A 67,363-nucleotide genomic window follows, 5' to 3' on the forward strand; every position below is an offset into this window, starting at 1 on the left:
GACGGCTGTGTCATCCCCCTGAGTTGTGCCCCCACGTCCCTGAGGCTGGGTTCATGTCAGCATGAAGCCAGCACAGCCCAAGGTCTGTTTGCACCCTTGCCGGGCAAGAGGGCACAGGCGAGGGCCCCGCACCTAGAAAGGGACAGTCCCTTTTCTCCCTGAGTGGGGGCCGCTCAGGGACCCAGCTGCCGCCAGGAGGCCATGGGAGCCTGTCAATGGCAAGTGACTTTGTCTCGTAGGCTGTATCTGCTTAAGTCTAAAATAACCACTAAGGTTTGGGTTTTGCTGTCAGTTGTTAGTCAAATGGTGGAGTCATTGAGGGGAACGAGGACAAGCCCACTGGGGGGGGGGGCGTGCAAGCAGCCATGGCCCCTGACACAGTGGTTTATTCTTAGGAAATATGGCTTTGGAGTAAGGATGTGCAGAAGTGTGGAGACTCCAGACCCCAAAAGCCAGGACACTAGTTGGCTGCCTCAAATTTAGAAGGTGAATTACACTCATTTACTATTTCGAACTAAGTGTAGAATATAAGTGCAGTCATTGCCTTTGGGGTGGAAGAAACACAACAGGGGGAGCGGAGGGAAGCATTCCAAGCCGGGAAGGTGGTGCTGGAACGTTAGCCTCTTCTCACATCTTCACTTCAGGAATACACAGCCCATACCCGTGAGGCTTTGGAACGGGGCCCTTCACTTTCTACAGGGGGAACGGTGGCTGTTTCCCATGCTGAGGGAAGTGGACATTCTGATTTCCCAACCTTCTAGCTCCCTTCCCCCAACCACCTGGACGGTGGCAGCTCAGCAGACATTCAGATGCCGGAATCAAAAGGCACGTGAACTAATGTTTTGGGCACAGGATGTTGACAATACTCAGTGCACTGGGGAAGGGACGTGGGGTTTCTCGTCCCTTGGCCTCGCCTACTACCCACACACACTTACTTTTTTTGTCTTTGTAAGGAATTCGAGAAAAGAGCCCCCACCCCTGCCCCCACCCTGGTCTGGCTTGGCTACGAGCAAGTGGTGACATTGTGAGAACGTGGCTGTGTCCCGCAGGCTGAGTGGGCAAGCTGCTGTGAGGTGCAAGCATAGGCACCCTCCCGTGAGGGGTGGGGTGGGGGGGCCAGACAGCTGCTCACTGCTCCAGGGTCAGGAGGCTAGGAGTATTACTGAAATGACATCGCAATGGAGTGGTCACCCAGGGGACGCAGCTGAAGGGAATTTTAAAATCTTTGATTTGAAAGCACCCCAGAAGTGGCTTCCTCCTCCTGTCACCTCTGTGGGACCCCTACCTTACCTCCAGGAGACAGCAGGCACCATCTGGAATATGAGTGTACCCTGGTCCACCTTCTCTTCCCTGAGCCAGGGACCCACCAGAGGCAGGAAAGGATCAGTACAGACAGATTGCCGCCCTTGGAGGGGGGATCGCGTCTCCCTCCCCCCCTTCTCCCCTGCTCTCAGTGCCATAAAATACATGGTTGAACCCATAAATGCAGGCCATTCAAGTGAGGTTAAGAAAATACAAGTGGGGCTTGGTTTCTTCAGTCTGGCCAGTAAAAGAGACCCGAAGGTCACCACCCCTGCAGTGCTGGTTTCCGCGTGGCGGCCACCTGGTCGACCCCCGGGCTTTGCCCCATAGTGCGGCTTTGTGTCCATGGGCATGCACCCGCTCACTCAAGGATAACTCGGTCCAAGCTCCGAGAGAGTGCCTGCTGTGCTGAGCTCCAGCCCCGTTCTCCGGGCAGCTGTTCTGCCCTGGAGCTTCCTCCATGAGAGTCTGGGGTTCATCCCCTTCTCCAGGACGCTCGGTGAGAATTTCCCACTGGTGGCATTTGTTCCTAAGAGTAGCTGTGTTACATAACCACGACCTCTCAGGTGATGAAATTCAGCTGTGTCTAAGCAGGCAGGTCAGACTCCAGTCACAGTTAAGGGCAAGGTGGGTTTTATTATGATTCCATAATAATAAAATGTAAGTGAATTGTGGAGCTTGAAGCAGAAACGATCCCTACTCCATCCGTTTTGGTAGAAATTAATATTCTAGCTAGAAATCAATTTTTTATATATATAAAACAAAATGTGTTTGTAGTTGCTTTTCTTTTTTCTCATGGTAAGTCACCCTGTTCCTTTGGAGAGAATCACAGAGCCATGTGCAGTTGTAAGAAACAATACAGAGACTTTGTATCCCCTTTTCTCCTCGATTTTCCAGTGGCAGCATCTGCATAGCTGTAGCACCACTGTTACTGTAGCATTTCCCGGTGGACACAGTGGGCACAGAGATTCTTTGTCACCACAGGCGTCCTCTTGTGGCTCTTTTTATAGCCACACCCTTGCCCGCCCCCACCTTCCCTTTAATCCTTCGCAGCCACTAATGTATTACTTATTTGTGTAATTTTGTCATTTTAAGAATGTAGTGTAAAGAGGATCACACAATATGCAACTCTGGGGACTGGCTTTTTCCACTCAGCAGAATTTTGGGGGGATTTTCCCAGCTTGTTTCATAGTCTGTTTCTTTTTCATTGCTGAGTAGTGCCACAGTTTAGCCATTCACTCATTAAAAAGACATCTGGTTTTCTTCCAGTTTTTGACTATTAGGAATAAAGCTGTTATAAACACTCACGTGCAGGAATTTCTCTAGACCGAATGTCCAGAAATATCATTGCTGGGTCATGTGGTGGGTGCATGTTGAAACTGCCAAACCATTTCTCAGAATGGTGTACCATTTTACACCCCCCAGCGTTTGGTGGTGTCACTATTTTTTGTGTTAGCCGCTCTGATGGGTATGTAGTAATATTTCACTGTGGTTTTAATTTTCATTTCCCTAATTGCTAGTAATGTTGACCATCTTTTCATGTGTTTGTGTGCCATCTATGTGTCCTCATTGGTGAAATGTCTGTTCACGTCTTTTTGCCCATGTTGTAATTGGATTTTTTTAATGTTGAATATTTAGAGTTCTTTGTATACTCTAGATGTTAGTCCTTTGTGACTACACAGTTTGCAAATTTTTTCCCCCAGGCTGTAGCCTGTCCTTTCATCCTCTCAATACAGTGCTTTAGAGAGTGAAAGTTCTTAGCTTTGATGAAGTCCAGTTTATCAATCCACATTTTTTGTTATGTAGAGGATGTTTTATATCAAATTTGGGAGTATTTCAACTATTACATCTCCTAGAATTTTGTTTTTCATTTGCTCTGACTTCTGGAATGCCAGCTGCATGGAGGTAAGGTTGCCAATGTAATCTCACAGGGTGTGACGCTCTCTTCTTTTCTCTTTTTTCTCTGCCCCACTTAGAATAATCTCTACTTTTCTGGTTTCAAGTTCACTGATCTTTGTTCTACAATGTCCATTCTGCTGTTACATTCATCAGTGAATTTTTATCTCAACTATTCCATTTTTCAGTTCTAGAATTTTCCTTTCATTTTTTTTAGAGGTTTTGTTTATCTCATGAATTATCCCATTTTAATCCATTATATTCCGTTTTTTTCTTACAAATTCTTGAATACATTGCTAATAATGGTTTTAAAATCCTTGCCCATTAATTCTAATGGCTGGTCATCTGTAAGTCTGCTTTTCCGATTGTGCTTTCCCCATTGTGGTGACACTTTTGGGTGACATTTTCCTGCTTTGCTGATATCATAAGTTTTTATTGTACTCCAGACATCGTGCATAACAGATTTTATTTTGTTTTGTTTATTGCATTCTCTTTTGTCTATGGTTAGGGTGAGGGGCGGAGAGTTACGATTCCACCTGAGTCAAATTGACTGGAGGTTGCTTTAATTAGACTGAGCTCAGGGCGCTAAGCCCAGCCCCACCCCTACTCCCATTCTGCCTTTCTGGTCCTCTCAGAAGTTGAACTGGGATGATGTTGGACCAGAGTCTCAGAAATCTTTGATTCATCTTTGGGTTCAACATCTGGTTATTACCATGGGAACGAGGTTCTCTCGAACCTTTCCACATCCTAACCTCAAGTAGAAGTCCTTTCAAATTGCTTTTGAAATCATTTGGGTCCATGAAATTCAAAATGGCTGGATGCAGTGATGCAGAATTTCTCCAGAATAACTTTGGACTCTTACTGTATATTTAGTTCTGGCATATGTGGGGCTTGTGCTTCTTGAAAAAAAAAAAAGAAATTGACTAAAAATGATCCGTTCTTGGGCATGTTCACATTTCTTTGAGTCTGTGCTTACAAGGCTGAACTATCAGTTGATGAAAAGACCATATTCTTTTGTATGAAAAGATATGAAGCTGATCGTGAAGCTTTATTGCCGACACCTAATTTCACATTCTGTCTCGTTTCATGTCAATGTCTTTGTACAAAATGCTACCAAGAGCGGCATTGTGGTTACTTTAATTCCATTGCCAATACTTTTATATGGTTTCCTGTATTCTAAAGGGAAGGCTATATGCCCTCGTCTTCTTTTTAAACTTCTCTTATGAATCAGTAGCAGTGTGAATACATGTCAGAAGTTCTTATTAAGTGGTAAAATGGATGCCTCTGTCTCAGCATCTTTGTTTTAGGTGATGATGACTAAGCAGACTTTGTAATGGAAAATACCAGACTTATAAAGAAATTATTTTCATTACTAACTGAAGAACACACAATAATAATAATAATATTTATAAACACTCTGTGTCAAATGCATTTAATCCTTACATTTTAGAGGTGAAGAAGATATCATGGCTTGGAGATGACATCAGGGTTCAAGGTCCCACTCGTTTAGTTAAATGGGCATTTTTAGTAATACTTAGCAAATAACAGAATTGTGTGTGTGTGTGTGTGTGTGTGTGTGTGTGTGTAAATATGGCAATAGGAAGAACACTTTGAAGGCAAATTTGTCTCTTCTCAAAATAAACTCACTTATTAGGCTAAATGAAGGGGTTTGTTATTTGGTAAAGAAAGACATTTCTCCATTCTAACATCTCAGATTATGCTAAATATTTTATCAGCTGAAGAGCTAATCCAGTAAAATGTAATTTATGCCAGTTAAGAGAAAATATGGAGCTGGAGTCCTGATTTCACAGAACCCTGGAGCTGCACTGCATGCTAATGAAACTTGGCTCTAGAACTGTGAGAATGTATGTGTTCTTAGGACCAGGAGGCCCAACCAGCTACTGTCTGGCGCTGCTTTGTGCTCAGTAGTCCGGGAGCAGGGCGCCCTTCCCCAGTGCTTGCTGGGTAAATGGAGAGAGCTAGAATGACAGCAGACAGAGTGCAGTCGTGCCTCATGGGACTGTTTCCGGTGTGTTTTTCTCTGTTGACCACCAGCCAGACATTGGGGGCTAATTAGCTGTTACAGACCTGCCACTCTGACCCCTTAGAGACTGAGTGTGTGCAGAGGTAGCAAAACCTTTGGGAGAGCTGGCGGGTGGGAGAGAAGTAATATGAAGTCTGTGTGTGCAGTGAATTTGGCAGTCTTCACAAGGAGTGGTGATAGCAGCAGGTAAATTGCTTGATCGTGGCTATTGTCCCCAACCATTGTGTGACAGCACGTTGATCTTGGGAAGGGATCTGAATTGTTTGGTGACTTAAGGTGTGGACTGAGGATTGGGCAGGAGGGCTCATCTACCTCCCAAAGGGGAGTGTGTGGGGGAGTGGCCTTCCAGCCACAGGGCAGAGTCTGTTGTCCCTTGAATGCCCTCCTATCTGACCTTCCTGAAGGGCCAGACCATCAGGCTGGCCCTTCCTCGTCATGGCAGTTGGGTCTGAAGCCAGAGTCCGCGGCCCCTCCCTCCTGTGGCCACTTCCTCGGGGCCCCCTGGGACCCCACTGCTGCCCTAGTCCTCCTGGAGGGTCTGTGTGGCTGGGCAGACCCACGTTCTCCACTCCAGCACACACGGGACGTTCATTGGACTTAGGGGAGCACCAGGCCCACCGGTTGCTGCAGCCTTGTCTTGCTCATCTGTAAGATGGGGTGACACCTGACGGAGTTGTGAGGACTGCGTGAGGCGGTTAACATAAAGATCTCCTCTGTCACTGGGCACACAGTAGGTGTGCAGCGAAGGGCCCTCCCGCGCAGCAGGGAGCAGGGCACAGAGAGCTGAATGACATGTGTAAAGGCCTGTGTGTTGCTGCAAGATGCAGTGATAGGGATGCTGGGCTTTGCAGGTAGGCTGCCAGGCCGGGCAGCCCAGTGGTTCCCTTCGTACCCTGTGGCCTCCTCACGCCCCACCATCTGGCACAGGCTGTGGTGGGACGGACAGACACTGAATGGGAGAGACAGATTATTGGCTGGGGGACCGATCTGCGGCACGACTCCTGAGTGCTAGAGTTGTCCAACACAAGCATGGAATGACACGGGGATGGGGAAAGGGAGAGAAAGGCAGGCAGAGGTGGCTGAGGTACCTGGCAAACTCTGTTACCTGTCACAGAAAGCCAGGCATGACAGCCACAAGGAATACAAAACCTCGTTTCTCCAGTCACTTCAATCTTATCCCCTCATCACAGCTTTCAGATGAAAAACTATTTGTTGGTTGTTTTAAGGCTCTCCTTCTTGTAAAGTTTGTGGCTCAATATCTAGTTAATTCAAAATCAAGTCAGTTGCATAAGAATGGGCAGAAAATTGCACGACTAGCCACCAACGTTAATATCCCTTAGAAAGTAATAGTCGGCCACACAGATTCCTCCGAAACAATAGGCATAATTCAGGCCTTAGAGCATTTGTAGCCACAAAGTCTTCATTTCTGTGCATGAAGCAGCCATCGTGATGAGGACCAGGCAGGGCACAGTCGCCTGGGACACACATTCTGTCCCTGCACGTGGAGGGAGCAGGTGGGGGAAGGGTGCTGGCCACAGCCCCAGCCTGTCTCCCTGGGGAGCGTCTGTGAGGGAGCCCTCTGCACCCCTGGCTTCCCAGGCACCTGGGGTCAGCTCCCTAGGGATGTTTCCTCTGTCACCCCCACAGTACATGCGGACCTGTGTGCCTGGCTCTGCCATTGGAGGGACTTACCTGTGTGGTACCATGGCGTGTGAGATACGGAAGAGCAGGTATTACGCTTTCGTTTGATCCAGTCGGGACCCCCTGAATGAGGTGCTCCAAAATCTCACTCTTTAAAATTACTACTTTCCCAGTGGGTTTAGCACCTTTTTGTCAGGCAGTTTGTCCTCTCCCCAAGGACAGCTTAGACACAGGAGGCCACCCTCAGACTGTGGGTAAAGGTGATGGGTGGCACCTTCAGGCAGCCAAAGCCAGAAGGTCTCAAGTGCAGGGTCAGGCGCTCTGCCGTTGCTGTCCCTTGGCAGGCAGTCCAGCAGCCCGAACGGTGACATGCCACCTCCCGAGATAGTGTGTTCTCCTGTGGCCTGACATCGCCCTGTGGACCCGAGAGAGAGTTTGGAGGTGCTTAAAAAACACCTGGAGAGATACATTCTTTTTCTGTCCAACACAGGAGAGCACTGGAGGTCAGCTGACCCAAGATTTAAATAAGAACCAGTCTCATAACGTAACAGCCCCAAAGGTCCAGGTTCCCAGCGTAGTCACTACAACTCATCATAGCAAGAATGAGGGACACCTCAAACTGAATGAAAAGGGATACTCAGTAGGTAGCACTAAGGTGAAAGATCTTCGAATTATTTGGTGATTTTAAAGCAGCCACCATAAAAGGGCTTCAGTGAGCAAATAGGAACACACGCAAAACAAATAAAAAAATAGGAAGTCTCAGCAAAGAAACTGAAACTATAATGCGGAGCCAAATGGCAATTTTCAAACTGAAAACAATATACATGCATATATACATTTATATAAACATAGACTAGTCATATATAAATATACAGATAGGAACTGGAGTTCAGGAAAAAGAAAAGTGATAGGGAGAACAAATGGGTCGGGAGTGCTAAATGCTTTATTAGTGTTACAGTTATCACATAGCATGAACATATTATTACACATTTATCATTTCATTTAATCCTGACAAAACCCTAAGAGAGAGAATATCCCCTTTGTACAGATGAAGGCACGGAGGCTTGGGAAAGCTCAATGACCTGCCTGTATTCTTTCACTGGGACTGTTTTGCGATGGCTTTTGGGGGGTGGGGCGGGGGAGGGTAGTAAACCCGTAAGGAAGCCCTGAAAGCTTGGAAGAAAGCTGATTCAGTTACAGTGTCGAGTGAGGGAGCATGCATTCCTTGGCCCCCATGGACAAGCAGCTTGTGCTGAGTGGTGGACGAGGCCCTGGTGATGGCCACCCCATCAGTCAAGTGCTGTGGAAGCACTGAGTTCAAGTCTGCGGTTTTGCCCCAACCTGAGAAGCAAGTGGAAGAGAGTCCGGGCTTTGGGGAAAGAGTGGGCAGGTCAAAGCCACACTGGGGGAGGTAACCTGGCTGGGGGAGAATCTAAAGGCCCTGGGGAGGGCCTGAGTAAGGGGGCTAGCAAGGGAGTGGTGGGGGTCTCACACCAGATTCTGGTATAAGAACAGCAGAGCAGAGAAACTCGGGGTGCCTTCACGGATGATGAACACACATCAACCTTCCTCTTGAGGAGGACTGTGAACCGTATGCCCGAGGGACAGAGGCAGGTGGCCCTTCTGTCTGGCACCATTGGTTAGCAACCAGCTGGAGAAGGCGGCATTCACACACACAGTCATCGTGAAAGGTTCAGACACATAGAAGCGTCTGGCCATCAAATGAGGAGGCTCTTGCTACTGGTCCCTGGTGTCGTTTTCAGGCTGTCATTGCATCACAAGCAGAGGCCCCCAGCTCCGCTGATGAGCGCCTGTGTGGTCATGTGTCCTGCACGTTCTCCTTAAGGGGGACGCTCCTCGCAGCTGTTTTAAATGAGAAATACCTGTGTCATAGAATAGTCAGAATATTCATCTGGATAGAAGTGGCCAGTCACACCCACGTACATACACGTGCCTGCCTCCACATCCCGTCACACTGACCCCCAAGTTTCTGTCTAAACACCCTGATTCCTGGTGGAACTTACTGGATATGAGTTTCTTGGGAACCTTTTAAGGCCTTGATGATGGTATTTTGGGGAAAATGAGTTGACAATGCTTCGTTTTGCTACCTTTTGTAGTATACAGTGTGGCCTTTACATAATTACATCTCTACCCTCCAACCACCTCTGAGGTCAGACTTCTTACCCACACGGTACAGCAGACAGACCCCAGGCCTTGGAGATGAACCCCTATTGGCTACCCTTGTTAAGGAAATCCCTGGGTGTAGGGAAACACTGCAGCCCCATGAAGTCAGGTGACCAAGAGGTGCCAGTCCGTCCATCACATCAGCTGGCTCTGGTGGGGCCACTAACGGTCAGGAGAACCTAAGCATTTGCCAGACTCCATCCCTGGGTACAAGCACTTTCTGCCTTCTTTCTCATCCTTGTTACTTGGTTTTCACTGAGTGTTTTTGTTGGAGGTTAAAGCCCCTCAGAGACCAAAGGACTGGCAGACGGCTGCAGGGCACGCCCTGTGATTTGCCTTCTCGATCGCATTAGGGATGTGGGGTGAAAGGTGGCCTGCAGGGACTCTTCCAGCCCGTGCTGAGGTTCTCTCCCAAGTCCCCCACCAACTGGACTCTCATTTGGCTTTATAAGACCAAATTCTGTCTTACAGTTAAGGCTGTCAGCTACCCTTCACTATCAACTGCTTTAGTTGTATGATTATAGAATCGTCCTGACAATTAAGAGGTAGAACGCAGCTGACGATGGCCCCATTGATGGCAATTGGAAGGTAGCATCGTGGGGTACCATCCGTTTCAGTCACGGATTGCTGGCACATAGTGCCCTGAAACTTAGTGGCACCGAGTAACTATTGTTTATGTGTTGCAGTTCTCTGGCTGGTCTTAGGTTGGATCACTCCTGTTAGCGAACAAGGGTCCACTGCCCAGTTCACATACTAGCCTGATACCAGCTTTTGAGAGGAGAAAGGAGCTTTATTTGGGAGTCGACTGGCAAGGACCCAGGAAGTGAGGCTCAGGTGTCTCTCCTGCTCCAGGATTCAGGGCAGGGTTTTAAGGGGTTCACATATGTTACCTGTGAGTGGTGTTTCATAAGTGCTGCTCGTGAGTGGTGTAGCCAGTGTTGAAACTGGTTCTGGTTCATGCTAGAACCAGGATAGGACCAGGTTGCGTGGTTACACTGTGGCTGTGGTTGTTTGACTTCAGCACAACTGGGAGGCCAAAATGATGACTTCACTGACCTATCTGGCAGTGGGCCTGGCTGTTGGCTGAGGCCCTTGGTCCATCTCCAGATGGTCTGTCATCCTCCTGCAGGCTGGACCAGGCTTCTGTCCAGCAGGGGGTCTTGGGGTCACAGGAGAGCGAGGTGGCTGTTGCAGGGCCTCTGAAGATCCCATCTTTGGAACTTGCACAGTGTTGCTTTCTCCACATTCTATTGGTCAAGGCAAGTCACAGGCAGTAGGGTGCAGGGGGTGGAGAAAAGACTATCCCAGTGCCTGAACAAGAAAGGGCTGATTGGGCACCATTTCAAGTTGAGGAAAGGGACTTTACACAAACAGAATGGGGGAGAGGGAATGGAAGGAGGGAGACCCGTGTCCGAGTCCTAGGAATAGCGGGGAAGTTGCTGCAAGTGTGCCCTAAGCGTCTGCTGTGTCATTTACACTGGCACCGTGGAGAAGTAGGATTTGCTTAGATGGCTGCCAAGCTTAGTCATCACCCATCCTGGGCCATCCTACTCTCCCCACAAGAACAAGGAAAATGCAGGGAGAGCCAAATAGAGGAGGAAAAGAACCTACTGCAACTCAGTAGGAGTGGGAAGCCAAACTGATAGGATTATCCCCCCACCCCCACCCCCACCCCGGGAAAATCCATGTCCAGTAGTGCCCCCTGTGGGCTGCGTGTTTTCGCTTTGTTTAGATATTCTCAAACCCACTCCCTGGAAACAAAGTTCCAGCGGCTCTTATGTTCTTACTGTTTGTAGAGCAATGCTGCCTCTGCTTTGGATCTGTCCTTTTAAAAATTTTCTGCAAGAATTTATAACTTGTTCATGTTCTTTTATTTTGAAAGGGTACCTCTTTGTTGACTTGTTTTCAAAAGCTGATGAATAATTTTCTTTGTAAAGAGACAGTGGGTCATATACCAGAAGGACAGGGGGCCCCATAATATGTTCCATTTTTACGCTTATAATATAGAAGCGTCTGTTTGGTAAGAAAAGTAAACTTTTGTAGTACTTTGCTTAGCCCTGAAGGGCTCCCTGGTAATAAAAACTTCTGTAACTGTCTAATAGGCTGTGCTCCGTCAGCTACTTCAGTTTATTTTGTATTAATATATTTTTGAAAAGTCCCCCAGTGCACGCCACTGAGCCTCCAGTGCCCGGCTCCGTCCCTAACGCAGTGTGGACCCCAGTGCATACTTGTAAGTGAAAGGATGGTCATTCTTGTTATCATACAAGCAGAGGTGGGAAAATACCTGGGATCAGAGTCAAAGATGGTGTGAGAGGAATGATGCCTGCTCCTTCTATCTAGACCCTAATCGTTTCAGAGTACCTGTTGCCATCTGTGACAGATGGGGAAAGCCAGAGGAGGAGTATTTTAGTCAGCCCCACAATTTAGATGTAGAAAAAATCTTAGCTGTCAACATCTGGCCTTCCAGTCAACAAGTCATTCCTCTTCAGAGTGCCATTGCAGGGTCACTCCCAGGACACATGCCAGAAAGGAAGCCCTCCTCTGTACCAGCCATCTGATTCTTTCTTTATATATATATTTTATTAGTTTCAGGTGCACAAAACAAAGTACTACTTAGACGTTTATCATTTATGTCCTTCACACTGTGGACCCCCGTCCCCCCATCCATTATCTCTCTGACATCGCGCCGAGCCATCACATTTCCACTGTCTCCACTCCCAATGCTATACTCCGCCTCTTGTAAGTATATACATACATATATATACATATACGTATAAAATTATAGTTGGCAGTCATTATTGTTCAGCTTCAGGTGTACATTGCAGTGATCAGGCATCTACATCTTCCCTGAGGTGGTCTCCCTAATGGGAGACGTGTCCATCGAATACCCTACAAAATCTTTACATTATTGATTACATTCCCCAAATTAATTTTCAAAACCCCGTGGCCATCTTGTGGTTACCGACTGTTTTCTAATCCCCTCACCTACCCCCTTATCCCCACCACCCTAACAACCTTCTGCCCCCCTGCCCATCTAACAACCCTGTTTTTCCTCTTTGTCTCCAAAACTGTTTCTGATTAGTTCATTCACTTATTCTCTTCTTTAGATTCTGCATATAAGTGAGATCATATGGTACTTGTCTTTCTCTGTCTGACTTATTTCACTTAGTGTAATACCCTCTAGGTCCATCCATGTTGTTGCAAATGGTAAGATTTTTTTTGTTTATGGCTGCGTAATACTCCATGATTCCTTTTTTTTTTTAATAAGGCTATTTGATTCTTATTTTTAAAGTTGTAAAAATACTGAATAGAAATCTGCCTCCTGTAATTTTTTCCTTGGCTCCTTCTTCTGTGTTTGGAACCAAGCCCATACTCTTGTCCACACAACACTCATTCAAATAATGGAATTTCCCCCATTGTTGAATGTCTGACAAAGATGAATGTGTTTCCTAACACAAACCCAAAGGAAACAGTACCTCGAATGAGGAGGCTCCAGTATGGGGCCCGTACAGCACCTCAGGGTTCGGGGTTGTGGTTAGACTCTGACGGTTGACAGATTCCTGAGTAATCTGTCAAGAGTATTAGTTACAAACTTTGACATCTTGGTTGGTGAAAGTTCATCACAGTGCATCTTGCAATATGATCAAAGTCTTTTCAGTACTGATTTGATGGTGCTTAACCACAGTGCATAAAGAATGAAGGTTTTCATTAGAAGTTCTGATGTAATAGAACACATTTGAAAGGAGGAGATATTGTTGGACTATTAAAATTCTTGCTCTTTGCCCACGGTGCCCCTGCCCCTTTCTTGCCCCCCCCCCACACACACTGTCTCTGAACACCTGAAATGGCATTTTGAACCTCTGCAAAGGGACTGTGGTCTCAACAGCATTTTCGTGTAGCCCAGGGATGACCACCCCCATGAGGGGAAAGGTAGGGCTGGTTAAGTGATGTGTTTAAAAACCATAAACATAAACCATGAAAACCTGGGGCTGACTGTAACTTGTGAGTGGACGAAATTTATGGCTGACTGAAAACTTGAAAAACGGGGGAATGTAGTGTGTAGTTGGTTTTTGCAAAGGACAGCAGTCCCTCTGCCCAGTCCTTGCTGGGTTGTTTTTTGCTAGCTTTTTATTCCTGGGAATAAAAAACAAAAACAAACAAACAAACAAAAAACAATGCACTGGCACCTAAACCATGGAAAATGAAATAAAATATACCCAATGCAGCACCTCCCAAATCACTGGATGCATCTCCCTGCCCTCTGCCAGATGCTTTGTCCTGCTTTCCAATGGTTATCAGAACAGGCAGGGCTGGGGTGTGTGTGTGTGTTGGGGGGGGGGGGTTCCTTGGTGTTAACTGCAGGTGACTTCCTGCAGCAGCCGGGTGGAAGATGGACAAAGGTGTCAATCGCTGGCCCCCACCCAGTCCCACCACGGACGTGGGGAGAACCTGGCACCCAGCAGGTCCCGCTGTCCACCTGCTCCGACGCTCTGCCGGGTCACTTGCCTGTGAGCGCCAGAGGGTGGCACCCCAGGCATTCGAAGGGGCGCGGCGGGAGGGCGAGCACCGCAAGGGGTGGGGAGCTGATCACTTCTCAGGCTCAGGTCCGGATCTCGCAGGGGATTTGGAGCCCACCCACCTCTTTACGGAATAAGCAGGCTCCTGCCAGGCTAAGTGCCCCAGACCCAGGAATTCCTAAGATGAAAAAGGCTTGCTAGGGTTATTCATGAACAATGGCCTCGACCCTCCTGGTCCCAGGAAATCCGGCCTCTGGGTGTGCGGGTGCCTGGGGCTGGCTGTCCAGCCCCTGTGAGTGATATGGCATCTGACCATCCCTTTGTGTCATGTTTTGCAGTTGCTGGATTTGTGTGACTCGGTGCAGGATGATGCCCCGAGGGTGACCGCCGCCTTGAACGTCCCGCACACCTCCCTACACGCGCCGCTCGCCGGGATCACCAACCCGCGGGCCGCCGGGGCCTTCTACCCCGCGCCGCCGCAGCCCGGGGCCGGTGAAGGGGCGCGCTCTCCGCGGGCCAAACCTGGAGCCAAGTTATAGACGGGATGGCAGCAGGGTGGTGGCCCGCCCGCAGCTGCCAGCAAGTCGCTTCTCTGCGACCCGAGCTGGAGCTGAGGCCCGGCTGGCGCGCGTGGCTGCGATGTGGGTCCCGCCGAGGCTCGCGAGGTGCGCGGAGCTGTCGGGGAGGGAGTGCGAGCGCGCTGCGCCCTGTCCCTGGAACCCTCCCGCCGGCGCCGGCTCTCTGGCTTCGGCGGATCCCCTCCACAGAATGGGTCCTCTGCGAGCGTCCGGCCCGTGCCGCCCAAGGGCTCCCGCTGGCAGCGGTGACTCACATTCCCAGTGATTTTGAAAAACTGTGGTGTTGGGTGAAAAAAAAAAAATCGGAGCACAGAAATCAACGCCCGCGGGCAGAGGTTCAGCTCTGGGAGCGACACGGCCGCGGTGAGTCACAACCTCCCCGGCTCTGCGAGGAAGCGCGCCCGGCCAGGCTCCGCACGGCGCCAGCTCGGCTGGGCTTCCCGGCCGCAGGACAGCGCGCGAGAAGCGTCTTCACCAGGCGCGACTGTGCTGCTCCCGAGCAGAGCGCACACACCGCGTTTACTACAGAAGTGACGCCACGCGAAGGCGCTCCGCGGTTTGCCGAGGGCGCGGAGACACCAGCCCGCGGCGCCCGCGCGCCCGGCGGGGCCGCGGACTTTCCGTGCCTCGGGTCCCGGGCCCTTCGGGCTCCAGCCATCCTCAGAGCCCCGCTCCACGTGTCGTGGGGAGGCGCCATCTGGGCCGGCGCCGAGCCCTGCTGCCCGCTGCCCTTCTTACGCCGCTCCTACCTGCGGGCTCCGGGCCGGGGTTCGGGAGGCCGGCCGGACGCTGCGGGAAGGCTCCTGGGGCGGGGCGGGAAGGGCTCGCGGTCCCCGGTGCGGGTCCCCTGTGTGGCCAGGGCGGGTAAGAGCCTTCGCCGCGGGCTTCGCCGACGCCTGTTTTCTGGGGTTCACCGGTCGCTGGAGCGGGCGGCGCGGGGGCGACAGAGCAGCAGCGGAGCAGACCGCGCCACCAGGGCTTCCGCGCGTTTCTTCTCCGGCCCCTGCGGCCTCGCACAGCCCCACGGAGCGCGGCGGGTTGGGGCTCCCAGCAGGTGCAGTCGGCGCCGCGCTGGTTCCGGGCGCCACGCCGGGCGGCTACCGAGCGGAGCTGGCCTGCAGCCGCCAGCTGTGGTCGCGGGCGAACGCCCGAAGCCGCGTAGGACGGCCCTCCGGCCGCTCGCACGGCCCCGGCCGTCCGCCCCTGCAGCGACGTGCCCTGCAGGAACCGCCGCGGCTCGCGCAGGACTCGCGCAGCGCGCGCCGACACTAGTCGGGCCGTGCCACCACGGCGCCGTGTGGCTGCTGACCAACACGAACGGACCAAGGTGGCCGGGCAACACTGGGGACCTTTCCTTCTGTTTCGGGGCGCCGATGACGGCGGCACCTAAATCGACTTTCTTTAAGCTGTCCGGCCTGGGCTCCCCGGCGACAAAATGTCCCGTCTGCCCCGGCCTCGCCCCAACTCCCGCCCCTCGGTGTCTCAAAGCCCGGGGACCGCAGGACGCGCACGGGGAGGACAGGTGGGTGCGGATCTCCTGGCGGAGGCGGTGGAAGCGCGGGCGGAGGTGGGCGCACCGCACCCCACAGCGCTCCCCACGCGGGGCCGACCCGCGGGCCCGACCGGCCCCAGCTCGCCCGCGGAGGGTTCCTGGGCGGGCCTCGGCGCCCAACAAACCTCGAGGATCCCCATCCAGCCGAGCCACCGCCCTCGGCCCCACCTGGAGGCAGCGGCTCTGCTCGGTCCTTTCTTTTTTTCTTAAAAGCATTTTTCCCCCGAGTTCCTTTTTCATTTCCCTGTTTTACCTGCTCCGTGCGCGCTGGCGTCCCGCCTGACTCCCGAGCCGCAGACAGAGGCCTTGGGGGTTGCTCCGCGCCCTACTCTGGGCTCTCCCCGCGAGGGCTCCGCCAATCAGCGGAGGTGCGGCGCGGGGGACAAGCTGGGTGCCCTCGCAGTGCCGTGAGCGGGGCGCCCCAGACGGCCGCGCGGGCTGGGGCGGGGACGGCGAGCGGCCTGCACCTGGGGCCGGCCGGGAGCCCGGACTCTCGGAGGGGGACTGCGCGGACGCCCCCTGCTACACTTTTTAACCGCGCGTTCTTGGGGACCGACGGTCCTGGCGTCTGCCCCAGGGCGGCTGACAAACTCCCGCAGCCGGTCCAGAGCTCAGCGGCGCCTCCGGAGGCTCCGCGGGCGGCAGCGGCCCGGCACGCTCAGTGTGCCCGGAGCGCCCCCTCTGTTCCACGCGCTTGCCGCGGCGGGCGCCGCCGCCGGCTGGGGGAGCGGCGAGGTTGCCTATCGGGGTGGGGGATGGGCGCGCACCCGGCTGCCGGCAGCCTAGGGCACTCGCTCGGTAAACACGCCGGGCGGGGCAGGGCGGGCGGCGCGCGCAGCGGGAACCCTGCAGGCAGCCCCGCCTTTACCTGCTGCGGCCCGCACGCGCCGGGGCCGCGGCACGAAGGGGCGGGGTTGGCCAGCGCGGGGCGGGCCTTGGCGGGGGCGGGGCCCACGGTGATTGGGCGCGGGCGCGGGGCCGCGGGCTGGAGCTGGGCTGCAGGGTCGCGCAGGTTTCACTTCGTTCCGCGCCGTCTCCAGGTCTCGAGCTCTTCCGATCGGTCCGGCCCGTGTCGCCGACGCCGCCGCGTCCCCGCAGCAGCCGGGCGAGTCCTGCCCACTGCGGTCAGCATCGCCTCGGGCTGCTCGGTTCGCCCCGCTTTTGCCGCCACCGCCTTGGCGCCTTCCCCTGGACCGCGCTCCCCCAATGTCTGACTCTGACTCTCGGACTGAGAAACGCAAGGTAAAATCTCTCCGGATCCGGGACGGGTGGAAGACGCGCTGGAGCCACGCGCTGCACCTCCTGCCCGCTCCCCGCGCACGTGCTGGGCTAGACACTCGTCCCCGTCCCGCTTGTCGACCGGCGGCAGGCGGCGATCGGAGCGGGTCGGGTCTCGCCCGCCCCAGGCAGTTCCACTAGGGGAGGAGTCGTGCTCCCAGAGGCCGTAAGCGCTTAGTGGAAGTGCGGCGCGGGCCGGGATGAGGCGCGTGGGGTGGTGCGGCGTCTCGGGCCGCTGCAAAGGCAGCGCGCGCTCTCGGCGTCGGCCCGGGAGCTGAGGCCACTCTCCTTGTGAGCCGCGCGCCCGGCCGCGCAGTACGAGCTGGTCTCGGGTGTGCGGGCTGAGTGCGGAGGATTTGCGGAATTGCTGGGGATTCGCAGACGAGAGTCGGCTTTACCTTGTGCACACGCAGGCCGAGGGGTCCAGGCAGCCGCTGCGTCCAACCTCTCGGACGTGTCCCGGGGCCCTGTCCCGTCCGTGGGCGCCCTGCGACGATGCCGGGCGCACGAGTCACGGACAGCGAGGGACGCAAGGCCTCCTCTACCGCCGGGGCCGAGCGGTGGACGAGCGTGGACCTGCTTCGTTCGTGGGGCCCGGCGGTTTTGGCGACCTGGGCGTGCCCGAGCGCAGCCCGACCGTTTGCTGATGACCGGGGCGGACGGCGGTGCGATGCCTCGGGGTTGGCGCTGGGACGACGGGCTTGGGGGTGGGGATGTGCTGGTTGTCTGCCGTGGTCACGATGCGCGCGAATATGCGCGCCCGGGGCCGCTCGGCTTTGGTGCGTGGCCGCGGCACACGGGAAGGAAGAGGGAGGAAGTTGGGAAGGATGGGTGCTGCAGCTGGGGAGGGAGGCCTCTGGTGCGCTTTCTGCGGAGGGCCTGGGCAGGGGGCGGCGGCAGGCGACCAGGACGGGGGTCTGAAGTCGGCCTGCGGCTCCTGCTTTGTTTCCAGCTGGCCGGCTCCTCCCGGCGGCGGGAGCCGCCGAGGCGCGCGCGGGAGTCGGGATGGGCCGAGGAGCGGGCGGGGTGGCTGAGCAGCCGGGGCCCGGAGGCCCGGACGCCGCCGCTGCCACTGGCCGCGCGGCGCTCGGAGGCGAGTTTGTCAACAATCGCGTCGCCTCTGGCGGCCTGGCCGGTAGGCGCCGCCCCCTCCGTGGTCGGCGATTGGCTGGGGTGGGGAGCGAGCGCGCACGGGCCAATCGGGAGCGAAGGCACCGGCGCCAGAGGCGCTGGGAGGCGGCGGAGCCGGCGGCGGCCGGCGCAGAGCGCGAGGGGAGGAGCGGCCGAGGGAGGATGTTCCCGGCGCGCGGAGCCCTGGGCGGCCCGGCGGAGCGCGGCGGCGGGCGCGCGGCCAGCTGCGGGCTCTGCGCCGCCCCGCGGGCTCTGAGCGCGGGTCCCGGGCTTTGTCTTGCGAGCCGCCTTCGCGGTGACGGTCTGGGGGCTCCGGTTCGGCGAAAGGCGCGGGCCGGACGCCGCGGGGCGCGGGCCCGGGCGCGACGCTCGGAAGTGAAGGGGCGGACGTGAGTTTCGGCCTGCAGAGGGAGGGTCTACGGGGTGAAGGCGACGCGCGCCCGGGGTCGCCTGTCGCGCGCGGTTGCCGTGGACTTACAGGGCCCGCGGGCCGGTCTCGGGCCGCATTTGGAGGTGTGCAGATGACCGTGGACCTGGGGAAGTTTGGCCGCGGGGTGCGCCGCGCTGCCCCCGCCGGGGGGACCGCGGGCGGGAGCGGGCCGGGCGGGCGCGGAGTTACAAACTCTATTGTGACGCACTTACTACGACGGACGGCCCTTGCCAAACCTCCCCAGACTTGCTGCCCTCAGCACTTTCGGCAGAACAATGGGGCCGGAGCGGGGAACGCGGCCAGCCGCCTGCAGTCGCGGCCTCCGTGCGCGCTCCTGAGCCCCAGCGCGGCTTCGGGCCCCGGGAACCCGCCCGCCGGGCTTGTGGCCGAGTCCAGCCGCTCGGAGCGGAGCCCCGGGGTTGACTCGGACGCGCTGCCTGCCCTAAACCGTGTGTGTCCCCGCAGCAGTCCCACGAGTCGTTGGCGTTCTCGCTGTTTTGTTGGGTGGCCAGAAGTTTAGCCCTCCCACCCCCAACACAGAAAACGATACTTTTGTTATTTTCAGTGTATTTTTATTCTCAGAGGATTGTCAGACGTATACGATGTGATGAAGTTACCTTAACGAAGTTAAAGTGTTTGGTATTACTTTTTAACGAGTAGGTGAAAGGTCACTGATTGAGTTACTCGTGATTATTATTTTGCCTAAGGTAATCTTAGTTTTATTTTACTTGCAGAAAAAAAGACCAAATGGCAAAGCAACCTTCCGATGCAAGTTCTGAGTGTGACAGAGAAGGTGGACAATTGCAGCCTGCTGAGAGACCTCCTCAGCTCAGGCCTGGGGCTCCCACCTCTGTACAGATAGAGCGGCAAGGTAATCCTGAAGGTGAAGGGGACCGCTGCCCCCACGGCAGCCCTCAGGGCCCGCTGGCCCCGCCTGCCAGCCCCGGGCCTTTTGCCACCAGATCCCCGCTCTTCATCTTTGTGAGAAGATCCTCCCTGCTGTCCCGCTCCTCCAGTGGGTATTTCTCTTTTGACACAGACAGGAGCCCAGCACCCATGAGTTGTGACAAATCAACACAAACGCCGAGTCCTCCTTGCCAGGCCTTCAACCATTATCTCAGTGCAATGGGTAAGCCCCTCTGGGTAAGGGACTGTGGACGTGTGGTTGTTTAAATATCTGCTGAAAGGCTGCATGTAGCATTTATAGACCCTTTAGAATCGTTCTCCTGCTATCGTCCATGTTTGGATAGGAATGGAGATTGTGTCCAATAAAACAGCAAACCCCCATTTTTAAAAAATTATCACGTTTTGTGGACACGATGAGGTGAGGTCCAAGCATCAGGTTATTGGGCTGCAAAGCTGGAACCCTGTTGTCTTGTAAGTGTATGACATGGCGTGTTCTTACTTATTGATGACATTCCACCTGGAAGGGCATCGGTCAGTTACAGCAGATAACATAACCAAAAGCGTGGAGATGAGACAAGTTAATCAATTAAAAAAAAATGACATTTAAAAAAAATGAACTCTTTCATACAGGCAGTGCCGGCAGAGAACCATGAACATGGTTTGTTTTCTATTCAGATTCTTCTTTGGGTTTATTTTGTTAGAGAGTTTGGGCAGTCCTAATGAGATCAGATTGTAGGTTTTTATTTCAGGGATTAAAGGCAGTTTTGGGGTCTGAATGAATCAGAAGTGGCAAAAGTCAGTGCTCAGAAAAGCCTGGCAGTGCAGTCAGTGAGGGGGCTGACCTGGTGGGATTGGGGTAAACTGCAGAGCATTTGCCGGAGTTAGGGCGGCCCCCGGGGTGGTCCTGAGGGTATGTGGGCTCAGTGCTAGGTTTTCTTATATTGCAAGATAATCCAAAAATGCAGATTCTGGTGCCAAAAGTCCTGATGTTTAAACATTGGCAACTGACTTAGAACTTTGAATACACTGTGCAAGCCAGATAAAAACATCTGCTGTCTTCATTAGACGCTTGACCTTGCGGCATGTGACTGAGTGTGGGCAGTAAAGGGGTAAGCATGTGGGTCAAGTCGCCGTTCTCACCTAATTGGAAAGGACCCACCAGGTTCTCATTCACCACTGGTCCAGACTAGCACCTCCTGTGTGAACAAGATAACAGCAAGTGGACAAGCAGCATTATCGATTAAGAAATCCAGTATCGATTCTATTAAAATGTAGGTGACACAAAGTCACCGAGGAGACACCTAACTGCCGGAACACAATGACAAATCTTGCATTTGCAAATTCTGTAGGGCTCTGTCTCCATAACCTTCAGTGAGGTGACAGCCGTGCAGGTCTGTCCCTGTGTCACACAGAGAGAGAACCTCAGAGGGTCGGTCACTTGTCAGAGGCTGGGCACCCCTGGGACGTGGTAGGAACACATGACGAAAACAGCAACAGCAGCATGTGTTGGCTGCGCGTCTCCTAGTAAATGCTGAGAGATGCAGTCGGCCCTCCGTCTTCATAGCTTTCGCCCCCGAGGGGTCAACCACCTGTGCATCAAAAATACTTGGGGGTAAAACATCAAGTCCCCAAAAAGCAAAGCTTGGACTTGCCACGTGCCGAGCCCTGAGCGGGGTCCATGCACATGAGGTGACACGCAGGCACGCCCTGCTGTCCCCTGTGTGCTGTACAGGTTCCACACCATTTTATAGAAGAGACTTGAGCACCGCGGATTTGGGTGTCCCTGGAGGTCCTGGAACCAATCCCCCAGGACACCGAGCTGCAGCTGCGCTTTCCTGGGACCCCTCCTTAGGGAAAGGAGCTGGAGGTGTTATCAGTAGGATGATCTTAGTTGTTGCTGTTGGCGCTGCTCCTGGACTCAGTTCAGCCTTGGAAGTCCCTGGTGCCTTAAAAGGACACGTTCCTCTGCCCATGGAAATGCCACCAAGTGTGTGAACCCACACTGGTCTTGCTCCCTAAGTGCGCGGGCAGGGCTCAGTGTTAACGGTATGTGTAAACCAGATGTCTAAGGGGCCTTCGGAAGTGTGTTTTTCACTGCTGGCCAACGAGCCACTCTCTGTAGGTGGTGGCTTACCGCATAGAAATGGCCCCTCCTGCCCTGTGAGTAGAGCAGTGCGTGAGTTAGCGTGTTTTCTAATGGAAGGGCAGGTGACATACTCTGTAACCAGCTAATTTTAAGGTGTAAGCACCGTTACTTGAGACAACAGATGAAGAGCTTTAGAAATCACAATGTAAATTATTAGGCACAGTTATAGTTGTGCCTGCAAAGTACAGTGATGGGTCCCGAGGTGTGATTTTTATCGCATTAAGTATGTTTCAGTGGGTGGGTGTGATAACTGAGCATGTTGGATTAAATGATAAGTTGTGTGAGGAGCATGTCTGGAGTTAACGCATCAAGTTAAGTTTCAGGATTAGTTCTTGGGAGATTGGTGGGGAGGGGCTATGCTGGGGTGGGGGCCCCAGGCAGGCTGGTGGGGACAGGATAGTCAGATGTGGGCGTGGAGAAGAGAGGAAGTTTGCAGACTTTGTGGTCCATCCCGTTCTCCCTGGTTGACGTGACAATAGCTCGGTGCCTGAAGGCCCTTGAAATGTGCTGACTTGGCAGATTTGGTTCTGTTCTCTTTTTGGCCGTGTTCAGTGTTCCTTACTCAACCACATCCATTAAGATCGTCAATGAAGCTTTTGATAATTTATTGCAGAATTCGCTTTTCACAAAGCAGTCTTTGTGATGGTTTCCCAGCAATGGGGTGCAGACGTGAGGTTTGGAAGGGGTTCCCCTTAACCCAGGAGCACCTTTGTCCACAAACATCCTGCCCGGCGACTCGTGGTAGAGAACAGCGTATGTCAGTATCGTCTGGCATCTTCGTCCTGCTGAGAAAAGTCGCCCTGTGTGGGAGTCACAGCAGCTAGGTGTCCCACTAGCATGCCTTCTCTTTTCCTCCACACCCCCGACTTCTGTGCCGATGTGCTCAGGGATGTTGTGTGTGTCAGTGAGACATGGTCATCTGTCCATGTGACTAGGCTTCAGCGCCCTTGCACCTGGGAGGATGGAGTGGACGAATGCTCTCTCAGTGAAGACCTGGTGATTGTCATCGAGATCACATGGGACTTGGTTGGCTGAGTGCCTTTTCTGGTGAGGTGCTTACGTTGGGTGTGTTTTTAAAGAAACTGCATGAAACGCTGTGCAAAGTCTCATTTGAAGGTGCAGTCGATGCCATTACGAGTAGGGGTTGAGGAAGGTCAGGATGGGTGCGTGCTCGTTGTTTACTCCCATGTGTCATTTCGGTAAGTGACTTGAACTTTGTACTTGTCCCTGGCACATGGGAATTCCCAGGTGGGGGTTAATAGTGTTCTCCGTGTCCCTCCTTGTCTCCTGCGTTGCTCCCCTTGGAGCTGGTCCTTAGGTTGTCAGCCCTCTGAGGGGACGTCCTGCAAATCCCCGTGAGGACCTGATGCTGGGAGCTCTGCCCATTAGCCCTTCCAGAGACTTCCAGAGAGCTGCCTGAGGACACATTTCCAAAAATGTCTGGTAGCCAGAAAAATGTCTGGTAGCCCTCCCCTACTAGTTTGTTATTTGGATCTAGCTATAACTTGTCACGTAGGGGTGACCGGTCAGGTCTAGCTGAGCACAGGCTTTGTAGGGAAGTCACAGGTGTCATTGAGCCTTCAGGTGGGACTCATTAACATAAATGTGCTGTCAGTGTCAGTTCATATGGGAATCGAAGCCTTAGTCCAGGAAGAAGAGTGTCAGTGTCCCGCTGGTCATTTTCGTACTGATCATATGTTGGGGTAGTTTCAATATATTGGGTAAAATAAAGATATATATTTTTTTTATTATGGTGAAGAAAAACTTGTAACATAAAATTGACCATCTTAACCATTTCTAAGTGCACGTTTCAGTGGTGTGAAGTGCACTCATGTCATCGTGCAGCCGATTTCCAAACTTTCTCATCTCCTAAAACCCAAACTACACCCTGTCAGGCACCAGCTCCCGGTAGCCGCTCCTCCCAGGTCCTGGCAGTTAATCTGTGTCTGAGATTTTGACTGTTCTGTGGACCTCAGAGAAATGGAACCCTGTAGTATTTGTCCTTTGTGCCCGGCTTATTTCACTGAGCACGATGCTATCGAGGACCATCCAGGTGTCAGAATGTCCTTTTCTAAGGCTGAATAATATCCCACTGTGTATGGACCACTTCTTTAGTCATTCGTCTGCTGTTGGACACTTGGGTTGCGTCCATCTCGTGGCCATCATGCATAATGCCACTGTCTACGAAGGTGGGGGTACAGATGTCTGTGAGATCCTGCTTCGTTTCTTTTGGGTGCATAACTCGGGAGTAGGAGTGCTGGATCCTGTCGTGGTTGTCCTTTTAGTTTTCTAAGGCTCCTCCGTTCTGTTCAGCGCAGAGCCGCAACCCCGCGCATTCCCACCAGCTGCACGGGGTTCCCCTTTTCCCACGTCCGCGCCAGCACTGTGTGTGTTTTCTTTTTGGCAGCAGCCGCCTGAGGGGCTGCGCTGCATCTTCCTGGTTTTCACAGGCGTTTCCCTGGGGGTCATTGTGTGGGTTATCTTTGCATGTATGTGTCGTCCGTTAAATCACATACGTTTTTGGTGTTCATTGTACCTGTTTATTTCTACTTTTTAAAGTGTGGCTACTAGAAAAATGTCAAATGAGGTTTGTTGCTGGCGTTGTTTAGCAGCCAGACCTGATTCTTCCTCCTCAAAACCCACCATTTCCGTGGAACTTAGTCCTTTGGTGGCTGTGGTTGACTTGGAGAGTGAACGTCCGAGCAGCAAACACCGCGAGCTTTGTAGGGGCTGCATTCTCCAGGCACGTGTGAGCCTCAAGTGTGTCTCACCTCTTTAATCTCTGGGCACACGCGGCCTTGGAAAGGTGGAAGGTGGGTGGTGTGCTGCCTCGGGCGCCTCGAGGCCACCCTGGTGTCGTTGGTGAGGACCCTGGCTGTCACTAGTGTGGACACCAGGGCAGACCAGTCACCTTGTAGGTCCTGAGTGAGGATAGTGGGTGACAAGAAAAAGGACATTTCACTGGTTCCAAACAAACTTCGGTGACCGAGAGCTGTCTAGACTGTTTTAATTTTATATGTTTTCACCAAACACTATATCAAGCTGAGTATGCACTCACGTGCATTTGTAAGAACAGTGGACAGGTGCTGTGTACCTTGTCCCCAGTTTCCCACCGTGACAGCACCGTGCCGAGCAGTGTAATGTCACAACCAGCAAACGGTGTTGATAGTGTTCAGCTCCCTTCTTCAGAATTCACCAGTTCCACACTCACTTCGTGTGCACACACGTGTGTGTGTTTCCTTCTGTGCTGTTTGCCACGTGCACAGGTCTGTGTCACCACCACACAGTCAAACAGAAGAGCCCTGTCCCAAGCATGTCTCACGCTGCCTCTTAACAGCCACCACCATGACCCCTGACAGCCATCTCTGGTTGTACTGTCACACTTGTCATTTCATGCTCACTGGACAAGTAGCATCGGACCATGTGTGACCTTTTGGGATTGGCTGTGTTCACTCAGCATGATTTTTGGTGACCCACCCGTGGCGTGTGTGTGCCAGGAGTTGCACGGTGCTTATTGCTGAGTACCACTGCACGCGGCTGCACCACGGTGTCACAGTTGACCCATCGAAGGACATCTGGATTGCTTGCGGGCTCTGGCAGAGACCTGTACAGCTGGCCCTCGGGGAGGGTTTGCCGGCCCTCGCTGCGTGTCATCTGTTGGCTCCTGTTCTGTCTTCGGGCAGCTGCCAGTCAGTCGAGGCCGAGAGCAGACTTACTTCCCTCGTGAGGCCCCCCATCGGTGACCGGCCACCTTGGATTCACCAGGGCACTGAGCTGATGCGTGAATAGGCCTGTTGTGTGAGTATGCATTGTCGCTTCTTTGGGACAGATACCCAGAATTGTGATTGTTGGGTCATAGGGTGACGCGTTCTTTAATAAACTGCTGAGGTGTTTGCCAACGTGGCTGTCCCATTCATATTCCCAGCAGTGTGCAACATCAGCTTCTCCACAACCAGCACTGGGTGTCACCACCAGTGTTTATGGTAGCCATTCTGACACACGGGAGTGGCGCCTATTGTAGTTTTAATTTGCACTTCCCCATGGCTAACAATGACTATTTTTCATGCGTTTGTTTGAATCTGTACCCCCCCTCGGTGAAATGGCCATTCATGCCTGTTGCTCATCATTTGATTTGGTTGTTTGGATTTTGCACTCTTAAATTTTGAGAGCTTTCGTGTCCTCTGGAGTCGAGGCCTTTGTCACATCCCCCGTCTGTAGCTTGTCTGAATCCTCTTCATAGAGCAGAAGTTTCCACTTTGGATGAAGGCCAGTTTGTGCGTTTTTCCTTTCCTGGACCACATGCTTAGTGTCTAGGTACTCTCCATCAAGCCGTAGGTCCCAGACACTTTCGCCTCGTTTTTCCTTCTAAAAGTTGTACCGATTTGCGTGTGACCTTAGATCTGTGATTCACACTGTGAATTCGTGCGTAAGGGCTGAGGTTCAGATCAGTGTTTAGTCTTTCCAGTACCATCTGTTGAAAAGGTGTCCCTCTTTCCAGGTAACTGCTTTTGGTACTTTGGTCAAAAATCAGTGGGCATGTTTGGGTCTATTTCCGGTTCTGTTTTGTGTCCCCCTGAACTAGGTGTGTGCCCCTCTGCCAACACCACACCGCCAACATGACTGGTTGTATGCCAGGCTGTGATAGGGATGCAGTGATTCCAGATCTTAGGCTTTTTGTTTTTTTCAAAGTTGTTTTAGCCGCGCCCGGTGCCTTTTCACAGGAATTTTAGAATAAGCTTGTCTGTGCCTTCAAAAAAAAAAAAACTCTCGGGATTTTTATAAGAATAGTATTAAACCTATAGGCCAACTTGGAGGGGAAGATGCAGCTTCACTGGTGTGTCCTCCATTCCATAAACAGCTAGGTCTCTTCGAGTGTTTACATCTTTACGTTTGGTGACTTTCAGCACACAGATATTATACCTGTTTTTTGCTAGATCTCATTTACTTTGGAGCAATTGTCAGTAGGATTGTATGTCTAATTTCCAGTTCCATGTGTTCATCTTTAGTACATAGAAATGCAGCTCATTCCTGCCTGTTGGTCTTGTATCCTGCATCCTTGCTGAACTCATTAATTCTCAAGTTTTTTGTAAATTCCTTGGGAGTCCAATCCAGACAGTCATGTAGTCTGCAAACAGGGACGATTTTATTTCTTCCTTTCTGATCGGTGTGCATTTTCTTTTTTTTTCTTGCCCTATTGCACTGTCTGGAACTTCTAGTGCTGTGTTGAGTGAGATTGGTGAAGGCAGATGTCCTTGCCATTCTTGGGGGAAAAGCTTTCTGTCTTGAACCATTACTAAGCACGTCAGCTGTAGGTATTTTGTAGATGCTCTTTAAAAAGATGTGGTTTCTCTTTATTTCTACATTGCTGAGAGTTGTTATCATGGATGGAAGGGGTGTTGGATTTTACAAAATGTTTATTCGACGTGAGCTGATATAGTCATGTGAGTTAACGTGAAATATTGATTAAGCTGTGTTACATTGATTGATTTTTCAGTGTTATTACCTCACGTGCTTCGAATAAATCCTGCTTGGTCAGAGGATAGTTCTTTTCACGCATTGTGTGTGTGTCTGATGTGCCATTGAGTCGGCTGTGCCTCCTGATGACCCCACTAATGAGTGACGTCCACAGTGTCCTGTCCCCAACAGCCCCACTCAGCTCCTGGAGACTCAGTCTCTGGCTTTTATGGAGTCAGTCCATCTCACGTTTGGCCTTCGTCTCCCCTCTGCCTCCTATTTTCCCAGCATTCTTGTCTTCCTGGAGAACCCGGCCTTGTCACGATGTGTCCGAAGTAGGACAGCTTCATCTTGTCCCTTTGCCTCCAGTGGTGTTCCTCCAGTGGTGGCTTAGTTTGTTTGCTCTGACCCACTGGTGCGTCTTTCTGGAGGTCCAGGGGGTCCGCAGAGCTCTCCCCCAGCACGAATTTCAAATGAATCATTTTATTCCTCTCAGCCTCTGCACTGTCCACCTTTCACGAAATTTCGTGCGTAGGAATTGGGAACACGAGGGGGTGGCTGGTCTTGGCCTTGGTCCTAATGACACACCTGTGCTCTTGGTGACCTTTCCTAGTTCTTCCATTGCTGCCCTTCCCAGTCTCAGCCTCCTCGTGACTTCTTGGCTGCATCTCATGGAATCGGTGACAGAACCAGTAAAATCTTTAACAAGTGCAGTATCTTTTTTGCCTGATAAAGTTGTGTGTTTCTTCTCTAATCATCATTCTTGTCCTCTTGATGTTCACATGCAGCCCTGCTTGGGCCCTTTCTTTTTCCCCTTTCATCAGAAGTTACTTCAGATCCTTGCAACTTTCTGCCAGTGAATTGGGTGTCGTTTATTGATATTTCTTCCACCAGTTTTCACTCCTCCTGCATCCAGCCCAGCCCTTCCTTGCTGACTTGTTCTGGCAGGTCTGTTGGTTGCTGACAGTGTGGAGTTGAAATCCCCAACTGTGATGGTGCATTGGTCTGTTTTCCCCGTGAAATCTGTCAGATTGTGCTTCATGTTTTTCGAGACACTGTTGTTTGGTGCTTAGAATTGTTCTGTCTTCCTGTTGGATTGATCCTTTTATCGTTGCTGTGAAGTCCATTTTATCTGATAGTAATATAGGCACTCTTGTTTTCTGTAGGACACAATTAGTGTGTTAGTGTTTCCGTGGGTGTGTCTTTTTGCACCCTCTCACTTCCAACCTGTATTTGAAGTAGGTTTTTATAGCAGTGTATCTACCATCCGATGACACTCTATTTACTCCGCCAAATGTGTCTTTTAAATGGTGTATTTAGACCATTTACATTTAAGTAATTGATGATGTGTTTGTGCTTTCATTTTTGTTTGAACATTTTTTAGGATACCATCTTTATGTATAGTGTTTTTAACATACTGCTCTTTATAGCTTTTTCGGTGGTCGTTCCGGGTGTTACAATATCCAGATGTCACTTACTGTAGTCCACCAGAGTGAACGATGCCAGCATTTTATGACTTCCTCTCAGTGTAGTCACCTCACTTTCCACCAGGACCTCTTCTTACCTGCCCCACTTCTCAAATACAATTGCCTTAAATATTTTCCCCAAATACATTGAGCCACCATGTCAGCTGGTGGTACATTGTTTTGCTTCAACCATCAAATGTAAGTTAAACTCATGAGAAGTAGGCCAGTTTGTTGTATCTGTTTAGTCCCTTTTTTCTCTATTCCAGTATTCTTTCCTTTCTGGAGTCCTAAGCCTTCTGTCACCATTTCTGCTTGGAGAACTTTCTTTGGTCATTTTTTTAGTGACAGGCTTGCTGGCAGCAACCCTCTTAGTTCTCATTTGTGAGAATGTCTTCATTTCTCCTTTGTTCCAGAGGATATTTTCACTGGATATAGAGTTCATCATTGGCTGTTTGTTTGTTTGTTTGTTTTTTCAGTGCTTGAGAAACATGCCACTTCCTCTAACCTTCAGGGTTTCAGATAAGAATATGCTGTTTTACCAGTTGCTCCCCTATAAATAATGTCATTTCATTCCAGCTGCTTTCAATTTTTTTCTTTGTCTTTTAGTTTCCAGAAGTTTAATTATGATATATGTCTCGTGTTGGATTTCTTTGGGCTTATCCTTTTCAAGGTTCGCTCAGCTTCTTGAATCTGTAGGTTTATGTTTTGTGCCGAATTTGGGAAGTTTTCAGCCTTTGTGTCTTTGAACACTTTTCAGTCCCTTCCTTTCTCTTTGGAGACTTTTTAAAAATCTTTCAGGCCCCAGGATTCTGCTCATTTTCATTGTATTTTCCGTCTCTTCAGAGGGAGTAAATCCTATCAGTCTGCCTTCAGGACACGCCCACTCCTCTGTCCTGTCACGCCCACTCTTAGCATATCCGGTGAGGTTTCCTTCTTTTAATTGTACTTTTCAATTCTAAAACTTGTGCCTGCTTCTGCCAGGTGAGGTGCAGGTTCCGACCGCCCCCACCCCGTGGCCCCAGGCCTTGCTGGTGCTTCCCAGCAAAAGGCAGGCACCGACCCACATGGCTTCATCGTCCAGCTGGGGTGCACACTCGACTCCCCTCTGCTCCCTGTTTACACCAGTCAGCCCCCCTCCCAGCACTCTATTCCCTTCACGGATGCTGGGCTGGGCTTCGCCATTCTCCTTAATGCTGGTCGGGGTACAGGCTTAGGGTGGTGCTGGGGTCGGGGGACCCACTCCTGCAACCCTGGAAGGGGAATCGGGGTATCATTGCGCCCTTGGCTGGGGATGGAGAGCAGCAACCCACAGCACTTTTCTGGCAGGGCTGGGAAACCAGCACCCTGCTTAGCCTGCTGGTGACCTGGCCGTGGGGTCGGAGTCCCAGGACCTGAGCTGGGGGCCGCTGGAAGGTCAGCTGCCCACTCACCACGCTGGAGCCGCAGGTATGGGATTCTGGAGTCAGGCGTGTCTGCCCAAAAAGGACACCTTCCCCTGGTCCTTCTGCTGGAAGAGCAGGCTACCCCTGGGCCGCCCATTGGGGCTCTCATTCGAGGCCCCCACAGCCCTGTCCCGGTCATGTGGCCGGTGATGAGGACACCGGGGGCCCAGCCCTGGGTCCCCAGCAGCCCACTGTCCTCATTGCCCTGTCATTGTTTCTTGTTTCTTGTGTTTGGGCCAGGGTTTTAGTAGTGAGGGGGGGGCTTTAGCAGTAAGGGGGGTTGAGTGCGATGAGAAATGTCCGTTTTCTTGTAACGGGGCTTTTTTGACTGGCAGTGACTCTGGCTGCAGAGTACTGCCCAGAATTTTAGGCTTCATCTCTTTCACCCTGTTTTTACTCTGTATTAGGAATGACGTGCCCCTAACATTGGGAAGAGCTACAGCCATCATCTGGGCGCCCTTTGCAGCTGCTGACCGCAGCACCTACCGCGGTGAGCTGTGTGTAACCCTGTGTATGGCCCCCGGGGCGTGTGCTGTGCTACTCACAAAAGTAGCCCCAGAAAACGTCTGGGTAGCTCACGCTAGCGCGCATGTGTGCGGGACATCTTACTAAAGCGAACAGTAGGTCCCGTGCTGTGTGATTGGCCTGCACACCCCTGGGTCTGTAGTTTTCTGCGTAGGGACGTGCGGGGTTAGACTTGCGGACGTGCAAATGCAGGTGATTGCTAGCCTGCCGCCCTGCTCCCTGCCGCCCTGCTCCCTGCCGCCCTGCTCCCTGCTCCCTGCCACCTTGCTCCCTGCCGCCCTGCTCCCTGCCCACCTTTAAAGCCTCAGGCTTGGCGCTGTCACCTGGGACTAGAGTCTCCTCATACCCTGGTGTGTGTCATGGTGCCTGTGTTTGCCAATACTCCCCGAGGACCACCCCGTCTCCCTGTCGCCGCTGGCCACCCCCCACCAGAACTTGGATGTCTCCATTCTTTGGTGGGTCACCCTCAGTTTCTTGGCATAATCCTCATGTGACAAAATGTCCAGCCCTTTCCTCCTCTGGTTTCTGTCCTCTGGTCATTTTGCTTCCTCCCTGGTGAGACTTAGGCTGGGACACGTGGCCAAAGCTTACATCCCTTCTATGGGGGGCTCCTGACGGCACAAACCCAGTGTGTGTTTTTTAAGACCTCACATACCGGGTCCTGGGCTGTAGGCATCGTGCCCCACTGCCCTCAGACCTGCTCTGCGGGCACAGAGCACAGGCCTGATGGCCCTTCTGCAGAAAATGGTGGCATCTGTGTCATCCCAGCAGGGACTGTACCAGCCAAACAACTATTGGCAGCTCTCCTGGTCTGGGAAAACCTCTAAATTACTACTCCTGCTTTGACAGACTGGTGCCATCTTCTTAATGCTGTTAAAGAGAATAGTGACGGGGGAAATGCTCCTGTTATAATGTTACATTTAAAAGGTTTCAAAGTTGTTGGGACCTAAGGTCTTAGTCCATTTATGCTATAACAGAATTACCATAACTGGAGGCTTAGACAGCGTCTGCCCCACACATCTGGAAGCTGGAGTCTGAGGTCAGAGTGCCACCATGTCAGGTTCTGGTGACGGCCGCCTCCTTCTCACTGTGTCCTCACAGGATGGAAAGAGCAGGCTGGCTCTCCGATCACGTCTTACCACGTCGCCAACCCCTTCATGGGGGCCCCATCCTCATGACCTGATCACCCCAAAGGTCCCACCTCCGCCTGTCCTCCCAGGAGTTTAGCGGATGACTCCTAGGGGCATAGACATCTAGTCTGTAACTGCTTGGTGTTCAGTAAGTTCATGAGCCGAACAAAAAGATTAGACGGAAAATACATGACAGCGTGAATAGTGGATCTTTTGGCCTTCGAGTTACAGGTGATTTTTTTCTGTGTGCCTTTTTGTATTTGCAAAATTGTCATAACTAGCATTTATAATAGAACAAATTAATGAAAACTGCCTACTTTAATTTTTGCTTTTTAAATTTTTGCATTGATCCCTTATGACATGCCCAGCGGGGTCAATATGGTACCTGTGTCTCATTTGTGTGACTCAGTATTAACGGCCACAGCCTTTATGTTGGTAGAGATTTCACCCTGGTGAGGTCCAGCTTTGGGGCCCATCACTAGTATTCCAGATGGACATTAGCCCTTAGTCTCCTCTTTGGGGGTCTGTTTTTATTTTAGCAAAGTGGACATTTTACAGAAGTGCCTTCATTCACAGGGGTCCCAGGTGGATTCAGCACCGGGGCTGTGGCTGGTCCAGAGCAGAGTCTGGATGGGATCCCGGCCGTCCCTGCAGCCTGGCGAGCCACCTGGGCAGATATGCTAGTGTCTGAGCTCCCATGTCCTCCTGCACCAAGTGAAGGGCACAAGTGCCCACCTCCGAGGGGCACGGGGAGCTTTCGCATGAGCTGATGGATGGAAAGGGTCTGGTAGGAACTCAGTCACTCATTTCTCCTTGCTCTTGACCTGTCCCAGCCATGGTGGGTCAGTCCGGGTGACACTGATGGATTGTTCTCTCCTGCTTCCCACTGGAAGGAGCTGTCATGCCAGGAGTACGGGAGGTCCATGGGGAAGGGAATTTGTCTGGAAATGCTACCTTTATTCTAACCTTCAGGTCCCAAAACAAAAAGCAAAAAGAAAGAAAAAGTCTTTTCTAGAAACTGGCATGGTGGGGAGAGGAGGTCCCAGTCACCCCTAACCTGCCAGTGACCCTGAGCAGAACCTTGGCTTCAGTGGGAAATTTCAGGCTGTGGAGGCGCCTGGAAATTTTCACCCCACCCGCCTGTCTGCATTCAGCCCCTGTTGGGGTGCTGTGGGGTGTCATGGCAGGGCCTTTGTGGGGTGTTCCAGTGGGAACCTTGGGGGGCCCCGGCGGGGCACCTCGGCCCACTTGTTCTGGCAGCAACTTGACTCCAGTTCAAAACTCGTATTTGAAGAAGAGGTCTGGATACTTAAGACACAAGCTGAACTGCTTTTTCCTGCCATCAGAAGAAATGCAGCTGCCTCCATAATTGAGGCAGATTGTCGCTGTGGATTTTACATTAGAAACAGTCTTTGCCTGAATAGAATCAAGAATTTAAAAACAGCTTTTCCCCGAGGGAGTTACACTCTGGCCATCGGTAACTTAAATTATGGTTTTTACTTCTGGGTGAGCGGATCGCCCATTTTTCCTGGGAACTTTTCATCACGTGACTGGAGGGTGTCCCCTGTCAGTACTGACGCCATTACCTGTGGGCAAGCTAACCCCCCGTTTGTAAGTGGCGGGGCCTTTGTGGCTTGAAGTATTTGCTTAGGATGAGTTGGCGTCTTCTGTTTCCCGTGGGAAAACCAGGTTCACTCTGCATTTCCCTCTCTGCCCTGGACCACATGCGTGGCTCATGAGCAGTCGTGGCTTGGCAGTGATGGGAGCCAGCCCTGAGCACCGGGCTGAGGGTGAGGGCTGCTGGTCAGCGTGTCCCCTTCCTCCGACGTCTGTCACTGTGGGCACAGGCCAGTAGACTGCACAGGATGTAGCTGCAAACCTGAGAGTGGGGGCTTTGTACCATTGTCAGGGTGAGGAAACAACCTGGTGCAAATGGCCCACAGCTGGTGTTGCAGTGGGACTTGACGGGCCCTTGTTCTCTCTGCACAAACCACAGTGCTTTGGCTCAGGCTTTGTAGCCCTTCCTCAGGAGTGAAAATGGTTTGGAAGCTGAAATTTAAAAACAAAAAAACGGAATCCACCATTTCAGTCTGAGGGGGTGTGTGTTAACGCTGACAGATTCCACTACATTGTGGACAATCTGAGTCACTCTGGGACCTCCCCCCCAGAAAATATGTCACATTTCTGGGCGTGCTGCCCATTCCAGTTCCTGAAACACCTGAACATAAGCAATGTGTAGATTGGATGAATAGTTTGAGACTTTGTGAAAGAAGCTTGCTTAAGTGAAGGCCTGTTTCTCCGTCATGAATGTGTGTGTGAAGGGGTATCGTGTGAGCCACGCTTGACGTCCTGTTTGCTGACTGAGTTATTTGTTTGTGGGAGAAGAGTGCTGGAGAAAAGACCAAGAGGTTTCTTTTGTTTATCTGTCTGTTTCTCATCCCTTGACAAGTTTCTTCACACAAAGCGCAGATCTGGGTTTACACTGCACGATGGGATGTGCTCCGTGGGGCTGCATTTGAATGGAGATGTCAGTTTTACTGGCCCTGAGCCCCTGTATTTCTAAGCTCGTCACAGTAGCTCACCAGCTTGGGAGACTGGTTTGGTCCATGGCAGGAGCACAGACCTTTGTAAGTTTAATGAGAATTGGGGTGACATCTAAGGCAGCCGAGTGCCCACAGCCCGTCCCTGCACTGGCTTTTGGCATGGGCTCACGGAGCGGGGTCTTCTCTGTGAGGAAAGCCTGGTGCACACAGTAGGCCGGCTCTGCCTTCTCTCCAGCCCCTCCCCTGGTACCTTGGTGCGATTGTGGGCTTGGAAAGTTCCAGCAGGTCACCCTGTCCACTCTTGGTCCTTCCAGTGACCGGTTAGAGTCTGGGGGCAAGTCCCTCCACCCGTCTGGGGCCCAGTGTCCTGACCTGATACCGTCATGGTCAGAGCACTGTAGGGAAACAGCCCATCTCATCTGTTTGCATAGTGGGCTCCTTGGTCCTCTTGGCCCCGTGCGAGCTGGGCCAGCAGCCCCTTGTCCCCGTGGAGCTATCTGGCTCCTAGAATACTTGCAAAGCTTGTGCGTCCTGATGGAGCATAGTTATGCTGAAAGTGGGGACCAAAGGAAACCCAGGGAACACAGTCATAAGAAGGGGGAAACAGGAAGCCGCCACAGAACAACACCTGGGTGGTTCCCTGCAAGGTCGACCAGGAGGGTGCCTGGGGCCCAGGTCCTAACACCACTGACCAGCCCGTGCTCACAGCCAGGCCGCCGTCTCACCTCCGCTCAGGGTGGCAGCTCTCAGGGAGGATCCTAGGCCCAGTCTGCAGACCGCAAAATGTCGTGTATGTGACGTTGCCCCGTCCCCCACACGGAAAGAGTGGGGGCTATGGCACTCGCAGGCGCCTAAGGTCTGCGGTCTGCCAGGTCTTCCGTCTGTTCCTCCCCCTCCCCTGCCCCAGGCCAGACAGCTAGATGGGCCTGACATATGCCTTTGGGACAAACATTTAAACCATTAAGTGTCCAAATAGAAAAGTGATTATGTGTTTGTGATTCTGCCTGGAATTGAGGTGTAAAGTTTCTCTTTTCTTCAATTTGGGGTAAAAAGAGGCAGTGGGTTTGTCCAGTTGTAAGTGTTTAAGAGGGAAGATTTCGCTACATCTCATCCTGCCAGTGTGTTACTAAAAGGTGTTGACCACGCATGTCCTCACACACGAGTGCCTCACGTTCTGCACAAATAGATTGGGTAGACGTAGACGTAATTTAAAACCTGTTCGTGGCGTAGTTTTTGAGGGTTCTGTGTGTACCCTATACCTTGGTCTTCACTGTCACTGAGACGAAGTGTGTTCACATATGAGAAGACCTTAGTGTGAATCTAGGAGAGCTTTTTGTCACCTGTTTTCCTACTGCTACATTTTGTAGCGGAAGCCACACTTGCTCTGTAGTCAGGAATTTTGACATTTGTAGTTTTAAATTCTCATTTCCGAAAGAAAAACTCATAGACACAGACAATAGTTTAGTGGTTACCAGAGAGTAAGGGGGTGGGGGGAGGGAGATGAGGGTAAGGGGGATCAAATACATGGTGATGGAAGGAGAACTGACTCTGGGTGGTGAACACACAATGGGATTTATAGATGATGTAATACAGAATTGTACACCTGAAATCTATGTAAATTTACTAACAATTGTCACCCCAATAAATTTAATAAAAAACAAAAAATTCTCGTTTCCTCCCCAAGACCTGCTTTTTTGGCTTTGAGCAGTGTACAGTTACCAAAAGCTTCTAGCTTCCGATGTTTTAACACTTCATTTCCAAGGAATGGACTTAGATGAGTTAACGTGTGGAGCTCCATCTTTACGAGATTGCTACAAAGCATTTGTTTTTACAGTTTTGCTGGAGTAAGTGTGAAGTGAGTGAGTTGTCGGGATAGGACTTTGCCTGCACTGTCAGTAGAAGGGGGTGGGGTTTGTGTGTTAAAGCAAGTTCAGGGTTGGTCTTCATTTGACGGCGGTTATTTTTGTTTGTTTTTTAAAATAAGGTGGGACAGTGGTCAGGGCCTGTGTAGGCCTGTGACAGGAATCGGAGATTATAGGAGTAGAAAGGCGGCTGTCCTGGGAACCCAGTGGGACCGGTCAGTGGGGAGGACAGAGTTGTGTCCTGTGTCCCTGACGCGCCGTCTGGAGCAGCACGCTTCTGGAGCGCGCCTAGGGGACCAGCGTGCTGAGGGGTCTTCCCACGGCTCTTCGTGAAGGGCACATGGAAGGAGCAGGTTTGCAGTGGCCGCTTCGTTGACTGCAAAGAGGAATAACGGTTGAGAGAGATTCTAGGCTGCCTTTGCAGCCCCAGGGGTCAGAAGGGAACGATTCCTTCCCTTGTGGGGAAGAACTCCGTGGCATCCGATACCCTTTGGCAAGGACTTGGGTGCTTCAGGAAGAAGTGTGCCCGTCCCGGGAAGTGGGCACCCAGGCCGAGCCACCACGTGGCGGGGCGCAGAGGCTCCTGCGGGGGTGGGGTGGGGCAGGTGAGGCGCTGGTCTCTTACTGTGACCGGGACTTAGCCGGGTATGTCCTCGGGGTCTGGGTTTGCTCCTGGCACGTCACTGGCTTCTAGCACGTATGTCACGTGTGTGGGGGCCGTGCACGAAGTAGATACCTAGGTCTTCTTCTGCTGAGTAGCAGGTGAGCACCTTGGTGGTGATGCCTCTGGATTCTTGCAGGAGACAGGTGGCAGTGGGAGGGGGGACACCCACATGCTCAGTTCCAGGCTTCCGTCCTACACTTGGGCTTTGGTTTGCTGGCATTTTCCCAGTGGTCAGCCTGGAAATTGGTCAGAGCCTCGTGTTTTCACTTTCTAACTCCTGGCCACGTAAGAACAATGGGTGAGCCTGTCACAACAGTTAGGTGTAGAGACTGTGGCGTTGTGTCAGAGCCTTATTGTGCGGTTCCATCCTCGCAGCTGTCATGCGCGGTCTGAGCTCATGGACTGCCTCGACCTGACACCATGTGCCGGGGAAGACGTGGGCACCCGTGGTAACTGCCGTCACTTTATTCACTTCTAGTCATCTATTGGCTTGGTGGACTTGATAGAGGATTTATCCAAAAATAAAAGGACAGTGAGAATTAGACCCAAAGGGAGGAAGGTGTGTGTGTGAAACGGGGTCCTTGCTCACCGATGTCGGAAACCTGGCTGCTCTGGGCTTGTCTGCAGCAAAACTTCCTGGGATGGGGGTGGCAACACGGCCCAGCCCTTTAGGAGGGTTTCCCAAGGGCCATGGAAGCGGGCTGGCTGGTCATTTGTAAGCTGTCTATAGCTCTGAATAGATAGATGTTTCTCAAGGTTTTCGTCACCTAAGTACGTAGGCTGTTGGGTGGAACAGACACCTCAGGATTGGTGCCTCTCTACGGGAACTGCAGAGGTAGCGTTTCCTCCAAATGTTTTTAGAGTAGCTCCTGTAAATTGGCTTAGCGCTGGCTTCTCTCCGCGCCTGCAGAGCTGGTCCCTAGAGTCCTCCACAGCTTTGGGCAAACCCGACTCTGCGCAGGGGGGAAGGTGGGCAGCCCCTCAGTACCGGCTGTGAGCGCACTTCCTCGCCCCAAGTGCCTTCTGTCTGTCCCAGCCCTATGGTCCGTGTCTCTGTGGGGACAGAAAGCCTGTCTCAGTTCTGAGTCGTGTTGATTTGGAGCTTGATCCCCGTTGATTCCTCTAAAACCGAATCTGGAGTCTAGCCCAGCATTTGTAGATTACTGAGCATCTGGAGTCTTTCCGTGAATCTTAATTTGGTTTCTGGTTCCGCACTTGACACTCGAGCAGGGATGCGGTAGGAACCCTGCCGCCCGTCAGCAGTGAGGTGACCTGGTCCCGTTCCTCACGCGAGGCCGAGGGGTGACGTGGCACGCCCCACGAGGTGGCTTTTCACAGCACCCCACGGAGCAAGCCTTGTGAGACTTCAGGTGACAGCCCCTGGGTGGCTTTACATTAAGATCAGTTCATATTTCATCGTACCTTTTTGTTTGTTAGCGGTGCCAGGTTGACGGAATAAAACGCTTTCTTCAATGCGGAAACTGCATTTTCTGTGGGTAAAGACATTTATCCGAACTTTTCCTCTGAAGAAGATTTTATGGCCACCTAAAATTGCCTTAGAAGTTAAAAATTTGGTCTTCTTACATAGAAATAAGAGCGTTTGTTTCAAATAAAGACTTGTTTTATTGATCAGCACTTTTGATCACTGGGCACCTTGCAGATAAATAAGGAAAGTGATTATGCTGGATGCCTGGCTTTCCTACAGGCTAGAAATGGAAACAGAAGTTCTCTTTTGACAGGTGGACTATAGATAGGGTTTGGGGGGAGGTGGACCCCACTGGTGCTGGGCACACGTCCGGAAGTACACTCCGTCACGGTCCCTGGTGGTGGGACAGACGTGAGCAAGCTCAGTGCTGGTCTGACCAGCACCACCGGGGGGCTGACAGTCTACTCTCTAGCGTGCTTCTTTTGCGGTGTGTTCTCAAGTGATGTGAGCCCCATAGGACAGTCACTAGATTAAACTAGTGGTGAAGTTAAGGAAAACCTCCCCCCACCCTCAAAAACACAAGGTCTTTTGTCGCTTTCTAAATAGTCTTTCAACTTTATATTGAAAAATGCCCTGCATTCATTAACTGAGATTGAGACGACCCTTTTAAAATACAGGAATAGGAGGTCGTTTAAAATACTCAAAACAGAATTTTTGTGTTACACTCTTATTTTATAACCATATTCTGTGTCCATACTCACTAGGTTTTATTGTAGGGTGACTGTTGGTGGTTAATTCTAGGTTTACAGATTCAAGGAACAACAACAGTATTTGCCTCTCCAAAACATAAACCCAGTTCTTTAAAAAGCCAAGCGGTGATGGGTGCTGTTAGAGTAACTCGGACAGGTCAGTCCCCTTCGTGTCACTCTGCTTCACTTCGGGGATGTGTTTCTGTGTGTTTATTTATGGTAATGGAGCTTATTTAGCCCTCTGAACTTTTCTTTCCTGTAGAAGACACGTCTGCTTTATCTCCTTCACCTCCTTCCCCCAAACAGCTGGGCCCTTATCTCTAAGAGGGTCGGTTGGATCTGGCCACCAAGCTTCCATGATTTGGCGAGAATGACGTGTTCCCTGGATGCTAGTCTTGACAAGCTGACTTCCGCCTGGACTGGCTCCCTTGATGGTGCACTGGTTGCCAGACCCAGCGTGAGTCAGAATCCCTACGACCCACGCGGCCATGTTGGGGTGTTGATGAGATCCGCGAGGTTTCCACTGCCTCTGGGGAAGGGACCCAGGGGATCAGTTTTGTTTCTTTACAAGTCAGTTGTACTTATAAATATCCTTGTCCAGGAGAAACCCAACATTTAGTTAAAATGTAGCCTTTCATTCACAGGAGTGCACACTCCGTGGGCCAGGGGTGGTCCCTGGGCTGTGCCCGGGCACCCGCAGCGATGCCTGCACACGGGTGCCTGTCATCACCGGGCCAGCCGGGGGCGCTTCACTCATGCAGCACCAGGTGCCAGGCAGCGGTTCCCGCCAGCCTGACACCTTTGTATTTCCCAGTTTTCTTTGGATCGCTGGCATTTTCTTTGTTTTTGAGTCAGTCTAAGCTTGAAAGCAAGTTCCTCTGGAGAGGTGGTGGGGGTGGCTCTGAGCGGCCGAGGGGCATCTGCTGGCTGGCCTGGTCACCTGCACATGGGGGCAGGTGCGTCCCTGCGAGGCCCTCAGCAGGGTTGCGAGGTACCACATGGGACGCAGTCTGCAGACTGTGGTGCGTCTGGGCCTTCTGAGAGAAGATGCTGTCCTTCCTTTGGATGAGTTGAGTTCCCTTGAAAAGCTTCTGGAGTCAGGACAGCGCCTGATCTCAGGCTGAGGGTGTAAAAGGAGCGTGGCGACTCGTGCCTATGACATAGCAACCTATGATGCGGTTGCTCCTCAGGGCTGCGAACCTGGGCAGAGGGACCCGGGCAGCACATTGCCACCTGCCATCACAGCTGCCCTGCACTTTTATGTCCTGTCAGCTTAGGCACTTAAAATGGAAATTGAATAGACTTTTACAGAGTAATGCTACAAATGTTTGCGTGACAAATCGCTTTGGTTCGGTCAAAGCGATTTTTTTATGGTCAGATGTGTGTTCAGGTCACATGCCTGGCTTATCCTAAAGTATCCCCACACCAGCCTGTGTGCCTCTAGCTCAGTCAGACTGCAGACACTTCTGGAAAGGGTCCATGTGTCGTCCTAGTTCACACGTCCCCGTGCTCACCCCACACAGGTTGCCTTGCCCCTCTGGGGTGCTATATTGCGGGGGCCGTGGTGGAATTCCCTTGGGCGGTGGCTGAGGGCAGAGAAGATGGGGCGGGAGTTCTGAGAAGACTTTGATAAAAACTCTTCCAAGAGTTCCCTTTCAAGTGCTTTGATAGAAGCTATGACTTGACATCATTTTATTTATAACAATAAATACAATACAAAAAAAACCAAAACCCTTTCAACAGAAATACAAAACAGAAAGCGACATTCCTATGTTGCGAGACCCAACTATCGTAGGTGTTTCAATACTCCGCGGTGGCCAGAGTGGGAGGCGGGAGCTGAGTCACGAGCTCAGCGTGCCTGGCTGAACAGTCAGTGGCCGTGTCATGCGGGAGGGCTCTTGCAGCCCACGAGCCTCAGCGCTTCCTGGGCCACGCACGTGTCTGTGCTGCTCGCTGAGTGCACAGCCTCTTCCTACGCGTGGTGGGGGCTTCGATGACTCGTTTTTGTTCCCCCTCATTTCTGGCTGCCATGCGGCTTTCATGGCTTCTACTGAATGGGTGTGAACATTGGAGACACCTTAATGCCAGTGCCTTTGCTTGTCTGGACAGGGTGCAGCCTTGAACCCGTCCTCGTTGGCTGCGTTAGTATTGAGACCACGTGCAGTCTCGCTTGAATTGGGTCCTGTGTGCACTTCTGAGGACCCTGTGTCACTGCTCCCACCTGCATAGAAACGAAGTCACTCAGGTCGGCTGTGCTCATTTTGCAGGGTTTTTGCCTGTTTTGCTTTGAACGGGACGAGTAGTTCATCCCATGGTCCTCTGTGATACTGGAATTTCCCTGGGAATTTGACCTTGTAGGATCAGTTACTCCACCGACAACCTCACTTTCTGTGTTGTGCGTTCGAGTGACAGGCCAGTGTATCCTTGGGGTGTGGGTGTGCCTGTGATGACTCGGCCAGGATGCCTTTGAATTCTGCGGCTCCGAGTGTCCAGCATGGGGAAGGGAAATGGCCCAGCACCCCTGGCTGAAGGCCCAGGGGGCAGCAGCTTCTGCCACCTCAGAGATGCGGACTGCAGGCCTGGGCTTGTGGGGGGCTTGCTGCCGGTGGCCGAGCGGTCCCTGGAATGGCGGTGACTGTGTCTGTCTGTTCTGGTGCAGCCTCCCTGCGGCAGCCCCAGGCCCTCCCCGCGGACCTGCGCCCGGAGATCTGGATTGCACAGGAGCTTCGGCGGATCGGGGACGAGTTCAACGCCTGTTACCCACGGAGGGTATGAGGTTTTCTCCCCTACCCCTGCCTGCCCGCCCCCCCGCTCCCAAGCCCAGAGACCCTGACGGGTCCTGCCCGGGTGACTTGCCCGCTCCCTTCCTGTTTCCCATCTGCTTTATGGCTGAATGGAAGTCATGGCCACTCAGCAGGACCCACTGTGAGGTGGCCCCAGGGGTCGTGAGCACGAGCCGTAAGCCATCGTGTGGAAAGCGAGCTGTTGCTGTGCCTCACAGCTGTCCCGCATGACTGTGAGCATGGTTCTCGGCCCCTGTGGGGCGCGTCTGCACCCTCTTGGGCAGTTTGGGTCCAAGTTCAAGAAATGTTTAACTTTCGCTCATCAGAGGGAGCGACACCGGCACCAACTCTGAGGGCGTGTGGCGATGTGCCTGCTCCTGGATCCGAGCAGGGACTTGTCCCTCGGCCCCACGGCTGCCCTGGGACGTTTCAGTTATTGAAATGTATCCAGAGGCCACTTGTTAACAGCCTGAAACTGACACCCCACATGGACTGCGGCCTAAATGACTGAGGCGTGCTACGGATTGTTTTTAATTCAGCCCCATGTCTTGTTCTGTAGACACGGTGTGTGTTGTCCAGTGTCGGTATATTACCATTCAGACACCTGTTTCCCACAAAGACATGTGAAATGTGTGGGCTTGAACTCTGGGACATAAGTGGGGCTCTCGCGAGCATGTGTGGTGACGTGCTGGGCGGGGCGCACTAGCCACTGTGACACCGCGCCGTTCCGGGCTGGTTCCATTTTTTCAGTAAACCCTGTGCAAAGACAATTCTCTTGGAATTCCAAAGGAAGACACTTAAATCTTATTTTGTAGAAAGTAGCTGTTCATATCAGTCTTTCTTATTGTGTCCCTTCCCTTCTGGCCCCTTTCTTTCCGCACACTGTTGTTTCCTCTGTGTCTCAGAGATACTGTTTTAATCTCTTTTTGCTTCTAGAAGGAGGTCGTGCTTAGGACACCCGCATGGCGCTGCCCTGCCGCAGTGTCAGCGCTGCCGCTAAGGAAATGGCTAATTGCTTTCAGTCGTTCTTTTTTCCTGTGTCTACAGTGCCTTCCAAGCTTTCCTTAAACACACACAGAGACAGTTCCCCATTGCCTGGTCTATCATTTCTTCAGTGCAGAATCTCCATCGGGGGTTGGGGACTTTCAGAAAAGACACATTGGCTCCTCTTTATACCTTCAGTGGGGCGGGGGTGTGGGCATTTGATGGGAAATGTTATGTGGACAGTTTGTTGAATGGGCTTAGGGATTTGTAATACTGTCTTCAGTTGGCAGACTGCCTGGCAGCCTATACCTGACACGGACCGGTTCACAGAACGTAACTTCCTTCTCGGCCTAGATCTGAAAGGCACTTGTGTTTTGCAAGGTTGATGGTTTTGTAAGGTGCTGCTGAAGTCACCGTTTCCCCCAGTTCCTGTGCTTTGGTTTTTCTGAAGGAGTTTCAGTGTTACGTACATGGTTGGACTAGGAGGGACTCATCAGCGACAGGGCCCCAGGATAGATAGGTGTCAGTCCCCATGCTGAGGTGGGGCCACACTTCCCTTCAAGAGGGGGAGCTGAATATATCCAAGACCTGGTCCTGGGATCGTGCTCATAATCCTGCATGAAGAGGTCACTGATGGGCAGGGTGGCTTCTCAGGGTGAGTCTAGGTAAGGAACTGACTGCCAGGCTGGGCCTGCCTCCTTCCCTGGCTCAAGGGGCTTTGTCGATAGCCTCGGGGTCAGATGTGACGTGGGTGGAGCTGCCCGGGTGCCTTCGGGTCTGCACAGCTCCATTCCAGGGACGCATCAGAGCCTTTGCCCACAGAGCTGCGTGTGTTTAAGGACATTCTGTAAATGTTTTTCTCTAACCTCACGTGAAGTATCAGTGGCTCTACCAAGTGTTCCCCTGAGCCTTCCCACACGGGTCTACTTGACGCCCCTCCATGGGGCTTTACATGGTCAGTGACAGGACACGGGCCTGGGGTGGCATGGAGTTTGGAGCACAGACAGCCATCCCCTCATGTAGGCTGTCGAGGTGGCAAGCGGTTGTCACGTGCAGATGAGACATGGGCCATCGGGTTGTCTGCCTCACTCGCCTCTCCAGTGAAGGGGACGTGACAACGTCCACTCTCCACTTCTCCCAGTGCTGATCTGGGGTAACAACCGTCAGTCAGCTCTGCCTTTTCCGAGGAAATGTAGTCTGTTTGTTCTCGGTAAAGGAACTGTAAGTCTCATTGCAGTATTTTGCTGTATTTTCTAATTGTAAACCTTACTTTGCATCTCTTAAAAAAATGAACCTGTGTGAAAAGCAACTGCTAATAATTTAAGGGACTCACGTTCTAAGTCACTGGGATATTGTGGGGGAGGAGGGGCATAGGGACAGATTCCAGGTTATAAACTGATTTTTCTAAAATGGACGCAGATATATTCTCCAGATTTTACAAGTAGCCAATTCAGAACAGCAGACTGAGACTCAGGGTAGTGACACAGTGGCCCGAAGTCACAGGCATTGCCAGTTGTTAGGTTAGACAGTCAGTCCCTTATCTGCAGTCAGACTGATGGTCCATAGCCGACTGCTGGGGTGGACGTCTGGCAGGAAACCAGGAAGTCATGCCTCCCTTCAGTGACGCGCTGGCCCCACGCAGGAGCTGTCACCTCGGTGAGTGTGTGCCTTGCCACCTGCACTGCTTTATGACGGGTTGTAGTACTGTAAAAATTTGTGTGATGCCAGAAAGTACCCTTTCTGATTGCCACGAGCCTGATGCAGCCTGACCAGATATGCTCCCGTTGTCACAGTTCGGGCAGTAGAGGAGGTCGTCGTGTAGTTGTCATGTGTCAGGCCATGGGGCAGCGTGTGAGACGGGGCTGGACTCTGGAATCCCGGACGCAGGGCCAGAGGCCCAGGTGAGCCTGAGCTCACGGCATGTCCCCTTCCCCGTGACTCGCTGTAACTGCCCCAGACAACCCGTCAGGGCGGAATGACCCCCATCTGACAGTAGCCTCATCACTCCACGTTGGGGGAGTTTTTATAACTTTTTTTCTTTGGAAATAATTTCAGACTTACACAGAAGTTGTGAGAAAGGTATGGAGAACCCCCTTGTAGCTGCCACTGCCACTCCCACTGGCACCGTTTTGCCACATTGGCTCCAGCTTTCCCTCTTTACACGTGTGTGCACGTTCTTTTCTGAATGATTTGGAAATGAACTACAGGCGTGCCTGTGACACTCCTTTACTCTTACACACGCCGTGCGTGTCTCCTGAGGACGGGAGCACTGCTGTAGCCCAAGCCTGAACCTCAGAGTCAGAAACAAACACTGGCACCGTTGTGTTGTGTAATCTGCACCTTCGTCACTTGTTCCCGCTTGTCCCCACAGTGTGACGCCATGTTCTCAGTGCATCTGCTCAGCAGGCACAGGTGTCGGTGTGTTCCATTGCCGGGACTCTGGCTGAAGGCGGTATCCGTGGGTGAATCGACCCCTTGCTGTTTGTGCCGGGGGGTATGGGGGGAGGAGCCGAGCCTCCCTCCGCTCCCAGTGTGGGTCTCATTCATCAGCTTAAGTCGTGGGTTAGTCTACATGACTCGTACCTACTCTGATGCTCCGGTTGTCCCAGCTGGGCCCGGGCCAGCTGTCCCTGCATTTGCAGCCTGTCCCTAAGCATACCTGCCGGTAGTGGCCCGCGGATGGCGTGTCAGGACCATACAGGGGGTGGAGCTCTGGGACATGTTGCTGAGTGACCCACCCACGTGGTGTCTCGCCAGCATGGATGGCTCGCGGGCTGGGCAGGTAACTGCCACGCTGCCTGCTCTTGGTGGCAGTGACTCGGGTGTCCTGGTGTCGGACTGCAGTGGACAGCAGCACACGGAGCTGTGACAGACTCTGCGGGGGCCAGAAACAGGGTAACGGTGCTTTCGTTGTGTGACCACGAGAAGCAGAGTGTCCTTCCTTCCCCAGGCCCACTTCGTACTTGGGTCCCACACAGAAGTGCCTAGAATTGAAGCGGAGAAGAAACGGTCTCGCACCACGGTTCTGGCTGGCTTGTACCCACGTTTGCGTTTTCATGTGCTCTGTGTGACCCGGACATCTTTCCGTGCTGCCTGATTCCTGTTTTATAAATGATATTCTCCTGTAGGTGACGTGCAGGGGGCGTGCTGTACGCAGCCCGTGCGGCCAGCACAAAGGACGTGACCCAGCGTGGTGGAGCCCAGCCACATAAGCTGCGTTCTTACCGAGATGAGAGGAAGGAGACGTCTGTCCGCCTCAGGAGACCAGTTGTCCCACACGTCGCTCCCGTGGACCCAGCTGGGCACCTGGGTTCAAGTGTCTTCCTTGGGGTTGGACCTCTGAGGGTGATGCAGACAGCGGATGACACGTTTTCTGAGTGAGGCTCTCTGTGATGCGTTGGGGATGAAGTGTGACCTTGTAGGAAGACACAGCTCAGGGCCAAGTGCAGGGACCTCGGGTCACACCTGCACCCTGACTCCCTTAGCTCCCTGTGGGAGCCCCGTTGTCACTCGGTCCCTCAGGGCAGTCCTGTCACTCAGGGCAGATTTTAACTCGTTCACAAATTCCTTTGTCACAGAATTTCAACACTGAATGCCCCAGATGTTCTACACTTTTTTTATAAATAGGCATGTCTTTAAGTGGTGATGTCATAGAGACTGAATTCTGACAGTGAGACCAGAAGAGAACTGACAGAGGGGACGCTGCTGAAGGGCACGTGTAGTGAAGGCTGAAGTAAATAAAGCATTTAGACATGGGGCTGGAAGGCGCTGCCACCCGCTGTCCATGGCGTGGTTTTCTGTCACTTTGAACTGGAATCGAAACGTTTCAGTTGGTCTTCAGATGCCAATAACTGTTCCCCCGTCTCTTTTTTACGTTCTCTACCTGTAGACACACTGTACGCTCTCCCCTGCTGTCCATCTGGTGAGCCAGCGTGGCAGGCTGAGCACTGGTGCGTGCTGAACACCTGGGTGGGGGCATGCTGATGACACCGAGTGCTCCTTCAGTCAGCCAGGTGGGGACACCTGCATGGCCACCTCACTTTGGGGGGTTGTGGGCCATGAACATGTAGCCATTAGGAGACGCAGGTGCCCCGAGGGGATTCAGAGAGGTCTCCTGGGGTTTAATGTCTGGGGGAGGAAATGACTCACTGAGTGGCCGGGCCCTCGCAGACATCCCAGAGGGGGGCTGTGGGTAAGTGTGCGTCCCGTCAGCGTGCCCTGAGGCTGGGCTTTTGGGGGCACTCTCCCCACCCTGCATGTCCTGCTTTGTCCCATGGCGCCCACACAGGACATGCCGGGGCCATATCCGTTGGCCCTCGTTCTCTGATGGCCAGACCCTTCCCTCTAGCTGCGTGGCCCTGGGCTGGGGCTGACGGTGACCTGCAGGTGGACACGGGTGTTGCGTGAACGAAGCCCAGTGCCTGGCAGCCTCGAATGGAGATGAACTGGAGGAGTGATTATCCTACAAAAGGTCCTGACTATAAGTGTCTCTGAAATGATGCACTGAAAACGGGAGGAAAGTGGCATTCCTGCAAATGTTTAGCTCTGACACCTGCACGTCGCATGGCTGCTGTGGCAGGTCAGCCGCGGGTGCTGGGCAAGCTCCATCCTGGCGTCCGCGGGAGCCCGCATCCGGCAGAGGGGCGCCCGCGCTCTGCCCACAGCTGTGCTGATGGCAGAGCCTGTGGGGCACAATTATGCAAATGCCATGTGGCCTGGGTGACAAGTGGGAAGTGAACTTGGTGTTTGAGCTCTTTGCAGCCGCATGGGCCTGGTACCTGAGGACAGCAGTGGGCAGCAGCCATGTAAAGGCTGAGATTCCGGGAGGCAGACCAGGCGTCCCCACAGGCCCCCACGCTGTGCTCTTCACATGGGGCCCTGGTCTTCCCACCTCTCACTCGCTCAGTGTTGAGATCGATGGGTTCTGAGCGGGTAGAGGAGCGGTGGTCTCCCATCAGGACCACTGGGGTCGCAGTCTGTCCCCTGCCCCACCTTGTCACCTCTGATTATGGCGACAGAGCTCAGCTCTACCCCGGAAAATGCCATGACAGCCCTGGGGAGCAAACTCCAGACACAGACACCGCATCTTACTTGCCCTACAGCAGCGTCCCCTCTTTGTCAGTTTTCTTTTAATCTCACCGTCAGAATTCAGTCTCTGTGACATCACCACTTAAAGATACAAGTATTTATAAAGAAAAAAAAGTGTAGGACATCTGGGGCATTAGAGTTGAAATTCTGTAGCAAAGGAGATTTTGAATGGGTCAAAAAGTACCGAGACTCAGACTTCTCTGGGTGCGTGTGCCCTGCTGTTTGGGTCATCACAATTTGGGACTGAGCCACCTCGGCTGTGCTGACGGATACAGTGTCCTGTTCCTCTCCTTACCTTGACTGCCAGGAAGCTCTTCCCTGGACTGTGGTAGATCCCAACGCTGGTTCCCGGGATACGTCTCGACAGGAGTGGTCATGGCCTCTGGTTTCCTGCACACCTGCCTTGCTGGGTTGGGCAAGAGGGCATGTTTGGGGTGCTTGTTTTGGCATTAACATGTAATGAAGTTCCCTAGCATTTGGTTGCCTAATGTAAGTGGGGACATATTACTTGGGGTGCAACTTGGTGGCCCTGGTGCTGAAGCCTCAGTTGTGGGGTCACCGTGTGCAGTCCCCCACCCCCCGCCTCCTGGCTGCTGCACGCAGGGTGGGGCTGTGGTGGACCCCTGGCTGGCTGCGCCCAGCCCCTGGTGAGTCAGCATGGACCCACTCCAGCGTGTGCCCCCTCAGGTGGGCTGTCTCTGGGGTGGTGGCCATCCCTGCCTTGTACTCCTGGCTCTGTCTCCCAGGACACTTTTCATGTCAGGGAAACGTGGAGCCCACAACCCCCATCTTCCTACTCTTATGGGACTGCTGTTGGAGTGAACACCCCGAATTTGGCATGTTTTCCATATGGTTTATTATGAGAAATCAAATACTGTTCCATCTAACACGTGGTTTTGACTGGGTTATCTGTCCCCCCAGTGCAGGGCTCCATGGCCGTCCTGCCACCACTCAGCCCACCTCCTCCTAGGATGATCTCTGAGTGATTCTTCTCCTTGGGGATGCAGCGTAGGGACTGGCCCTCGCCCCCCCCCCCACCTCTGGCCGTGCAACCCCCCATCATGTGCTTTCCCTCCGCTGCCTTCTTCAGATCTTGTTTGTTTGGCGCCGTCCCTCGCTGTTCTGGAGGTGCTGTCGCGTTGCTCCCTCGACAGGAAGGAGCCTCCAGGCCCCGACTCCCACCTTGCCGTCCGCCCGTATTTCTCTGGAATGGGTAGACTTTTTCTGTCCTTGAGGTGGGAACTTGGCACAGGCTTCCTCCTGGCTCCCGACACAGGCAGCGGCAGTGGCTTCCGACAGCCATTCCCGCTGATGGCAGCACTGCGGGTGCCCTTAGGATGGGCAGAGCGTCGTTGTGGTGACACAGGTATTACCTGCCATCAGACCTGGTGGGACACGCCTACACTTCCGAGATGCAGCCGCTCCCCCACCCCCCAGGCAGGCCCAGGCCTGCGGGAGCCCCCACCCTGCTGGAGGAGCACGGGGCAGGGATGGGTTCCTGGAGGGACACACAAGCTGTATGGTGAAGGGGTCCGCTGTGGACACATGGGTTGGCCAGTCAGCTTCCCGACATAACAGCCCCCGACCTAGACCACGGAGATGAAACCGCCCGCGGCTGGGGCCCCGCACTCAGGCACCCGTGCCCACGCGTGAGCTGCGGAAGGAACTGTGATGCACAGTCCTTGTGCTTAGTCGCTTATTTAGCTCTTCCAGTGAGAACCATCTTCACCCAAATGCGTCATCACGATAGATCTTTCTGAAGCACTTTTGTGATTTACACAAAAGCTGTGTTGTGCACCTCTGGCCTAAGAAGTGCTGTTTTTCACTTACAGGGAGGACCTGGAGCGATAGTTAAATGAGAGGGCGTGTGAGTCAGCTTGGACTGTCATCCCTGAGGGGGCCCAAACACTGGGAGTGTGTCCCCACAGTCCGGGAGGCCAGAAGGCTGCGATCGCGTGCCAGCAGGCGCGGTGGCTGCGCCTGGCCGTGCCCACGGAAGGCAGCAGGCCTGTATGCACAGGTGTCCGTCGGGGCTCCTCTGGGCTGGCACGGCTCTTGGACTCGGTGGTAACAGCTTCCTCTGCTGAATATTGTCCAAAAGCAATCGTTTGCTGGCCGAAAAGCACATGCTGTGTTGTCACATGTGTCCTCTACTCGGGCGGGCACCCCTGCGTCCCTGCTGAAACGGTGCGGCAGCTTCTCACCTGTCAGGGTTTGGGTGGGTGCCCCATGTGCCACAACCCGCCCCCTCCCCAGCCGCCGTGGACACCCCCCACGCCCCTGACCTTTGGCATGGAAGCAGAGCTCTGCAACTTGGGACGGACCTCTCTCGGGAGGCGGCTATCCCTTCTCCACCGTCACAGCCACCGCCTTGCGCCTGCTGCCCTCCAAGGGGGGTGGAAGATGTCTCAGTCGCTGCCGGTTCTGGAACATAGAATTGGCTAAGGGAGCGGTTGGGGTCGGTCCCTGATGTGACCCGTCCCCTCCTTGGTGTCTTTTTGACCCTGTTCTCTGGTCCTGCTGAGTGGTTGACAAGAGATTTCCCACCTCGAAGTGATTGCCGAGCCCGGCACTGGACACCCTTTCTTCATTTTAGTAAGTCGTGGTTTTATTTTGAATAAGCCTCTTTCAACCTGTTAATGTTAGTCTAAACTAAAATTAACCTTCCCCTAAATTCTCCTCACACAGAAGCAGCAAAGTAATTTTGAAAGTTAAATCAAAACAAAGCAATCTGGTGTGTGACAGCGATAAAATCACAGGCTGTGGTCACAGCCGCTGCAGGAATCGCTGACAGAGAGCTGGTTTCCTCCGGTCTGTTCTGGAAGGAGAAGGGAAGTGCCTCGGTCGTACCACGGCCTGTGCGTCCTACAGGCACCCGAGCTTGTGGAAACAGTCTCGAAGGGAGCTGTCCTGGCAGCCGCTCTCTGTGGGCGGTGTGGGGGCTGACAGGAGCCGGTGCTTGGCGCCGTTGGGAGCCTCCCCACAAAGCACAGCGCAGCTCTCCTTGCTGGCTCCTATTAAGGAGCCCACCAGGTGGCCTGCTGAGCTGACGGGGGACATGGGGCGTAGCTGCTGGCGTGGAGGCGGATGTGCTCTGTTAGCGCCCTGGCTGCTCAAATTTACACCTTGAACTTCCCGCAACGTGGGTTAGAACTGGAGGGAGTGGGCCCCTCGGGAAGACCTGTGGCCTCAGACCTGTCAGCCTGTCAACTCCCTTCTGCACAATTTCTCAGCGTGTCGTAAACGTGGGCTCGCCTGCTGGAGGGGCCTTTCTGAGCTGTTCTCCACAGCAGGTGCGGGGTGGCTGGGGGGGGCTTGCCTGTGTCTGTGACCAAGGGCACGGTGCCAGTCACAGTGTTTATCCAGTGAGGGCACGTGCCAGTAGCCAAGGCTCAGTGACGCATCAGGGCACCACTTTATTTGGCCTCCTGGTGCAAATTACCCCAAATTACTGGTTCCTCAAGCAAATCACAGCCCCCGGAAATGGACCCCTGGGGGTCTGCAACATACTTAGTGCCTCTACAAGTTCCCACCTTCCTCTCTGTTCCCTGTACCCCACCCCTCTTCACAGGACACCTGCTCCAGTGGCTGGGGTGGCATTTCTCCAGTACGGAGCTGGTGGTCTGCTGCTTTCCTGATGGCGGAAGACCATTGATGGCGTGGTCTGTGACAAGGACATGTGGTGTTCAGAGGGGCTCACAGCGCGACGGGGATTCTCTCTGAGTTTTCCAAACACTCTTTTGGTTGCTCTTGTCCTTGGAAAGGGGAGGAGGTCACTGGGCGTGCCTGCCCTTGACGGAGTGACACTGTCCTTTGCAGGGGACGTCCCAGGGAGGACGGGCCCCAGCTGCGCAGTGCTCCGTGGTGCGGTGCTTGTCAGCGGTGCCTCCCGGTGGCTGCCGAGAGGGGTGGTTGTGCACGTCAGTGAGGGCCCAGAAAGTAAGGCGCTTTCCTTGTGTCGTTGCAGGTCTTCCTGAATAATTACCGAGCAGCCGGAGCCCGCCCGCAGATGGCGGTCGTACGGCTGTTGCGTTACATCCTCCGTCTATTGTGGAGGATGCAGTGACGACGGGGTCCCCACGAAGCAGAGGTGTGTGCAGACATTTCGCGTGGTCAAGCCAACAAGCCTCCCGGCGCCATCGCCACCGTAGCCACGCAGCCCCCGGTTCTTTCCCGGAGGGGCCGCTCACGCCGCCGCGGGCGGCAGGGCACTGCGTGCGGACTTGGCCCTGTCTGTTCCTCACCACACGGCCGTCTCGGATGGAGTTTGTTGTGAATGTAAACGAGAGGATGCTCAAAAAGTATACAAATCATGGCTTTCTGGAGCAGGATTTTATGCAAGAATGGTGTTTACATGCGGTGTGGTTTTTTTCCACCTTCTTTAATAAGAACAGGTTTTTTCAAAAAGGAAATGGAAATTTTTAACCAACTCGTGAATGATTTTTGTACTAAAATTTTAAGAACCTATTGCCTATTCTCAGAGGATTATGTAAACTGCAGTGGAAACTGAGCCAGCTAATTTCTGAAGCTGCCTTAGTTTATTTTTAGAGGCTACTGTACAGAATTTTTCAACGGGAGAGGTTTGATATGGCCCCTCCCTGCCATTGCCTCTTCCACCTGTTTTTTTTTTAATTGTTACTATTAATACCAAAAAGTTCTTAAGAAAGGGAACTGATGAAAGGGGCAGAGGGTCCTTTGTCAGCCTGTATTAATATGCCACTCCCGTTTTGTAAATATTTACTTCCTCCTTAAATTCAGTTGCTTCTGTGGCACAAGTTTGGTCTCTTTCTGTGTGTTTTTCCTGATCTCCTTTAGTGACGTTCCTCGTCCGTCTGGAGGCCGATGCAGTTGGGTCCAGTGTGTCTTCGTGATAAAGTGTGACTGCGTCAGGATGTGACTTAGCACTGGCCTGTGTCATCCACAGCGCAGTCGCTGCGTTGGTCGCTTACTAACTGGGAAGTGCTTGGTGCTGGTTTCCATGGGGTTTGGTGGGCTTGATTTCACAAAATTCTGAAGGGGTGATAGCCGTAATAGCACAGTGTTAGGCCCCTGGGCGCTGTTGGCTCTTCCAGTTGCAGGCTTTCCCCTCATCACAGAATGCACTCAGCAAGAGGCCCAGGTGGCCGACATGCCCACCTGCAGCTGCATTGAGCTGCAGGTGTCCAGGCTTGAGCCCTGGTGGGGGGTAGGGAATGGCACAGGCCAGGGGTGGGGCTTTAGACAGCTGTTTCCTGGGCATCCTGGCTTTTTGTCCAACTCAGAGTTCCTCTGACCTTTGGCAACCTCTCTCATATCCAGTTTGAAATACAGGCTTCATTCTGCTTTCAGCCCTGGCATCCAGACCTCCACGGGCACAAGTCTGAGACGGTCCCTTCTGGCAGATGTCTGTTTTACTCGTTCGTTTCTCTTAGGACAATTGGGTTTGTCAGGCCCCCCTTTGTGCATCCACTTCTCCCTCCATTCCGGCCGTGGGGTGGCGGGCCATCTGAAGGCAGTTCAACAACGGGGGAGACCCAAGAGAGACAAGTTAGGGAGCGAGGACGGAGGGGAGGTGCAGCCCATTCTGTGAGCCCCGTACGTCCTGCAGTTTTGGAAACCAGATCAGGAAGCAGCTTTTCGAAAGAAATATGTGATTTTTTCAAACGCGTCAGCAGTACCAACAACTGTTGTATTTGGTTTGGGCCCGTGAAGGCTAAAATGAAGTGAAAAATTAATTCGTGTGTATCTTCATAATTTCACGTAAATTTATGTGTATACATAGATATGTGTGTATATACACTTCTTCCTTTAGGTAGAGGTGAGCCCAAATATTCTTTTATTAAATCTCCTTCTCCCCGAATATCTTTTTGGGGTCTTGAATATCTTTAAAGCTGTGTTGAGTCTCAGCTTGTGTTCTTGACAGGTCTGGAACCCCTTGCCGGGTCACAGAGGCCACACGGTTGTAAGGTCACGGTAGAATTGCAGCCGTGGGCCTGCTGGACATACACGCCAAAGACGTATTTGGTTCTGGGCCCGCCCCTCCCAGGGTCTCCGTGCTCACGTGCCAGTCCCTCGGACTGGAGCACTTTACCTGCTTCTGGGGCCTGGGGTGCGCCACCCGCCAGTTTACCTCTGGCTTGGCTGCTGGCCGCCGCCGCGGCTCGTGAGGAAGTAGGGGTTTCTGAGCTGTCAGTCCTCAGAACAGGGTGTTACTCCAGGACTTGAGATGACCAGATGTCTCTGCACTGTACGTGTCTGTTTATCAAAATGCCTCCTGCAGGAAGGGTGCCTCCCGGGGTATACCTTCGGCTTTTTATTTGTTACTGCTTTTATTTTCTTGTAGAAAAAAATGACTAGCTCCCTCTTGGAAGACGTATGAAATGCGGGTTTTGTGCCTTGACCACCTCTTCTCACATGAGGTTTATAGAAAGTGACCTGTGATTATCACAGAAATGCAATAAACACACCCAAAATAACTTCATGAGTGATTCTTCAAGTTACCTGTACTCCTGCCTAGACATGAGTTCATGAAGATTATTGTTATTGTTTTTTGGTTGTTGAGAAACCAGGTAAAAATTCCTTCTGATTAAACAAAAAATGTACACAGTCCAATACAACTTTCTCCTGCTTCCCCTTCTCAATATTGTATATATTTTGACTATTTATTAGGTTAGGAGATCATATTTTCCTTATCAACTGAGCCAAATGTCTGTGCAATTGTGTTTCCTTTACCTTTCTTGTAAAATTTTGTACAGTCTGAATGAGCAAAACAATCACTGTTTTTACTAAACTTTTTCAGAATTAAGAATTGTAAATATTGTAGATTGTTTTTCTGTGTAATGTGTCCTACTGGTTCATAGTGCTGTAACTTGTAGAAATATTGTATATTTATTTCCTGCTTATTTAATGTCTTAAGTTCTGGAAAGTGTTCACCTCCCTGACACTCCCCACCCCTGCCATCCCCCGTCCGTTGCTTTAACTCTGAGGTGGTGACCCTCAGCCCACTGCAGGCCGTGCCGTGCCGTCTTCCGGGGGTGGCCCTCCAGCCCTGGTTTTGGTATTTCTGGTCAAGTGGGCTTCGATTCTTGAGGCTTGCTGTCCGAATGAGGAAGCTCGTGTTTAGACACCAATGAGAGACCATAAATCTGGCAGGCTACAAAATTCTGCAGCAAGCACCCAGTGACTTTGTTCCCAAACAGCTAGCTTCTCATGGAAGCATGTCCCAGGAACTCCAGGCCATGTCTTTACAAAAAGCATTATCGGCAGTTGGGGCAGATGTTTCCATTGAAAATTTACCCCTGACGAGTCCGTGTTGAGAGAAATAAAATCATGCCTCTGCTGGAGGAGCTGCCTGGGACCTTTGAGGGCAGGGGGCAGGTGGGAGTGGCTGCTCCTGCTTCTAGGACACCCCCCCTCCCCGCCACTGACCCCTCGGTGTCATTTCCCCACCTGCTGTGTGGCTTCCTATGCTCTGAGGAGTGGACTAAATTGTCTTTAGGAGCTAATTGTCCAGGCCCTCGGTCCCCAGACCACTTGTCAGCTTGTTCAATTTGGTGTCCTGCTTGTCCATCACCTACGAGAGGCTGGGGGCCCCGCTGGAGTGGGTATTAAGACTTGGACGCCTTAGAGAGACTTCCTTTGGTCCCGGGCACATGGTTCTGTCATCAATACTGATTTAGCCTGGTGCCTGTGCGGGGGGGGTGTCCCCACGTGACGCAAACCAGCTGGGTGGCTTGTGTGCCGCTCCCACCAGCACTGTGTGCAAGGAGCACGTCCACGCTCCCGGCGTAGTAACTTGACCGCTTGCACTGGGCATGTCCAGCCTTTGAAGCCCCTCAGTCTGTGTCCAGGTCCTGTGACCACTAGTTACTGTATTGGAACTCATCAGGTACTCACCGTAATGAGCACTGACCCGTGTGTGCTGACTCGTCACCCGGTCCCGAGGACCCAGCGTATGTAGCATTTGTATTGCGATTCCCCTGGCTGACTTGTGTTTTGCACTGATGAATTTTGACAGGGTAATTGCCACTTTATTGTGCAATACTGCTGTAAATACCTGCAGATTTTTAAGAAACTCAATCTTTTATGTTCTTAATGAATTTTATATAAATAAAACTTTCAACTAGTTTTGGCGAGCTGTTTGATTTGTGTCACAAGATGGTGGTGGAACAGCTGACAGTCGTGTTCCAATTTGTACGTGCCCACGTCCGTCCGCCCTGGGTTGGTCACGGCGTGGGTGATGGCCCGGGCAGGTTCTCTGAGTTCTCGCCCGGAGACGGCCCTGTGCGGCATAGAAAGAACTCCACTCTTGAGAGGTTTGCAGTGGCTGGCCGGGCCAAGGCAGAGTGTCCACCCACAAGATCAGATAGGACTTGGCACCCGCTGGGGCGTGGGGAGCCAGCTCCAAACTGCTGATCAGTGACAAAGGCTGAGACCCTGCCATGTCACCCGCTCATCCCCGCAGGAAAGCCCAGAAGTGGGCAGTCTGCGTGGCTCTAGAAAGAGCTTGTCCGCAGCACCTGCTCAGAGCCTCGGGGCTGCCACCCTGCGTGTGAGCAGGCCACCGAGTGTGTGGGACCAAATTCAAGGCTGGCACAGGGCTACCGGCCACAGACCCCTACGTGAGTGAGTGATCACGTAGCTCACCACTTCTCAGGTGAGTGCGGGGAAAGCTAACACAAGCTGAGCTCTGCTGTTTCAAATTAGTCGAGTCATATATGGACGCAGTTAAACACGTGTGTGTGTACATTTCTTATTTCAAACCCTACTTCAGGTGGTCTGGCTCCCAGCGTACTTCCTCTCCATGGCAGGAGATAGAATTTTTCCAGACTTTTCTCTGGGGTGGGCGGGGCGGGGGATGTTTGTTTGTACAAAGGTTTCAATTATTTTCAATTGGGGTTTTCAGTTTTTCTGTTGACAGGTAGTTCTGTATATATTCTGGGTAAAAAAAATACCACACATGTTGGAAATAGTTCTCCATCAGTCTGTTGCTCACCTTTCCTCCCCCAACGTTTTCATATGAAGATTTGCAAACATACAGAAAAGTTACAGGATTTTACAGAAACCACAACTCACCCTCTGCCCAGACTACCTGTCACATTTCAGGGTACCAGCTGTGTCACCTGTCACCCCTCCCATTAATCCATCTTTGCAATGATGCATTTCAAAGTAAATCGTAGTCGTCAGCAGCCCTACTCTAAATACTGTGGCATGCATATTGTTTAGAGTTCATTTCGTTTATTTTTTAGATGAAATTTACATACAATAAAACATACAAATCCTAAGTACATTTGCTGAGTTTTGACCAAGGATACAGGTTCCCCCGAGAGGATCAGTGGCTGCGAACGCCTTGGTGGGGCAGCCTCCTGCCACTTGGTGGCACATGCATTTTGGGCAAGTGAGCTACTATTTTCCTTAGTGCTCAAAAAAGGACCCTTTGGGGAAATAAATCCAACTGTGGGCGTTTTCCGGAACACTCCCGCATGGTGGCCTTGCTGTCCCCTTTCCATCGGAAGGACTCAGGTCCTAATCCCAGGCTCAGTGATTGGGGAGGCCTGGGCCATGTGCTCCGTGAGAACAAGGGCTGTGTGACCCCATTCCTTCATCCCCAGCACCAGCACCTAGTAGGTGCTCAAGGAACATGGTTGGGATTACATAGTTTGCGCACAAGGCTGGGTCACGCCTCGCAACTGGACAAGTTCTGAGAGGAGGCTCCCCGTCCCCTGCAGACCCCAATAGCATCCGTTTGTGGGACCCCGCATATGGGGCCCTACTATGCACAGATGGGGAGTGCCCAGGCAGAAGTTTCTCTTCCAGCAGAAATCAGGCTTAAAATCCTCAGCCACCAGACGGGCAGGGCAGCCCTGGGCACTGCGTCTCTTACCTGAGGCGGCTGCCAAGAGGCCTCTGGGCGCTATTCTCACAGCATCAGAAGGACCGGGCTCTGTGCCACCCTCACAGGTCACAGCCCTGCTGCCTCTGCCTGGGTCCAGCCCATGGGACTGCCCTACTGAGCGGGACTGGGAAAGTTTAGACAGGCAGACAGGCTGAGGTGGGAGAGGGCGCTTGCCCCCCATAGCTGAAACCTGGTGTATGCGGCCAGGGAGGGCGGGCACAGGTAGGGTCTAACACCTGGGTGGGCGACAGCGGCCGGAGCCCTGATCGAGTAACTGGACATTGTCCCCAGCCGGCAAGCCCCTTTCTTGGAGCATCTACACCAAGAAGCCCATGTGACATCTGAGGGGCTCTGGCCTCCACGAGGCGTGCATGTCAGCCTGTGCAAATAACACCACACCGACTTAAAAGTCATCCATCGTCAAGGCAGGCGCAGAGCACTTTCATTGTTAATGAAACTGGACGAAGGTCACATTTTCCCCCTGAAGTTACTTTTCAGAGTTTATAAATATACCTCGTGAGGAGGAAGGAAATGGGCGTGTGAGATGTAGCATCATTTTGGGAGGAGGGAGGACTCTGCTTTCTTCCATCTAATTTTGAACCCTTTGAAGGGCTAAAGGGCTCCACAAAGTAAGTCAAGTGTTTCCAAGGAACATCGCATCCAACCCATTTCAGGCACACAGAATCCTTTACCCGTGTTCCCAAATTCCAGGGACTGTTTTTTATGTTTTCTGTGAAAGTTACTTTCCTTGAGCCTGCCACGATTTCTAGTTGAAAACACCCGAAATGGCAGGACGTCTTGCCCAGTGTGAGCAGACTTAGTGTAGGAACCCCACTTCTCGTGACTCAGAGAGGGACTGAAATGGCAGGGGCAGCACAGCAGCAGCCACCGGGCGCTGACCTGCGTTCCTTCATCACACGCCTGCAGCCCCCACTTGTCCAGTTACTAAGCGCCGGACAGGGCCTCTGTCCCCATTGTCCTCACTGTGGACGCACGTTGAGGACACACCTCCTCCCCTTTCTGGCATCACCTGGTGATGTTGGGGGCTGCTCTGGACATCTGTTGTCTGTCATGTCATGGACGTGTGTGTACTTGTGCCATTTGCACATCTGATCGTTCCTAGCAGTATTTCTCTTTTTCCTTCTGTTTTTGAGTGTATTTTTTAAAATTTGGTTTTCAATTACAGTTGACATTCAAAATTACATTAGTTTCAGGTGCACAGCATAGTGGTTACACATTTATATAACTTATGAAGTGTTCCCCCGGTAAATCTAGTACCCACCTGGCACCCTACATAGTCTTACTACCATATTGTTAATTGAGTGTAATCCTCATGCTGTCCTCTGCATCCCCAGGACTGCTGTGTCACAGCCAATTTGTACTTCTGAATTCCTTCCCCTTTTCACCCACCCCCATCTGGCAACCATCAGAATGCTCTGTCTGAGGTGTGATCAAAATTACGGTGAGTGCTGCTGCCCAGTGCCATCCAAGGGAAAGGCAGGGTCTTCCATGTGGGGAGTGGCGTGTGGAGCCTTAGTGACAGTGTGGGACAAGTTTCCACGTGGTCGGTGCAGTCAGCTGCGAGCTACGGTTGAGAGAAGGTGAGTTATAAAGTGTGCCCTAAATCATCCTCCATCACGACAACGCTCCATATTTTGAGACACCTCAGTCCTATACCCATGCCCTCTCCAGGACTGCTTCCCCAGTCCTTTGCGGGGCCCCTAGCTGCTCAAGCATGTCCTACCGTCTGCTTTCCCTACTTGTCTCCCACACACTGGCTTTGGCTCAATAGCTGGTCAGGGTGGGTTCGGTTGTGCTGCAGGAACCAATAAAGCCCTGTGCTCAGCGGCTTAACACTGAGCAGGGGACATTGCAGGCAAGGGACAGGCCTTGCACCTAAGTCAGCCATCGTTGGTGGGAAACTGGCTATCGTCTCATGGGAGTGTTGCCAGGCATTGGGGTGGTGGAAGGGCACGTGTCATTGGCCCTTTAAGTGTACACCCAGAAGTGCTGTGTGTCCCTTCTGCTTCCATTTGACAGGCTGAAGTGAGACCATGGCCACATGTAACCTGGGGAGAAGGAGGTGTAGTCCTGCAGTGTGCAGAAGCACTGGCAGCAGTGACTATCCCTCAGGCCCACCACCCCAGGTAAGTCACAGTTTCAAAAGGCCAGGGGCTTTTGTCACCTCACACTCCTCCCCGAAGTGCTGCCTAAAGCTTGGGCCCAGCTGCTGGATGACCGAGTGCCCCATGTCCAGACCCAGAAACCATCTCCCTGTCCCCGAGAATGGTCCTGGGGTGTGAGTGGCCTGGCTGCAGCTGTCAGGAAAGCCGAGCTGATAGAGGACTTTGGGACACAGTTTATGGGAGCTGAATACTGTGTCAGCTATGCTTCTTTGCCACAGACCCCATTTCCCTCCTTCTTAGTGCCTGCCACCCCACCTGCCCTCCCACCTCCAGCCTGGTGTCTCTCGAGCCTGGGCCAGCTCTGGCTGTGCCATGTCACATGCACGGGCTGGACAGTCTCCTGCCCAACCCAGAGGACACACACCCAGCAGCACCTTTCTTTGGTTATAATATGTTGAGCCTTTCTTAGAGGCCAGGCACTGGCTTAAGTGCTTTGTCGTGTCATTTGATTAATTCTTGTCACTAGCAGGTACGGAGGCCCTACCATTATGTCCAGATGAGGACATTGAGGCCAGAGATGTTTAAACACTGACCTGAGATGTCCAGCTGGTAGACAGGACCTCTGGGCTTGTCCCTGCCTGTCCCACTCCCACCCCACCTGCCCTGTGACGCGGCCTAGGCTGGTGATGGCAAAGGTCCACCTCGAAGCACGTCACCAACTCCATGGGAACTATGTTCTTTGTGGGGGCTGAAGAGCACAGATAATGGTGAAACTTACCGCTCAAGACATCAGGGCTGAGTGTGACTTTTGTTTGATAAGCTTGCATCTATGTCTTTAGGAGTAAACAGACCAACGATAACGTGTCAGTGTCCTGGGCCTGTGCCAAAGGGAGACTGAAAAAGGCCGACACGGAGGGAGCGGCTGCGCAGAGTGCCGCACCCGCTGCCCGGGCCCCCCAGCTAGGCGGCCTGGACGACAGCCTTTGCTTCTTAGATCTTCCCTTTGTCATCTGAAAAGTGTGGGGAGGACTCATTTCCACTCTGTAAATCAGACTTGGTGACGACCCACTTAGAAGGCTGATTCGTGATCAAAAGAAAAGTGATAACAATAGCTAAGTTGTACTGACACCGAGTGCCAGACAAAATGCTAAGAATGTCGTATGTAGTCTCTTCTTGACTTACCCCATTTCATACATGAGGAAAGCGAGGCTTAGGCAAGTTACAAAATGTGCTCGAGCTCAGTTAGTGACAGCTGGAGACCCAGCGAGATTTCTCCGGCCAAACTGAGCCGCCAAGCTGCGCGGTAGGGTGGTGACGAGGATAATGCAGAGGGTCTCGGGGTTTTCACTGTACACGTGTTTACTGTGAACGTCTCTGCCACCAGCGTTTTCACTGCACTGCTAAGTGGCCATGTGGCCATTTCGCTATAAAAGATAAAATGACTGGTTGACAATTCAATTTACGTTTGGCAGACTTCATGTATTTTGTCAGTATGGTTTCATTTCTCCATTGATGAGGTCCTCGCAGTTCCCCCACTTTTCTATCATTAGTGCTCTATACAGTTACAAGCAGATACAATGGTGTGAAATCATGAATGACATCAAGTGCCTGTGGAGCAGACTGCAAAGCGACATGTGACGCCAGATCGCAGGCTCTGCGATGCAGCGGTCACATCTCAGCCTGCAGACCCTTCACGAGCACAGCCTCCCTCCTACCTGTCCACACCAAGTTCACCGAGCTATGTGAAGGAGGCAACTCCTAAAGCACAGTCGTCATGGAGAGCATTAATACGGACCCTTTCCTTAGAAGCTGATACTGCTCTTCATGACGGAGGAAAGTGCTGTGAAAAAGGAAAAGTGCGATGCTGAACAAAGAGACAAACCAACAAGTAAAAAACCAAAATGCATAATACTATAAATGAAAGAGTTTGAAGACAATACTTTTTAATTCTTGCAATAAAGTCTTGAATTTTATTATTAATTTTTCAGGTTTCAGTATGTTCTTTTTAATGTCCCTCTTCTACTTTTTGTTCTTTTATCTTTTATGGAGAAATTGCCTTACAGCCAATTAGTTAGTTGTTTTGTGAAAATGCTTGTGGCAAAGATGTTCACAGCAAACATGCTTACAGTGAAAATACCAGACATGGATGCGAGAGATGGTGGTGATGACAAAGCTGCCGGGGACGGTGGGGGTAGTGGGGGTGGTGGGGGTGGCGCTGATGCCTGATGGCCCTACATTCTTTGGTAGTTAGCTCCCATTCTCAGACTCACTGAGGCCCACGCCCCCCTTGGCAACCCAGCCACAGGGAACGAGTGGGTTCACTTGCAGGGGAAAGGCACTAGGTGAGCATATGTAACCCCTTCCCCAGTCAGTCCCATTTCCTCCCCAGGGAGCATTGTGAAGCCGCAGCCTAGGAGACAGCCCCTAGGCAGGGTTGCTGGGGGATGACCCTCCCAGGACCCCGCTGAGGCAGACTCTGCTCAGCACAGCTCCCCAGCCTGAGGCACCCCTTGGCACTCTTCTGGCCAGCACTGTTCCCTCCAGCCTGGCACAGTTCTGCGTGCTGCTTCTCATGTGCCCAGCAGGGAATGCACTCAATTGCCCTCCCTGTCCACTTAAAGCCCAATTTAAGAACATGTAGTTAATCAGTTCATTCATTCATGCATTCATTTGTTCATTCACTTATTTATATCGTCAACCATGTGCATTAAATGCCTGCCATGTGCCAGGCATGTGTGGTGTAGTGGAGCAGACAGGGATCCAATCAGTCCCTTCTCAGTTGTGTGACTGGGCGTGTGGCCTCTTGGAGCTGCCATCTCCTAGTCTCCAGAGTGTGGCTCATCAATGACACGGTAAGCTGAGTGAAATAATGGCTCACTGCAGCCCCACTGTAAACACTAACTCTCTCCCTCCCAATGGCATTTCCTCTATCACCTTCAGGCCCAGGCTGGTCTTCTCCTGACTTTGGCCCCAAGGCCCAGGCTACACTCAAAGCAAAGACCCCAAAACACCTGGCTGGTTCCCAGGATCACTGAGCCATTCCAACCACCATGAGCCTTCTGGGAGTCCTTTCCCCAAGTGCGGCAGAGAAATCCGGGCTCGAGGTCCTTTCTTCAGGCCTCACGCGGGCTGGCTGGCTTGCTTGGAGAGAAAATCTGTGGAGGAACAGAGCACAGGTCCCCTCTGTTCCCCTCTGAGCCAAGCCTGCCTGGGCAAGGCTGGCACCCTGCCATGGTGACATGCCCAGCCAGGCAGAGTCAGGACATCCTGTCCCCGTGTGCCCTGTGCAGAGGTGTGTGTGTCAACAATGGAGGCCTATGGTGGCAAGGGAATGTTGGGGTCTATGTATAACCTCCTTGTCCCTGCAGAACTGGAGGGGAGAGCCCACCGGGAAGCTCTGCCCTTGGCCTGGTAGAGCCCGGGGCCTGCCTTCACTCCTGACAGAGCTGACCACCCTCATTAGGGTGTTCGAGTGTCACCAGCACGGGCGGCCTCTGCAGTTGGACACCACCAGCGTGTGTGTGTGTGTGTGTGTGTGTGTCAGATCTGGGCTGGGGTGGCTACAGAAGCCTAGAACAAGCAGTCAGGGCCCTCTGGCCAGACTGCCCTAGAGCTGAGTACAAGGAGGGGGTTCTGCATGGCCTCGGGCTCTTGGTGGGTGAGAAGGGATTAACCAGACTGACATTTTCTGTCTAAGCCTCAGATAAATCCAGCCAAAGGCTCTTTCAGTTCCTCCGGCCCCCTAATATACAGACACCAACAGACACCACCCCAGCCCCCCACCAGAGTCTTGCTGGCAGGAGGTCCTGCTCTGGCCTCGCCATGCAGCCCGGGCTGCTCCCTCCTCGACAGTTCAGCTAGGGCAGCTATCAAGGTGGGACGCCCTAGCCTGCCCCACGCAGCCATGCATTCCCTGTCCAGCTCTCAGTGGACAAGCTTTGGTGGGGAGGAGCCCCCCACACAAACCAAACAAGCACCTTTCTCCCATGCTGGCATCATTCTCATTTCCACTTATTTAGCGGACTGGTTGCTCATTGCCTAGTGCTGCTGACATGCCCTCCTCTCCACGTCAGACACATGTAGGATGAGAGCACAGGCAGCTGTGAACTAATGAAAAGCATGTGGGCAAAAGGACAGGGGGGACGAGAAGTCAAGACAGTGAGGGTGTGCCCGTGTCTTCCAAAACTTTGTCCCAAAATGGAGAGAGGGAGAAACAGGGCAAAGAAGGAAGGCAGGAGGACAAAGTGGGGACCACGATAGGAAGAGACCAAGAAAGGGAGAAAGTGGGCCCATGGTGCCCAGGACCTATGGGCTTTGCTGGCTGACAGTGGAGGGTAGCCTGGAGCCGCTGAGAACAGGGCCGGTGAGGACAGCTCTGGGGCTTGTGCCCTGCTGGGGTCCCCAGCCTGGAAGAAACGTGGAGCCAGGGAGAAAGCAGGCAGCAGGGTCTGACCAGGGTGGCCTGTTGACCCCACCATCAGCTCACATGCACAACACGCACTAACAAAAGTCTGTGTGTATGTGGGGGTCCTTTGTACATTGCATTCTCTCTTCCTTATTCACTGGAAATGAGAAATACATACCCTGCTCTGACCCCTCTGCACCCCAGCCCCAGGGGGCTCAACCCAGAGTCCACAGACCTGCACCTCCCACCTCGGGCAGACCCCAACCCCATCACCATCAGCATTACTGTTCCACCTGGAACAGCACAGTGAAAATGCTGTGCACAGCACACTCAGGTGTGACCACAGCTCAGCGCTCACCCTCAGCTGCCTTCTCCATACCATGGACATGGGGACCTCTGGCCCCAGGACCACCGAGCAGGCGAAGTGAGAAGGTCTAATGATGATGGCAGAATGGGCCCATCTCCCTGCCACTTTGCAAAGCAGACCAGGCCAGCACTGTGGTTATCAACACCTACATCTCATGCACGAGGAAAGCCAGGACTTGGCCGGGCCACTGGCTGTACCGTCAGCAGGGCACTGCGCTGGGCACTGTGCCCAGAGCTCCATGCCCAGCCAAGGAGCTGCCTTGTCTGCTCATGGAGCAGGACCTGCTATTTGCCTGCTCTTGGGAAGGCTCTGCCAAGTGTGCTGGTGGAAGTGCCGGCCTCCAGGGCTGAGCTCTCCAGAACCAGCTCCAGGAGGGACTGGAAACACTGCAGTTCAGACTTCGCTTCCCTGGGCACAGCAGCTTTATACCCAGTCTTCTCAGGCGCGAGTCTGTGTCCAGGAGAAGTGGGACCAGGTAGTAGGTCCTCGAGAAGGTGGATATCTTTCTGGGGTCCTGCCAATGCTGAATCACCTAGAGAATTGAAGTGCAGACTTGTGGGCCCAAAACCCTGCCAGAAGCTGACTCAGCAGGTGTGTGTGGGGGTGAGGAATGGGGGTGGACATCTATGTGTCAAATCTCCCAGGGACCCTGGGTCCACCCAGCACAGGAGTGCAGCAGTCTGGCAGAGTGGGTACGACCCTGGGCTCCGATGCTCTGCAGCCTGGGTTTCCATCTGCTTCTGCACCTTTAGTAGTTGTGGCATGTTGGTGTGTTACTTGGACCCCTGTGCTTCAATTTTCTCATCTATAAAATGGAGATAATGAGGAAGGGACATCAGAGTGTTGTTACATGATGAAATGACTGGCTGCACCAAAGCCTCGGCTTACCACACATGTCCTCCAAAGCAGGGTCGGTGGTGGGGGGGTGTCTTTAGTTTTGTCTGCCTACTTTGGGTTCCCTGAGATAGCGAAGCTGGAGCCTTGGCCCCACCTGTGTGGGGAAGGCAGGCGCCTCTGTCAGACTCCTCTCTGGGACACTGCCTTTCCCCTGGGAGCCCAGACAGATACAAGAGCACACACCAAGGGTTTCCATGGTTACTGCACACACACTTAAAAAATATATTTTTTTTCTTTTTTGGTTTTAAAAGACAAGACAGAAGCAAACACAGCCTGAAGATTGGTTGCAGTCCACTAGCCACAGGGAGGCTGGGAGGCAGGGAGGCTGGAAGCCACAGCAGGGCGGCTGCCCACCGCAGTCCCCTCAACGTGGCCTTGACTTGCAGCCACTTCCACGGCTGCACCAGGAAGCAGGAGGCCTGAGGCAGTGGTTGTCAGCCACAGTGCCAGAGGCCACACCAGAGACAGCCTGTGGTTCTCCTATTCATTTGAGTCAGCTGTGACCCTCAGCCCAGCTTCAGTGACGGGGAAGAAATTAGCATCTGTGTGGCCAGCGGCCTGCACAAGGTTCCTAAAATGTACCATGTTTACTTCTTTGCTCTTCACTTTAAGTGAGCGAAGGAAGAGCGATTCCTGTGGGTGACCCCGCTGTCTGGGGGGTGCGCGTGGGCCTGCGCGGCAGCGAGGAGCTCCCGCGGGGCTGGCTCCATGTTCCGCGGCGCGTCAGCCCTTGGTGTGCTTCCTCCAATGTCAGGGGATTTAGGGACGTTTTATCTCATTATCAGGACACATGCGGATTCAGGACTGTACCAGAGCCCGCGTCCCGGCCCCTGGCGGTCCCGTCAGTGTGTGGAGTCGCAGCCCTGCCCTGCCGAGTCCCAGAAATGGAGTGCTGCCTGTGCGCTCCGAAGAGAGCTGTGATTCTGGCTACGTGGATTTGGACTAAGTGCGAAGGGGGTGATTTGGGGAGCGGTTCACACCCGCGTCTGCCCTATTCCCACTCCCCCTGTTTCCTATCTCCTACAAGCTTCCGGCCCACTGCCCCGGGCGGTTTCCAAGCTCACAGGTGGGCCGCACACGCGCGGCTCAGGGCGCACCGACACCACGCGGCGCGGCGCAGTGAGTGCGCGGGGCGCGCGCCGTTTGCAGGCCCACAGGCTGCAGAGCCGGCCGGCGCCGCAGTCACAGTTTGCCCGCAGCCGTGGGTCTCTAAGCCTCCACCCCAGGGGCGCCTGACGGGCTGGAGCTCGGGGCAAGTCTCTGCCACGCGCGCCGCCGTCCGCGTGTACCGTGTGCATCGCCACCACTGAAACACAGCCGGTGGGGGTCACCTGGCAGCTCATAGGAACCACACGCGAGTGTTACAGCCCAGTGCCCAGTGCTTTACAGCCCAGGGCTGCACCAAACCCGTTCAGTGGAGGTCCCCGGAAGAAGCAGCGGGAAGCCAGGGTTCTGAACGCTTTGCAGGTAAGTCCGAAGTGCCGGAGGCTGAGAACCACACCTGGTGCGAAGGAGCCACATCAGTCACCTCCTGACAGTCTAAGCAGCCGACACCCCTTTGTGTGCGGGCGCGCGCCCGCCTCCCGCAGCTGGAAGGGAAGTGAGTCTGACACAGGTGTGGTTGCCCTTGACGCATGCGTGGTTTGACCATCGAAACGCAGCTGGGACGCTTGTTTCACCCCCACCAGAAAGTACAGCTCAATACCTGCTTCTGGCAAGCGTCGTGCAGCCTGTGATCAGATGGTGCTAAACAATGCTGTCCCCACAGCTGCACCTGCTTGGCGGGCAACGGACCCGACCCACCGCCTGGAAACCTCCCTGGGGCCGGGGGTCCAGCCAAGCCGAGGGCAGCGGGGGTGGCGGACCGCTGTCCTGGGAAGATGGGAAGCGCGTGGGTACTGTAGGCAGGTCTCATTTGGTTGAGCTCTCTTTGGATAAAAAGGTTTTGATACAAAAATTAGAGGCGGGAAAAA

General features: G+C 53.0%; 1 protein-coding gene across 5 annotated transcripts; it reads left to right on the plus strand.

The window, feature by feature from the left end:
- The first annotated feature begins 16,737 nt into the window (after window positions 1-16,737).
- BCL2L11 (BCL2 like 11) lies at window positions 16,738-55,827 on the plus strand. 5 transcript variants are annotated; one of them, XM_081068729.1, is made up of 5 exons: window positions 18,259-18,512; window positions 19,288-19,424; window positions 19,593-19,682; window positions 41,526-41,635; window positions 51,689-55,827. In XM_081068729.1, the coding sequence occupies exons 1-5, from the start codon at window positions 18,286-18,288 to the stop codon at window positions 51,785-51,787; spliced, it is 663 nt and encodes a 220-aa protein (XP_080924855.1). In that variant the 5' UTR covers window positions 18,259-18,285; the 3' UTR covers window positions 51,788-55,827. The 5 variants fall into 5 exon arrangements, with proteins under 5 accessions (XP_080924858.1, XP_080924855.1, XP_080924856.1 ...); XM_081068732.1 differs by lacking the exon at window positions 18,259-18,512 and adding an exon at window positions 16,738-16,956 and having other exon boundaries at window positions 19,288-19,682; XM_081068730.1 differs by lacking the exon at window positions 19,593-19,682.
- Window positions 55,828-67,363: the final 11,536 nt, after the last annotated feature.

Source organism: Rhinolophus hipposideros (genome assembly GCF_964194185.1).
Source record: "Rhinolophus hipposideros genome assembly, chromosome: 12".
In the NCBI taxonomy this organism is placed as follows: Eukaryota; Metazoa; Chordata; class Mammalia; order Chiroptera; family Rhinolophidae; genus Rhinolophus; species Rhinolophus hipposideros.

What these genes read in the sequence shown, in the direction of transcription:
- BCL2L11 (XM_081068728.1), top strand. Translation starts at nt 18,286, where the DNA reads ATGTTCCCGGCGCGCGGAGCCCTGGGCGGCCCGGCGGAGCGCGGCGGC. An exon ending in TCGGAAGTGAAGGGGCGGAC is followed by an intron (nt 18,513 to 19,287) that starts GTGAGTTTCGGC and finishes TTTTACTTGCAG; the next exon opens with AAAAAAAGACCAAATGGCAA. An exon ending in ACGCCTGTTACCCACGGAGG is followed by an intron (nt 41,636 to 51,688) that starts GTATGAGGTTTT and finishes GTGTCGTTGCAG; the next exon opens with GTCTTCCTGAATAATTACCG.